Below are 72,089 nucleotides of genomic sequence, written 5' to 3' on the forward strand. Positions count from 1 at the left end.
GTCCGGTAGCTAAAGTCATCATTAGCTATTTTCTTGGCTAACGCAATAATGACCCTTAAATTGTCTCCAGTATTTCCAATTACCTTTGAAAACATGTGGAATGTCAGAAGCCCTAATAGGAAACATGTATGATATGATGTTTATGGGAAATGTTTTTCATAACTAGTAGCTCTCCCAAAGTCCTTTTAGGTATCAAGAGAAAATAGTGAAACAAATCACAGAACAAAACAGGGAAGAATCTGAACAGAGGATTTTGTCTTGAGAAATACTAGAATCAGAGGATACTGGAATGATTTAGAAATTCTCTAGTCCAATCATTTCATTTTATGGTTGAGAAAACCGAGGCTGGAGATGGTAATTACCTTATAAAGATAACATAGCTAACAGGTGGCAGCCAAAATTAGAACTCATTTTTTTCCATTGAAAAGTGTATTTCTTGAACTAGTCTATTAAAAACAAGCTTTACCTAAGAGGCACTTAAAGAAACTCCAAATCCCAAATGGTTTAAGGCCTTCCCCATTCTATCTCTCCCCCTTTTCCATGCCCCCCCTTCTCATAAACATAAATTCCAATTCATTCTCAGCGTTATTATAAAAACACCGAACTAGCTGTGGAGGATGGGAGAAGCAACAGTATAAAAGCATGAGTGAAACAGCCTGTGAGGATGCTGTATTGTAGTACAGACAATCTAAAGCAGTAAAGAAGGAGAGATCAGAGTTGGAGGAAAAGCGCCGAGTGTGGGTTGAGCATGAAAGCAGCCAGCCAGCCCCCAGATTCTAAGGTGGACCGTTAGTGGTATGTTATGGGCTGATATTTCACAGATGGGCAATTTCGTGCTGGGAGTCATCTGGTTTGGGGGTCCAGTCCTGGGGTTTCATCATTTTTTCCCCTCAGTGCAGTGAAATTCAGGGATAATGTTTGTTAAGCAAACTCACAAACGAATGACTGTCTGTACCTGAGCTTATCTTGTTAAATCACAATGTGGAAAATCATTGCCATGGGGCCTGGAATACCTGTCAGCTGGTCCTCACATTTTCTCCCCTGTAGCAAAATCTAAGAGCTGCTTGAAGCAATGGCTATGCATTATTTATTATTGTATGCCCAGCACCCGGGGTAATGTTTGTCACATCGAAGGTGTTTGAGAAATGTACAGTGAGTGAATGAGTAAAGGAATGGTTTACCAGAAGGCTTCTGGTTGTGCATGAATCTGGATGAGAGTTAGATGATTCTAAGGGATGTCATCTCACAATTCCAAGTGCGTATAGAGGCTGTGAAAGACCTTCCCTACATTCCCTGCACCCAATCAACTCGAATAATGCCCGGGTCACATCTCTTGGCTTCAAAAGTGTGAGGATCCTAATTTATACCAAGGTGAACTCATTAAGACAATACAGTCCTGTGAGGACACTTGGAAACTTGGAAGCTGGTCCTCCTTGGCCACACTCTACCCTTACCACCTACCTCCACGTGAAACTGTCCCAGTCTATTACCTGAGGAAGCCCTCTCTTCTGCAGGACTCCATATCCCAAGCTAGCAGAATACCCGCGCTAGCCATCCAGGATAGCTTCCACCTTCATAAGCTCCTAGGGGAAATGTTTCCAGCAGGGTCATCTCGAATTCCAAGATGACTGAACTCTTTGGTGAATGTTACCCTCCAAACTACCCAAAGCAACCTGTCAACAAAATAAATTGCACTTAGAGCAGCCAATCCTGGGTGAGCGGTTCTTTTCAATTTTTCCCTTTCCATTTAAAAAGTAAATCTATTCTTAAGTAAATCATAGTTGATTTTTTTCTTTTAACTTTAAAATTACTTACAGTAAAATTGACTTTTTGTATACATTTCTACAAATAAGAATGCATGTCACCCTCAGCACAATCAGGAAACAGAGCGGTCTCATTAGTCTCCCCCAAACCCCTCATGCTAGCGTTTTATAATCTGGCAGCACGCATAGAGTTTCTGTCACTAATGTTTGTCTTTTCGGGAATGTTACATAAATGGAATAGTATAGTATGTAACCTTTGAGACTGGCTTCTTTCTCTCAGCATAATGTCTTTTTAATATTCACCAGAATTGTTGCCTGTATCATAGTTCCTTCCTTTGAATGCCGGATAGTATTCTTTTATGTTGGAGGTATCACAGCTTACGTATCCAGCCCACCTGTTGAAGGAAATTAGAGTTGTTTCCAGCATATGGCAATTATAAACAGAAATGCTGTAAAATTTGTGTATAGGCTTTGTGTGAACGTATTTTTCTCTCTCCTAGATAAAATACTTTAAAGTGGATTGCTGGATTATATGGTAAGTGTAGGTGTACTTTATAAGAAATTGTCAAAGTATGTTTTCCAGCGTGGCTGGGTCATCTTCCCACCACCAGGGTCTGGAGAGTTCCTGTAGCTCAGTTACCCTTGCTACCAGTTGCAGTTATATTAGACACTCTAATGTATATAGTGCTAGCTTACTGTGGTTTTAATTTGCATTTACTTAACGATGGTCACCTTTTTCATGTGCATATCTGCCTTGCCTATATCCTCCTTGGTGAAGTATCTGAGTATTTTGCCCATTTTTTTTTTAAAGGACTTTATTTATTTGAAAGAGAGAGAGCATGAGAGGGGAAAACGTCAGAGGAGAAGCAGACTCCCCGCTGAGCAGGGAGCCTGATGCAGGACTCAATCCCAGGACTCCAGGATCGTGACCTGAGCCAAAGATGGTTGCTTAACCAACTGAGCCACCCAATTGCCCATTCTTAAAATTAGGTTGTGTTCTTATAGGTGATGTTATGCATAGAACAGATACTTCTAATTTTGACCAAGTCCAATTATTGAATTTCTATTTGATGGATCAGCTTTTGCTGTCCTGTGTAAAACCTTTTTGCCTAACTCCAGACCTTGAAGATTTTCTGCTGTGTCTTCTTCTAAATGTTTTCTAGTTTTACAGTATACTTCTAGATCTGTGATACATTCGGGGGTTAAGTTTTTTATACAATCTAGGGTTAGATCAAATTTTGTTTTAATTTTTGGCAAATGAATTTTCGATTGTTCCAAACATTTGTTGAAAAGATTATTCTTTTCCCACCAAATTGCCTTTGCACATCTGTCAAAATCAATAGGCCATATTTTTGTGTGTCTATTTCTAGACACTCAATTCTGTTCCATTAGTCAATGTGTCTATCTTTTCATCAATACCACACTGTCTTGATTACTGTGGCTTTATAAAATCAGTCTTAAAATCAGGTAGTATGATTCATTCAGCTTTGCTTTTTTTTTTTTAATAGTGTTTTGACTACTTTATTCCTTTCTATTTCCATATAAATTATATTTTTGTTTTTAATATTTCAAGATTTATTTAAATTTTACTTAGTTAACATATAGTGTAATACTGGTTTGAGCAATAGAATATATTACATATAACACCTAGTGCTTATCACGAGTGCTCTCCATAATGCTCACTACCTATTTGCCCCATTCCCCTCCAGCAACCCTCAGTTTATTCTCTATTAAGATTCTAAATTTTAGTATCAGCTTGTCCATGTTTACAAAATATCCTCTGGGATTTTGATAGGAATTGCATTAAACCTGTATATTATTATATTAAGCTATCTAATATGTGACCATGATAATTTGCCTCCTTTATTTAGGTCTTTGATTTCTTTCCCTGGCATTTTTATGTTTTCTGCATACAGATTTTATAGATGCTTTATTAGACTTATACCTAGCATTTCTCTTTTTTAGAACTATTTAACCAATATATTTTATTTATGTTTTCAATTGTTTGTTGCTTTTATGTAGAATACAACTAATTTTTGCATATTGACCTTGTATCCAGAAATCTTGCCAAACTTATTTATTTGTTCTAGGAATTTTTTTTTGTAAATTCCTTGTATTATCTAGAAAGAAAATCATATCACCTATGAACAGAGACAGTTTTATTTCTTCCTTTCTACTCTGGGCTCCAAGGTTTCTGAGAAGGAATCTCCAGTCATTTGGATTATCGTTCTCCTGTAAGTACTTCATGGCTTTTCTCTGGTTGCTTTCCTGTTTTGTTTGTTTGTTTGTTTGTTTTTTTCTCTAGTTCTCTGTTTGAATATGATGTATCTGGGTGTGGAATTCTTTCTGTTTGAGGCTCACTCAGTTTTCTGAATCTCTCTGTTTATACCTCTCATAAAATTTTAGAAGTCCTTTGCCATTACTTATTCAAATATTTTCTTCTGAATCTCACTGTCCCATGTATTCTACCGAGTGACCAGGCCAGGCGGATGGAGAGTGCTTCTTCTATCTCAGAGGAGGGGGAAGCTTGCTGGTCGATTTTTTGTCTTATTTTGGAAGAAAAAACTGATAATTATAACCCTGTCTCTGAGAGCTTCAATACTGGGGACATCTTTTTAGAAATTTTTATTATAATGTATTTTTAAACTTCCAGAAAAGTTGAAAGAATAGTACAAGAAATTCCCTTACACTTTTTTTTTACCCAAACTTAATAACATTTTACATTTTGTCCCATCTGCTGTATCGTACTCTTTTTCATCTCTCTCTAGATAGATGTAGATAGATAATTTGTCTTCCTGAATCATTGAAAACTCAGTTGGAGACATCATGTCCATTCAGTAACTACTTCATTGTGTGTTTCCTCAGACCAGAGAACATTCTCCTGTGTAATCACAGTACAATGATCATAGCCAAATAATTTAATATTGATATAATGTCATTATCTCATCCACAGTCCATAGTCAGATTTCATCAATTCAGAATCACACATTTCATTTTGTTTCATGTCTCTTTAGTATCCTTAATCAGGAAGAGTTTTACGGCCCTTTCTTGGCCTTTCTTAACCTTGACGTTTTAAAGAATGCAAGTCTATTACTTTGTAAACTATCCTTCAAATGAGGTTTGATGATACTTCCTTATGCCTGGACTCTGGTTATAAATTTTTGGCAGGGGTACCACAAAACGAGGCTGTGTCCTTCTCAGCGAATCCTATCAGGATTCTCTTGATATCAATTGTCTAAACATTGGGTCATCCAATCTGGTTAAGGGGGTACCCACCAGGCTTACCCATCAAAAACTAATCGTTTCTGCCCAGGAACCAGTTTACAAGCATCAGGAGCTGCTTGATCTTATGAAACATTTTCCCTCCCTTCGTTAGGTTGTTTTGACCTAACATCTAGAGAATGCATTCTTTGCGTTCTGTCCGGAATCAAAACAAGCCCGGGTCGTTCTCTCGCTGCCGGCTTGCCATTCCCAGCCAAGAGCTGTGTCAGTGCCTGGGTGGCAGTGGGCTTCTCCCAGCCACTGCCTGGGCAACCACCCTGCTGTTCTGCATGCCTGTGGTGCCCCAGGGAATGGAGACTGACCAGCTTTGTGGGTGGGAAGGAAAAAGATCTGCAGGACGGCAAGGCCCTCATTTCCATGGGAAAAAGTCTATTCTAAACCCTACTTTTGGTTCTTGAAATAGTCTAGTGAGAAAACACTCTTTGGAAATGAAATTCGGCCCAAGAGACCTGAAGAGAGTCTAGTTCCTGAAAGTGCTCCCCTCCCCCACCCCCTCAGGGCCCGCTGCCCTGTGGTGTGTGATCTTGTACCAGTTGTGGATGAGTTGAGACAAGTAATCAATATTCCATTTCTATATTTATAACTCCCTTGTAATGCAAGTCTGGCAACACAAATGTCCATTAAGGAAAAAGAAAAAAAAAAAAGAAAGAAAGAAAGAAAGGAATTTGCTTTCCAGAGCGGTTCAGTGGCTTCCTGAATGTATTTGCACTAAGGGACTGAAGCCACATCCTCTAAGAGTTCATTATACTCAGGTTGGTCCTGGATGAATGTGGTTCCATCTCGGTGTGGACCCAGCCATTAGCAGCGGACTTCCAAAGTGACTGAGGGCAGGTGAGGAAACAGAGTCCTGAGCCCAGGCCAGGTGAGGAACTGTTGGCTCAGCTTTCATTTCCCTGGCAGTTTAAAACATTTAAAGGATAAATTATGGATTAGTCCTTTCCTTCGATTTACTGGTCTTTGTATTTTGATATACCCTTTTAGAAGCTTGAGTGCTCCAGCATAACGCGGGATGCCAAGAAGCTCAAGGAGCTGGCATTCTTGGATTTTTCTAGGTTTCCTTCTCAAGAGAATCTGGACATTCCAGAGAGAAGGAAATATTTGTATGTGGCAAGTGGAGTGGAGAATGACCCAAGACTATACAGTAATTTCTGCAATTCCTGTTGCTTCAGTGGTCAGAAGTCCCAAACCACACATTTGTAGAGTCCATGCAAACACACCAACTCTCTCATCCTCTCTCTCTCTCTCTCTCTTTTTTTTTTTCAGCTTAAGAAACATTACCATGTTCTGGAAAGGCCATGGGGAGCATTTCCTACCCAAAGTGGAGAATTTTGTCACTTTTTTTTAGGATTACCATGCTTTACCTCTGGCTCTCTCTTCTGATTTTACTCACTTTTACCGTGAACAAATCGGTAATTTTGACACATTTATACAAGTTTATAGACGTTTCTTTTTTGTTGTTTTACACTTTGTCTGGTATTTCTGAGATGCTTTCTTTTCTACACCCTTCTTCTTCTTATATGCTCAAGATTCACGCTTCCCTCTCCGTTTCACACCTTTCTTTCCTCAATATGTCTCTCATTAGAATTTCTTATTCTTCCCAGTCATCTGCTGAGGAGATGAAAATATACTTGAAACAGGGCCTCAGAGACTTCTGGCCATCTCTGTTTTGGAAAGGCCAGTCAGTTCCAGCCAGTTCTGGGAAGCTGTGAGGTAGAGGTTGGCAGCAGCCCCGGGCAGGAGAAGGTCTGCCTCCTGAAACAATCCTAAGAAACTGACTCAGCTCATTTCTGGATTGACCTGTATGGTTGATGGAGACACTCACATTCAGGGTCGTTGTCTCAAGATCACTGTGACTGGACTGCTCTTCTGAGACCCTACTTAGAGAAGAGGGCACAGAAGGTGGCAAAGAAGAGGATTGGAGTTGTTTTATTCGGTGTCAGATTTCCTCACCAATGTTATCGTCCAGATCTTCATGTAGCAATCCAGCTTCTCACTTTTTTCTGGTGTCTTTTCTGTTTGTTTTTTCTTCTCTGCTTATTTAAAATGATTGACTCACTGTACTTTTGAAACTAAAATGGACCTTAGAGCTTATCTAGTCTGGTCCCCTATGTTGATAGATAATGAAACTGCACTCAAGGAAGATACAGGAACATGGAAGAGAATCATAGAAATCTCATGGGGTTTGAAGTCAGAAGGATGGGAGTTTACTTCTGTCTCCACTTAATGCCTCTGGCTCTACTTAATGAGCCTTATGGTCTCATCTATACAATGATATTGGTCCTATGAACTTTCTGAGGATCAAACAATCGAATGAAATAACACATATAGAATGCCTAGAACAGTGACTGGTATTCAGTAGGTGCTTAATAACTATTCGTCTTCTTTCTCTTTTCTCAGTACCTTCTCCAATATTGTCTTTGCCTCCTTATTCTCTACCCAACACTACTCTCTTAAGTGACTCTCACAAGAAACTCTTTGCGTACTCTCTTGCTTTCTACCTAGTTCTAATACTAGTTCTGTCCCTCTCTCTGTTTCTCTTTCTGGCGAATCCACCACAATCCTACTTAAAGCTCCCTGCAGGCTTTCCTTTTCACCCATCTACCAGAATTTCTTTCTCAAAGGCAAGTTCTGGAAACAACTTCTTTAAAAAAGAAAAAAAAAAAAAGATTTTATGTAATTATTTTAGAGAGAAAGAGAATGAGTGTGGGGGATGGTGGTGCAGAGGGTGAGAATTTCCAGCACATTCCATGCTGAACATAGAACTTGACATTGGGCTCAATCCCATGATCCTGAGATTATGACCTGAGCTGAAATCAAGAGTCAAATGCTCAATGGTCTGAACCATTCAGGTGTCCCCATAAGCACTTCCTGATTCCCATAGCCCTCCGGCTCTTTACCCCTTCGAGTTCCGATCCACCTTTCTGTCTCTAGCACTCATCTTGTCTCGCCATACTTTGCCTGGTATCATTGGTTCTATCATGTGTATGCATCTTACTTCCTGAGCTAGATTGGATGATTCTCTTTTTTTTTGTTTGTTTTTTAATAGAGGTATAATTGACAAGCAGCATATTTGTTTCAGATGTATAGCATAGTGATTTGGTGTTTGTATATATTGCAAAATGATCACTACAATAACTAGTTAACATCTGTCACAATATGTACTTACAGAATTTTTTTCTTATGATGAGAACTTCCAAGATTTACTCTCTTAGCAACTTTCAAATATGGTTAATATGGTATTAATATGGTATTAACTATAGTCACCATGCTGTACATTACATCCCTGTGACTTATTTATTTTATTACTGGAAGACTGTACCTTTCATTTCTTCATCCATTTTGCTCATATCCACCCCTAGCCTCTGGCAACCATCAATCTGTTCTCTGTAATTGATGAACTTTATAATAGATGTATATATTCCGTATGTAAATGAATTCATACAGTAATTGTTTTTCTCTATCTGACTTATTTCACTTAACATAATACCATCTAGGTCCATCCATGTTTCATACATGGCAAGATTTCATTCTTCTTTATGGCCAAACAACATGCCATTGTGTGTGTATACACACACACACACATACATATAATTACCCCTATGCACACACTACATTTTAGTTTTCCTAAAATTTTTATTTTTTTTAAATTCTGCTATAGTTCACATACAGTGTTCTGTTAGCTTCAGATGTATAATATAGTGATTCAGTTCTTACATACATCACCCAGTGCTCATCACAAATGCCCTCCTCCATCTCCTATTTCACCCATCCCCCCAACCACCTCCCCTCTAGTGTGTTCTCTGTAGTGAAGAGTCTTGTTTGTTTGATGTTAATTTTTGCATATGGTGTAAGAACATGGTCCAGTTTCATTCTCCTGCATGTGACTGTCCAGTTTTCCTAACACCATTCATTGAAGGGACTTTCCCTTCCCCATTGTGTATTCTTGGTTCCTTTGTCTTAAAGTGATTAACCATATATGCATGGGTTTATTTCTGGGCTCTCTAATCTGTTTCACTGATTCATGTACGTGTTTTCGTGCCTGTATTGTACTGTTTTTATTACTATGGCTTTGCAATACAGTTTGAAATTGAGGAGTGTGATACCTCTGGTTTTGTTCTTTTTTTCTCAAGTTTGTTTTGACTATTAAGTGTCCCACAAGAGGGCCCATACACATTTTTAAGATTGTTTGTTCTGTTTCTGTGAAAAATTAGAAGATTCTTGAGAGCTGGAACCACACTAACTGTTACTTAGTTATATTCCCTACCACGTCTTATAGTAATATAACTCACATGGTAGACACACAATTAATATTTATTGGTAGATTAATGGATCTCTATTCCCTTTTTCCCAAGACACATTTTCCTGTATCATTTTTTTTTTTTTAAGAGAAAAAGTGCATGCAAGTGCCTGGGGAAGGGGTAGAGGGAGAGAGAGAAAGAGAGAATCCACAACCAGCGTGGAGCCCAATAGGGCTCAGTCTAATGACCCTGAAATCTCATGACCCGACCTGAGCCAAAATCAAGAGTTGGACCAATGGGGTGCCTGGGTGGCTCAATCATTAAGCCTCTGCCTTTGGCTCAGGTCATGATTCCAGGGTCCTGGCATCAGGCCCCATATTGGGCTCTCTGCTCAACAGGAAGCCTTCCTTTCCCTCTCCCACTGCCCCTGCTTATATTACCTCTCTGGCTTTCTCTCTCTCTTTGTCAAATAAATAAATAAAATCTTAAAAAAAAAAAAAAAAAAGTCAGACTCTTAACCGACTGAGCCACCCAGGCACCCTCCGGCAGCTTCTTTACAAGAGGGGACAAATGATCATGAGTTGAATATTTACCCATTATTTTATAACTAATATGTTTCTGAATGGCCCACTCAGTAAATGGTGCCCTTCTTGCCTTCTGTAGCCGACAACTCACGTCCTGCTACCACACACAGTTATGCAGACGCTGTTGCCTCTGCACACTAGCTTTACTGTGTTTGCATCAGGGAAGTGCACGAGCCCATGTCTGTGGTGATGAGCAACCTCTTCCCCTCTTAGAGCACAAAACTATTTCATGGGCACCTGTGGGCCATCTCAGATGTGCATCCATCCATGCTGCCAAGGCCCCACTGAGTCACGCGGGCTGTCCTGTGGAGGGGCGGTGTGCTCCCCAGGGTGCGTTTTCCCGCCCTTCATCCCTTTCACTCGAAGCCCTTCAGACGGAATTACAAATGGGCTTTAAACTGGATCACGGCAAGATGAATTTCAATGCTCAGTCAGATGTTAGCAGTGGATTATTTGGGTTGTGTGAAATGAGAGTTTAGTGAGGTTAATTTCTCCCTCCTTCCCACCTTAGGCTAATTATTGAAGAAAGTGTTTGCAGACCTGGAACTTCTCATAATTCATCCTGCCTTCTGTTTCTTTATAGTCGGGGCTCATAAATCTCTGTTTGTGATGACATAATCGGTTACGAGAGGAATGTGGTGGTATTGCCAGCCGAGAATTACAGCTCCAAACTCCAAGGAAACCACATAAGACTCATTCAAAGAGATGCGCCCATCCTTTCCTCCCTTGACTTGTCCAAACGCTCTCGTGAGTGAGAGCAGCTGCCACACACCCAAAGGAGAGAACCTGATCCTTATTTCAGAACAGAGACTCCCCCAGATCCATGAAGGAAACAGAAAATGAACATACCCCAAGAGGAACCAGTCAGTTGAGGATTTATTGTCTATTAGAAAGTACAACATTAAAAAATACCGAATCAACATTTTTCTCTTTAGGGATTACTTAGCTCTGAAATATAATGTAATCTTCCATTTTTAATTCCTGCTTCTTTCCTCTCTTTAGAGTGTCTGTGAATTTGCATTTCTATGACATATGTATCTATTATGCATTTGCAAAAATTATATAAAGAAAGTGAGAATCGTGGCACATTAGAACTCTAAGAACATTTAAGAGATTTAGTCCAAGACCTAATTTTAGAGATGAAGACACTGAGGTCCAAAAACAACACTGAGAACGAGGTTGGTGTCACGGAAGGGGTGGGACCCAGGCTCCTCGCCTCAGCCTGGTGTCCCTCCTGCCATACGGCCAGTCCAGAAATCAGCTAGACGTCAGATAGACAGACCCATTCATCTTGGCACACTCTCATTAATGGTGATGAGAATTCTATTATTAGAAAAAAGCTAGTGTAAGTATTCTCATTTTAAACTCAGGAAATGGAAATGAAATTGAAAAGTACTTAAATTCACTAAATAGAACACTGAAATGGTGTTACTGTCACTGTCCTCATTTTTAAAATAAGGGAGTTACCTAGATGATCCTTGAGTCTTCTCAGACTTAAGAATTCTAAATTTTGCAGAATATTCTCTGTGAGGTTTTCCCGTCCATTTCCCATCCTGAAATATTACCACTTAACAATCCTGAAGCTTCCATTTCTCCAAATACAAAATAGAGTGAATTCTATTTGCCAGAGCAGTGGTGACAGTAAATAAGATGATGTACATAACACACACGGAAGGGGCACCTGGGTGGCTCAGTCGGTTGGGCATCTGCCTTCAGCTTGGGTCGTGATCTCAGGGTCCTGGGATTGAGCCCCACCTCTGGCTCCCTGCTCAGTGGGAAGCCTGCTTCTCCCTCTCCCACTCCCCCTGCTTGTATTACCTCTCTCACTGTCTCTCTCTCTGTGCAATAAATATATAAAATCTTTAAAAATAAAAAATTTTAAAAAAACACATGGAATTTCTTGAATGAAAAGCAACATGAGAATAAGCAGTAAACCACTTACATGGCAGCTCAAAAAACAGCAGTTACTGTAGAATATAATCCTCTCCAGATTTAGCATTTGTGGATTATTATTTGCTGGATTAGTTCTTGCACGTGTTTAATTTCAGGTTGACTCCCCCGCCACTCAGAATGCATTGGGATTAGTCAGAATGAACTCAAGGAAACACTGGCCACTTTTAATATTTAATAAAACCTTCTATTATTAGCAAGGTAATTTGCTGTTACTTTCAAAATGTAAATTCCAATGTACTCCAGAACTAGGGTTTAATGGCATTTTGCTTGCTGTTTGGGATTATTTATATAACAGTTTTTTCCATTAGCAGAGATAAGTGATGGCAAACTATAATACATGTTATACAATTTGGAAAATGCTTTTCATGTATTTTTTTTTCTTTATCATCTTACTTGCAAGTTTGTCTCTAAGGATACTTAAAATTGGTTCACATTCTTAAACAAACTTGCTGTGGCCCGATCTTGGTATCTATGTAATCTATCAATCCATGCAACCTATAGGTACCAAGTCATCCTTGATGTGGCTTAAGTAGAGTGACCTAAATCCAATTCAGTGTACCTCCATTAGTCAGCTGCTTATTTGTTTCAAATTTATAAATCCTTCTACAAAGCACATAGAGCTAATGACAAAGAGGAAAAGCCTTGTTTTGGGAAGGAACTCTCACTGTCAGTCCACTGGGATGGTTTTGATGAGTGTAGGGTACTCCTTTTAAGAAACACAGGGGAAAGCGTGCACAAGAATTTTTATCTGTGTGGGCAAACCCAGCCTGGGGATAAGTTTCTCCACATTACATCTCTTGCCTATCAGTCCTTGTTCCCCTTAGGAGAGTTAACGTGATACTGTGTAAAGGCTGAAAGTTTTTTAAAAAATGCTCAATGAATAAATTAAGATGTTACTGAAGTATTCTGCTCAACTCTACATTTGAATCTTTAAAGGGGATATAAACAAATTAATACTTTTTGGAAGTGGGGCAACCAGACTTGAAAGAAACCACGTTGTCTGAGGACTAGTTAAAGAAAAGGAGATGTCGTGCCTGGAGAGGATGACTCAGTGGGGATACGGTAGGTATTTTCAAATATCTGAAGCACTGTCATGTGGGAGAATGACTTTAATTATTCTATTTGGCTCCTAGGAATGTGAAAGGACAGACTTTAGCTTATTATAAGAAAATATTTTCTAAGAACTACAAAGGTAGGAAGACTTGGGGGAAGGTGAGCCTTCCAGGCGAGCTGTGGAGGAGTTTGGGCCCAGGGTGGGTGAACACAGCTTAGGGAGGCTAATCCTGGTCAGAAGAGATGAACTTCATGGGTGCTCTTAGCCCAGAGGTGTTATGATTGTAACAGAGTGACTTTGGCTAAATTGCTGTTTAGGTCCCTGTTTTCTCATTTCTATAATGAAAGATTTAGACTAATTCAGCCATTGTCAAAGGCTTTTTTTTCACAATGGTAATCCCACCCCCTACCCACCCATTGAAATCTTTTATAGAATTTCCATGCAAAAAAAGTAGAGGGAGGGGCACCTGGATGGTTCAGTGGGTTAAAGCTTCTGTCTTTAGCTCAGGTCATGATCTCAGGGTCCTGGGATCGAGCCCCATCGGACTCTCTGCTCAGCAGGGAGCCTGCTTCCTCCTCTCTCTCTGCCTGCCTCTCTGCCTACTTGTGATCTCTGGGTCTTTCTGTCTCTCTATCTCTCTCTGTTAAATAAATAAATAAATAAAATATTTAAAAAAAAATAGTAGAGGGAACCTTCTGTCTCTGGAAAGGGAATTAAGAATCCAGAGTTCTGCACCCTTAGCCTTCCTACCTCCCGTCTACCTCCACTTCCCCTGGGACGGCCTCTGAGTACCTCTGAGGAAGCTGAGAGCTGCCAGCTGACAACCACAAGACGAGAGGCTTTCTGATATTCCTAGCAGAGCTACAATTTTACGATTATCATATAATTCTACAACCACACTTGAATCAGATTCATAAACATGCAAAAGAATTTTTTTTCCACCTGTTCGAGGCATGCCGACTTACAGAAGAGAAACTCTATGGACAGACTAGTAAGAACATGAACTTCAGAACCACAAGAACTTTGGCTCAAATCTCAGTTCTGGGTCTTACTAGTTTTGCGACACTGGGAGACGGGCTCAGTGCTTATAAGAAGCCTCACGTGATAAACGCAGACCCAATGTCCACCTCATGGAATTTGGGGGATTCAAAGGATCATTTATGGAAAAGCTCGTATTATATTTGCAATGTGAAAGAAAGACTCAACTAGGTAGCTGCTTTATCAATAAAGAGACCAAATCAAACTGGAGAAAGCAGTTTCTTCCACATAGCAATGACTTCTTATCGCTGGTAGTGAAGCTGAGCACCTCGTAATGACCCTTCAAAGCTGGGCAAGCTAAGCTCAGTTAGGTCCATCTAGAAGTGGAAACCAGAAGGCCTCTAGCATCCCTCCTGACCCTCTGTATGACCTTAAACAAAGTCCTCAGCTAATTGAGACTCTTGCTCATGAATAAAATGAAACAGCAATGTAAAGAGATGCCTTTAAGAAAGATTGAGACTTGATTTATGCAAGAGAGCCTAGCTTTGGGGACAACGTTGCCCAAACCCAAAAAGCTGTCTTGGTAAAATCCCAGAGCCACCTTTTCTAGTCCTGGCAAACATTCTTATTAGGCCTTCTGCTTTCTGTCTGAGTATCGCTTATTCTTTTCACCTAAAGTAGAAGTGTATTTGTTCAGCAAATGTGTCCGGCTCACAGACTCTTGAGAGAGCTTTAGAAGAAAACAAGGAAACAGAACAAATCATACCTTTCCAGAGTTTACCATTTATTCAGCGTTGCAACCACACATTACAGGTTCTTCTAAGATGATTTGCAGTGGCCTTTTCTATCTCTGCCACGCATCCTCCCTGCCTACTCATTCCCCTCTATTTCCTCCTTCGCAGGTTCCTGCGACTAGTCCCTTGTCGCTGTCTGTCTAACCAAAGCACCCTGCCACGTCAGCTTATGTGGGTCCTGCTTCAAATGCTTTGTGCTCCCCAACTACTTGTCTTGTTTTCCTTCATATCCTTGATAAGGTCTTCCCCTCCCTCAGATCTGACCCTTAACTGTTTAGATGAAATGCTCTACAAGGTAAATAAAGGGGCGCTTGTGTGGCTCAGTTGGTTAAGTGGCTGCCTTTGGCTCAGGTCATGATCCCGCCATCCTGGGATCGAGTCCTGCATCGGGCTTCCGTGTCCGTGGGAGCCTGCTTCTCCCTCCCCTCACTCTTGTGCTCTCACTTGTTGGCTCTCTCTCTCCCTCTCTGCCTCTCAAATAAATAAATAAAATGTTTAAAAGTAAAATTAAAAAAATAAAATAAAAGGTGGATAAATTTAATAAGCTTAATTCTCCTCTTTACTACTTCTCACTTAGGGAGAATTTATGCTTTTAATAATCTTAATAAATTGAAATGAACTCATCTGAAGGAATCTTCAGGGCATAGGATGTATAAGAGAGATACTTTTCCTGCCACATTCTAGTCTCGAGTTTTGCTGACCTTTGCTCTACATTATGGAACCCTATATTGATACGGACTGGTTAGGTAGAGAAACCTATCTGTCAGCAAAAAAATAACATATAGTAGAAACGGCTTCATCACATTTGAAAGCAAGCAAAACACAGAAAAACAAATCAAGGACAGGGCCTTGTTGGGAAAGATTCCTTGGTATAGGTATGACTTCATTTGAATTTTGAAGAAGGTAATAGACGTAGGTAAACTGATCCCCCCACCTTTTTTCCTCTCTTCTTGGAAGTTCGGAAAGAAGGATGAGAGAACAGATATAGATTAGGATAGTCGTCTAAGGATAATACCAAAGGTAAGTGTGCTTTGGGTTTTAAAATACTTGCTGGAAGCTATTTACTGACTGGTTACTAGGAGACAGCATGACTCATTGCTTACTTCCCCTCTGTGGCTAACTTTCAGTCATTTATCACCTAGCACATTGGATCAAGACTGATAGAATCTTTAGAAAAAATTATGGAGTGCTCTATTCTAGTAAGGAGGCACTAAACTGTGGAAATAAAATGATCCCTGAAGATGAGGTCTACTGAGAAAGCATCCCTACACGTGTCCTGTATGCACTAATAGTCTGGGGATTTACTGTGGAGGGGAGGGATACACCAGATAAAATATAAACAGTATATTTAAAACACACACACACACATACACATACACATGGCAGTAATGAAAACCAATGTGGATAGTAAATATCATATCTTCCCTAGAGGTTTCCCCCCCCAACTTTCTGGATAAATATATATTATAATCCAGAGCTTCTAATTTCCATGAAATGAGACACTTAAATATTCCTTTAATAATCTTTCTAAAGATTCTAATAACTGGAATAAATTAGCATGAATTCCAAAGCATCAGATCTTCTCTGATAATTCATAAGTTTAAAGGCACATGGTGAGTTATATTAAAAAGTGGTGTGAGTATGAAGTGACACATGGGTAAAAGTCAATCAAGTCACCTGCACACCACGCCACTACCTCGTGGGGCTCAGTGACGATGTACACTTTGTTGGGCATTTTAATACAGGAACATTCTATATATTTCCATAACGACATCAGTATTGTCAAAGACAGAGCCTACATGATATGTGCTTTACTGGCTGAAAGAAAGATAGTAAATATGAAAAGAATGAACAGCTACAGAGGTGTGGTATGGATGTATGCTTGTGTGAGTGTGAGCGCTCTGTCGAGCAATGAGTATGTCCATCGCTGACAAGACAAGAAGCAAAGGGAAACGTGCCAGGGGCATATTTTTCAATATTTACTGAAGTTTTCACTCTGTATTCTGCTTCTATCTTCACTTGTTCAGTAGCTATCGAGAGTTGTACCTGCTGGGGATTTGCTGCCGGGGAGGAAGAAAAACTGTCAAAATTCTAAGACCATGGAGAAGAACAGTGACCCAAGCAAGAGTGCTGAGTGCGTATCTCTCTTGGGGAGGAAACGAAAGAGGGAGGCATGGAGGAAAGGAGAAAGATAGGTCTCCCTCAAAGCAACGCAATGTCCCTAGTTTGGGAGAGCTGGGACCTGCTCCCTGCTCTTGGTGACATCTGAGGTTGAGGGGTACAGGGAAGTTGGGCGTGGGCTGCTCTGGAGAAACACCTCCACACCTCCACACTGTTGGCCTCAGGTTTGGCCCAGAAGCCACACAGCAGGGATTATCAGGTGACCTGGGGCCATGTGCCTCTTGGCAGCAACTGGACAGACAGAGAGACAGAGGCATACTCTATCTTGACATGGTCATCAGATCCCCAAGCCCTACCTGAATCTGCTGAAGGGGATAATGAGGAAGCCCAAAGAATGGTTGAGCTTTTGCTTCCTCTGGCCCAGGGGGAAAAGGACCCAAGGATGACATTAAGTTGATTTACCGACAGTAAACCACCCGAGTTTATAGACTAAGATTTATACCTGCTACAAAAGCATATCCCAGAGAGCACGTGTGCTGAGACAGATTGCTGGGTTTTGGCCCCAGCTCCGCCACTAACTAGCTGTGGGTGACCTTGCCAAGCCTCTTAACCTCACCGACCCTGGCTTCCTCACCTGGATTGACAATAGTACCAATTCCGCATGGCTGTTGCAAGGAAGAAGCAAGATCATCTGTCTCTTTGGCACGGAGGAGAGGCTTAATAATTATCAGCTATTACAATCATCATCATTATTATTATTTCCTTCTCTTTTGTTACTGCTCCTCTTGTTACCTAAATGTAAAGGAGAGAGCTTGACCTAAAAATATTTTCAGTTAATAGCCCCAGTTATTTATGGATTTCTTCCACCATACCTAGAAAATAAACAGATAAGCAAACGGTTTCTTTTTCTTTGCCTATCCCCACCCCTCTCCTGCCAGGAGACTACTTAATAGCATGTGAAACAAAGCAGCTTCAGGGGAAGTGTTCCCGGGGAAAGGAATTTTCCAAGACCCTAAATTAAGCTAATTGCACACTTGCCCACCTCCGTCCACATGCATTACATCTGCCCAGTAAAGTCATGGTCACCAGGTGCAGAGACCATTAGGTCCCCGTAAGCTGGACTGTGGTACACTGAGAGACGTTACAGTCCCCTCAGTTCCATTTAGACAAGTTGCCTGATTATTTTGTTCATGACTATTACCTACTGTCATAGCAATTCAAGGATATAGGCGTATGTTATACATAGTCCTTCTGGGACAAACTTTTATGGACTTCTGCCCCAACCTGAACACTGAATGCCCACAGAAATAGAGGTGCCTAACCTCAGAGAAGTCTTGTATAGGCCATCGATAAGCAAGAATTCTCCTTCTTCTCTCCCCTATCTGTCATGTGTTCTACGACCGTGAAGAGTCCATTGGATTTTTGGGTATCATTGATGTGATTCATTCCCACGTGATAGGAAAATACAGAGAGGACAGACTCCCTACCCATGTAGTTGGCATACTTAGCCTGGCTGTTGGAAGGCACTGCCCTCATTCAAGGTGTGGGGTCTGGTCAAAGCCCCTCGGGAGACACAAACATTCTTTCTCTACGGGGGTCACACGCTCACCAGGGAGATGGGTGCATGGCAATGTGTCTCTTTGGCAAAAGGTACAGAGGATTGAAAATATATGGAGGTTATCTGGGAGAAGAGAAGGCTCCCCATAGGAGCCTCAAGGAAACTTCTCTGAAAGAAGCAGTCTTGGAAAGGAAAGTAGAATTTTGTGGGGGTCGGGGTGCAACAACGGTGAGGAAAGACCTGGGCTTATGAAAAGATACTTTTGAGGTTTGAGCCTGTGCCTTAGATTCCCTCAAAAAAACTATAGCAGGGGAGATAGCTCCTAGATGGTCGTCCAGACGTTTTATTCTCTGGGATTCTTTGAAATTGTGTAGAAATAAACCCATAATGTAACCTTAAAGAATAGTCACAGAAGGGGTAAGACCTGAGAGACTGGGAGCCCCAAGCTAACTGGGACTTGGATTCGTTTCCTGTAGCTGGTGTAACAAATTACCACAGAAGGGAGGCTTCAAACAATACTTTTTTTCTCTCTCTCTTTATTAGTTCTGGAGGCCTAAAGTCCAAATCAGTATCATGGAGCCAAAGCCGGGGGGCAAAGGGGGCCAAAATCACTCTTAAGTTTCTGGAAGAGAATGGGTCCCTTGCCTCTTTTGGCTTCTAGAAGCTGTAGGCATTCTTTGGCTTGCAGCTACCTCACTCCAACCTCTGCCTCATGGTCACATGACCTTCATTTGTGTGTGTCTCTGTGTAGAATCTCCTTCTGCCTCCCTCTTCTAAGGAGACGTGTAATTGTATTTAGGGCCCACCTGGACAATCCAGGACCATCTCTCCATCTCAAGACCCCTAACTTAATCACATCGGTAAAAAAAAAAAAAAAAAAAAAGTTTTTTTAAAGACTTTATTTATTTGAGAGTGTGAGAGAGATAGAGAGAGAGCACACAAGCAGGGGCAGAGGGAGAGGGAGAAGTAGACTTCCCACTGAGCAGGGAGCCCACTTCCGGGGCTTGCTCCCAGGACTGTGGGATCATGACCTGGAGCAAAGGCAGACGCCTGACTGAGCCACACAGGTACCCCATTTTTATTCATTTTTAAGTTAATTAATAACTAATTAATTAATTTTGCCCTATAAGGGAACATTCACAGGTTCCAGAGATCTGGCCATGGAAATCTTTTGAAGGGTCATTTTTTTCAGCCTACCACAGCGTTTAACCTTTAATAGACACTCTGGAATTTCTCAGCAGTTACTCAGTCATTCTTTACTGACCCAAAGGGATTCTGTCCCTCCCCAAATGCCTCTGTCCCATTCAAACCTCTGGCCTAAGTCTAAAAACTGAGGGAGCCCCCACTGGATGCCAGGCTTGGCAGAGTCCTCTACTCAAATGAACATTTTGAGTCTTTCCAACTTCATTAAGATCTGTAGAAGAACTGGTCAGAAGCCTTTGGGGACAATAGGTCTCTGATTTTGCATGAGAAAGCAGCAAAGCTATGTAAAGGGATAACCATTTGGAAACGCCTTTAGAAATCCAAATACAAAGACTTGTGATTGTTTGACACTTATTTCATATCCCTCTCTACCCATTCCCACGATGTCTGTGTTCCTTGTTTTATTTTAATGTATTCCATTCTACGATTGCAATAAGGTGGCCAAACTGTGCTTTTCAGGGTCATTATTGCACTTCTTAGGAAGTTAAAGCCCCCGTCTTTGACCTTAAGCTTTTTAATACCACCTAAGGTGTCCTGTAAGTGCCCACAAATGCAGTCTGTCAGGTCTTATTGCTCAAATGAAACCCACTTCCACAGTAGGACAAGGAGAGAGGGGGTAGATCTCCTGCTATTTGTATCAGCACTTGTCCTCGGGAAACGCTGAATGTTGGCACTGAAAGAAAGTGTAAAAATGATAAATTTGTCACCTAATACGGCCCACTGCACTCACAAGACTGCAACTCCTTACATTAATGGAGATTAGGATATAACTTTTTTAATTTGGAGCCTCATTACACAGTATAAATAAAAATAGAGCCCCAACTCTATCATCTTTAATTGCCTCTAGACAGAATGCTGATTATCTACTGAGGTCTTGGCCATGTGTTTCTAGGAAGGCAGCACAGTTTGTTCCCCACTTTGAAAACAAAGTCAGAAAAGATATGTGGGTATCTTTAAGAGAAAGCCAAGCTGGATGCTGCACTCCTTCCAGCTAAGATCACAGCTGGACAGAATGTGAGCAGAAAGAGGATGGCCATTGTCCAAGGGAGGACTTCCTGCGCATAGAGTCGGAGGAACCATATGCATTCTCCAGTCTAAATGTAAGGAGCCATCCGTCCACCTCTACTCAGTGTTCTTCTTACCCAGAGTTTGAAAATAGCCACAGTTTTCACTCTTAGCCTGGCAGAGACCCAGAGAGAGATATGCTGATACTCAAAGCTGGGATTGCCAGAGTCTTTTAGCATCCCTTGGTACAACTGATTAAAGCAATTGATCGATACTAAACTTCGAAAAAAACTAGTGTGGGCATGTTACAGACGACATCGCATGAATAAATAACTCAGATAATGGCATTTGTCTTACTATCAAGCTCATCTATAATTTAGCAAGAATAATACCCATTAAAAGAACACCTAGCATGATTGCTGCCAAAATAAAGAGTTAATTGGTTTTTATCTTCTGGGAAGTCTCTCAAACAAGATAGGGAAGGAAGAGTGGCTACCTACCGTAATAATAAACGTAAAGCAGCTCCTAAGTCACACCACTGTCTATTGGGAGACGGTCCTTCAATAGCATTTCAAATAGCCTCTTCTGGATCCAACTTCTACAACTCGATAGAAGCTTTTAGGAAGGTCTTTTTACTTTTCCATGGAGGGATCAAATCTGTATCATGGAAAAATATCATTCACTGCTTTAAATAAATTAAGTCACTGAGCACTAAGTATAGAGAGTATAAATAAATTCCTCCTGGGACTGAAATGTTTTTGTAATATAAATAAAGCCTCCTATTCACAAGGCACTCCTCTTCGTTCTGGCTGGCACAAGCTTGAGTTATAAATGGCTAATGGTATCTTATTCATGGGGCTCTAAGACTTTGGGGTAGTCAAAAGGGCAAGAGAAATTTCTATCTTCCCCCAGGGTGGGAAGATAGAAATGGGTATGATCGAGGCTCAAACCAGCCATCAGAGCAGGTGTTCCTGCTTTACCACGAAGAAACCAGGCACTAGGAAATCGAAGAGGTTTGAACAAGATTTGTGTTGTAAGCCCAGCTGGCAATTTTGCACCCGTGACTTGGTAGTTTTAATGGGTTAATGCTAGGCGTAGCCATGCATTTGAGGCTGAGAAGCGAGGTTATTACAGGATTTAAAAAAAAAAAAAAAGAAAAGAAAAGAAAAAGAAGAAGACATCCTTGTCAGACTATCGATTGGCATCAGATCTTACCTCACTGGTTGATCTGTCATTGGATTTCTTTGAGCACTTTTGAGTCATATGGCTACAGTCAGAATGTGTGAAAATCACTGCTGAGCATTATCATTTCCAAAGAATTATTGGGGGGAAAATAATATTTTTCGAGTAATGTCCATGCTTATGCTGAATCGGTAATTGCTGTATAAAATAAACTTGAGTGTGTTCCTAATGTCCTCTAGAGATGCTGTAAGTACCGTTTGCTAGTATTTATGGTCGGCAATCAAACAGGAGTCAAGGCCATAAATCATTACCCTGAATATAATATTTTTGTTTCATGAAAGTCTGAGCTTTCAACCCCACAGCAACAAATCAGTCCGCTCCTTATTGAGGCTGTCACAGCCCCATCCTTGAGTATGACCACATTTATTACCACCGTCAACTGCCTCGTGTGAAAGAACAGGAAGGAGGTTAGGAGGATATAAATATAAATTGAAAAGCAGGGCTTTGGTGGGGGGGCGGCCTGGCTGAGGGGAGAGGTAACATAACATGGAGACTTTCACCTCAGGGTCACATATTTGATGGCCCATGTACTGATGTGGTGATCAAGTTTCCATGTCACCTAGAATCCGGCTGTTAACTGTCACCATAGCTAAGAGGCTCGACATAGGGCAAAGTGCTCAGAGGAGCTGAAGGCTGAACTTTCAGCCTTTTCACTGACCCCCAAAGCACTTTGGGCTTCTCTGAGGACAAGCCTGCTTCTCGAGGAACCGCATTATATTATCTGCTGAGGGAAGTTGGAAACACCAGAGACGGGTGGATACTCGTTGCTTTCACCTCTAGGGCTTCATCTTTGACAGATTTGACGAAACCCTAAAAATGCTTCTTGTAAAATAAAAAAATGCTGATTTCACTCTCATAGGGAAAGCACCAGGCGTGCCCGGCCCTGCAGGGAGCAATGCCACCGAAGGAGAGGAAATGTTACGTTTCCAAAGGCAAGAGGTAGGTTTGTAACTGGGACAACAGACTGGATGCTGGTGAGCCATATTTACAAGTTCTTCTTGCCAGAGACACCGAAGAAAGCCAGTGAAAATGGAGAGCTTCCCTTTGATGTTTAAATGAAATCAGCATCTCTTAGGGTGCCTTCCTCACGCTTAAGAAGCTAACAGGACCCGGAAGTAGCCAAGGCCTCTGCTGATATCTTAGATGTAGATGAAATATTGTTTATTTTCATCTTCTTCATTCAAAAACAAACTCTAATATGAACGTAGGCTTTTGGTAGGTAAATTACCATGTTAAGTGGACATTATATACCAACATAGAAAATACTGGAATCAAAAGATAGACATGCCATGCCATTAAAGAATCACATGGAGACAGAGACTTCTGGAATTCTATACTCATATTTTGTTCCTCTTTATAAGTAGTCCCTAATATAACGTGTCGAAGTGATTCAGTTTTTTTTAATTCTGTTTTAAGTTGTCTCGTTGGTGTTAGTTTAAAAGTCTCTAGTGAACCAGAAAACAGTCCTCACCAAAACCTTGAACTGAATAGTTTTGCTCGCAAACTGCATTTGTACTTGGTTTTTACTTCAATGTGGTTCTAATCATTGTCCTTCTAGCACACTGCCCAGGGCTGATCTACTCTTCGCTATGTAAAAATTCACAAACACTATTTATGCACTTGTAAAACAAAAAGCCAACATCTTACTCATTCTAACTTGACAAGAGCATGTTGCTCTTGTTGTTTCCTCAAGAGAACAAATACAGATGGAGCAGTGGTATTTAATGAAAATGAGACTGGGGAAGGGGAAGCGAAATCGTTGCAGGGTCTGTGTGACGTGGGCACAAGGCGCTTATCTTCTCTGTACCGAAGCCTGTCCGCGCGGCTTCCCGGGCTCTGCTGGGGATTAGAGCACAGGTGTACGGCATGCAAGTAACACATGCTAATCCCTCTCGTTACTTCAGCTTCACCCAGGACTTCATCGGGGAGTTAGCTGTGTTGTGCACAGGGCTGAAGAGCGACAGTGACTTCTGGAGAACCCGAGGATTCAGAAAGAACAGAGAAGGTGACTCAATTATTGGAGGTGAGCTCCAGGGGAAGACTAAAGGAAGCGGGAGTCTCTGGGCGATGGAAAGAGGACAGTGGGGGCTAAGGCGAACTCTGAGAGTAAGTCCCATTCATGCACGGTATAATGTCAGACCTAGAAATTCAAAAATTCCAAACACAGAGATGCTCACTTACAAAGTTCCCTTTAGAAACTGTCAGGTGATTAGTACCTGATTATGGTGGAACAAACAGAGGCTTTGAGAGCTTTAAGTAACTTTTCCATGTTCATGTTGCTAGGTAAAGGGTACAGCTGAGATATGGGTCTGACCCCCCAAATCCCTGCCCTAGGTGTGAAAACTCATTAGGTAGCACAGATGAACTGAGGTAAAATATAGAAGGCACTTGCTATGGGGTCTGGCACGTAGTTAGTGCTGAGTAAGTGACAGTTACTGTGACAATGTCTCCGAATGCCACCATTTCTTACTCTTTTAAGTCTAGCCATTGTTTTTGCTAGATTTCTGTCTATTTCCCGGCCCTTTGTAACTGGTAGTTACAAAGGCCAACAGATTAGAAAGAGGAACTGAATGGCCAAAGACAGGTACTGCAGAGTGTTGGGGAGAGAGCTTGTTGCAAGATTTTTCAAACTAGTGAGTTCTGTTCAACAAAGCCGTTGTCACCACCCCCCAACCCCCACCCCGGTTCAATTACTTCTTAGAGTCACTGTGCCAAATACAATAGTTTTCTGCATATTTTGACATCTCACTGTGAATGTCACTGTATTTTACGGCAGTTTGTACTTTTTCATTTATATAGGTAATTTTTAGAAAAGGTTGTTTTGTGTGTGTGTGTGTGTATGTGCTTACAATTTGCACTTTTTATTTATATAGGTAATTTTTAGAAAAGGTTGTTTGGTGTCTGTGTGTGTGTATGTTTATATATATATTTATATATATCCATGCACATATATCTGTATTTGATAGTTTCTGGAATATTCCTCAGGAAACATGTAGAGTCGAGTCCTCTAATTGCAAATTACAGAAAACAACAAGCATAAACCCTATGTGAACAAAACAGAAGATCTTCAAAGGGCCAGGATCCCTATACCTTCTCCCGGTTCTCTCACTGGAAGCGTGTTAACACTGGATGAGATTTCAATGATTCAGCAGAAGAAAATCAGACAGCAAGAGTTATTATTCTCAACTTTAAGGCTATTGAGTAAGTTACTTAGTAAGTGCAGAGAAGACAGTTTCTTCATTAACCAAGATCCAGACAACCAAGAGTCTTCCAACTTCAAATTGCAATCCCCCGTAAGCCTGAGCGCCAAAGAGAAGATGCTGAAAGATCAGAAGACAGTCTGTTATTCTAAGACTGCCAGCAGTAAAGAAATGGAGCCAAAGAAGTCTAGAGGAGCTTGTCAGTGGAGGAATGCATGTGTTCCCCCCCATGAATTCAACACTTCCACAACTCCATTTTAAGTCCACTTTCGTGAATTTCATTCCTTCAAGAACTGCCAATACCTAAAAATACACCAGCAACAAATAAGAAGAATGGCAAAGAGAAGAACAACACTCAACCACTTTAGATACTCTCCTTTTCCTGTCACATCCTCCCCAGGACTGATCCCCACTTCCGTTATCTCTGCAGAGGGTAGGGGACAACACAATAGGTCCACTTGTTCAATCGACTAAGTCAAGCAACTTGTAAGTTCTGTGGGAACTGACACATTGATTGAATTCACCTGTAAATTAAGTCAAACCGTTCAAACCTGTCTGTGCCTTCTGTTGAGACTCTGAGTCCTAACAGACTAATGTCAAGGCTGGATTCCAATTTTAGTTTGCGTCTAAATGAAGGTTGGTGCTCTTTGAAAATTAAGTGATAATAATTATTGCGATTGCTGTAATTATGATTTGCACAGCTTAAAAGTTATGAGAGTATCATTTTATTTGCTAAATAGTGTTGCTTTATTCTGCATGTTTATATGTACGAAGCAAATAGCGAGAGCTTTGAAGGTATCTGCTATCTCTTGGGACCCCCATGGAAAATGAGGTGCTGTGTCTCATAAGACATTCTTGGCAAATGCAATATGTAAACCCCCCAAAAAAAAAAAATCCATATGGTGCACAACATCTCTCAAATGAAAAATAAGGCTTCCCAAGGAAGGAGCCTTGGGGGATTCTGAACTCAAATTGCAAGGAACAAATGTGCTATTTTAATTTTGGCCTTAAAACTTCCTTTCCTGGAATGGTCTCAATATCACAATCTCTGCTCAACAGCACACACTAAACCAGAAACTCTCCTTGTTTTCTGATTTGCTTTTCCTCAGAAAAAATCATCAGAGCTCTGGATGAGATTTGCAACCCCTCCTACACCAACCTTAGAAGCTCAAGAAAATTCTGTAACTTAATTCCCAAGCAGGCCACAAAAGGATGGAATTCTCCATGAAAGAGTGTTTCTTTTTTTTTTTTTTTTCTTCCTCTGCCTTCATTTTAATTTCAGATCCTTTTAATTTCAGGGGTGTTTCCCTGGACTTCCCTTTGTTCAGTCAGGTTATGCCCCCTGCAGCCCTGCTTTCCCTCCAATGAAACATTTGCTTTCATGAGGGGGCCCTGGTCCAGAAACTTAAAGTGGACCTCAGGAGTCTTCCCACCATCTGGAAAGAAGTGCGTCTGCTTCCTGATGCTCGGTGTGGCTAAGGCCACGAGGGGAGTGTATTGTGAGTCTCCATGCAGCTAGGACAATTTGTCAGTCTTCATTATTGCAAACTGTGTGGCAGCACCACCAGAGGGAAGGGTCAGTGTGGCTTCCAATTAAAACTCCCTATTGAAGATGGATTTATGTTTGGTCTATTTCAAAACACATTGGGCAGCAACTTATCATTTCAGTTGTCGTGCTGGAAGCACTTTCCTTTTTTAGTGCAAAGGGTTTTAAAGCCATTAATTCATTTTGTTTAATATGTAAAGACATAAATGAATGAGTGTTTTTGTTTTTATTTATTTATTTAATTTTTTTTTCTTTTTAAATTGAAGAACGGAAAAGACTTTGGTCCAGATGTTCGCTGGATATACCAAAACATTTAGAATGTGAACCAAATTTGCATGGTTTTTGTCCCATATATTGAGCATTTCCGCTCTAATGTGTTTACTATGGGAACATTATGGTGAAAGAAAAGATTCTCTTCAAAGAATCCTCAAAATCGTATGCCGAGAATTTCTAGTAGAGCACAAGTCTTTTAGGGGTGAGTTCCTTTTCTGAAAGAGACACGTGATTTCCTATTTTTAAGGATAAGAAATATGTATTTTTAATAATCTTGGACATGAAGTCAAATTCTTGTTGTGACATTTAATGATGTCAGCACAAATAAATCAGTTGCCTTCAGGAATAAAATGTCTATTGCATACCTGTGGTTTAAAGAACGAGAAGAAATGGGGAGGGGCGAAATGTTTTAGGGGCGTATCCTGGCAAAACAGACCATCTCCGGATATAATAAATGAGAGCTGTAAAGGGGAAGGAGACAGCAGCAAGATGAGAGTGTGTCTCTTGCCAAGAAAGACCCACACATTTCAAATACACTATATCTTAGAGCTCATTTATCTTTGATAAGATCTATCCTTTGGCCTTCCTCTAATCTTGTTTTGTTGCTTTTTGAGAACAGGTCCTAGCTGAGGTCTTGTTTAGCGAGCAATGAAAATCTTTTAGTTTCTTATCTCTTTTTGATAGCCTTAAGCTTACCCTTCTCTGGGAACTCATTCTTACCTCCCTCCCACCCCACCCCCACCCATAACTTGGGCAAAATCAATTAAGCTCACTTACTCCGTCTATTTAGCTGTATCCATTAACTGTGAAACATAGCATCCTGACATTCACAATCCCCATTGGACAACCTTGGGACAGACGCAGGAGGACACGGCTAATGTAGCTGTCCACGTCATCATCCAGTACCACTCTGCAGCTTGGGGAACCCTCAGCAGGTCAAGGAGCCCTGAAACAAGAACTAGCTAGCGGGAGTGGAGAGCCTGCTTCCTCGTCTCACCTCAACGCTCTTGACACCGTCCAGGCAGATTCTGACATAATAAAGAGCCCCAGTTTTTACCCCCTAACTACGCTGGTGTCGGGAGAGTGTACAGAGGATTTCCTTCATGTTAGGAAAAGTAGGTGATCTTCCCAAACAACCTGAAGTCATAATGTGAGCTAAGAAGTTTCCTTTTTAAAATCTGATCTGATCCCGGAAATGCCACTGGATTTTGTGGCATCCTTTCAAGATTAAATAAATAATAGTGAAATGATAATAGGCACTAATTTTTATTGAACCGTACTTACCCCTCACCACACACAGGATGCTAAGCTCTCGGATTTGATCTCATCCAATCCTCACAGCAGGGACTATTTTATAATTTTTTTTTAAAGATTTTATTTATTTATTTGACAGAGATCACAAACAGGCAGAAAGGCAGGCAGAGGGAGAGAGGGGGAAGCAAGCTTTCTGGTGAGCAGGGAGCCTGATGCGGGGCTCAATCCCAGGACTCTGAGATCATGACCTGAGCCGAAGGCAGAGGCTTAATCCACTGAGCCACTCAGGCGCCCCTTTATAATTATTTTTTAAATGAAGCAACTGAGATTTTGAGAGGTCAAGGAATTTGCACTGATATAAAAAGAGTGAAGCTGGGATTTGAACACTGGAGTCTGATCTGGGAATCTTTGGGTTCAACTGCTGTAGCCTAAGCGTAGCTCACAGAATGCCTGATCATTCCAAAATGCGGCCATGTAGGTACAATTTGGCCATTCCAGAGGCAGTCTGTGGTTGGACGTTCCCTGTCCTCAAGGAATGTCCTCCACTCTCATTCCAATAAAACAAATTTTTTCTTATCTTTTTTCTTTTAGAGAGAGAGAGTGAGCAAGTGTGAGGGGCAGAGAGAAAGGGGAGAGAGAATCTTAAGCAGGCTCCATGCCAAGTGTGGAGCCCACTAGGGCTCTATCTCACAAACCTGACATTATGACCTGAGCCGAAATCAGAAGTCAGGCGCTTAACCGACTGAGCCACCCAAGCATCCTTCAAATAAAACCAATTTATTTTCAATTCTTAAAGGAAGGGAGAACAGTATGTGTGGGCAACCAGCATGTAGGCTTATAAGGTTTGGTGTCCATTTAGAAAGGAGAAAAATCCATTGAAAATGGTACCTTGGATAGATTTTGTGTCACTGTTAAGCCAAATGTATGAATTGGTGGCCAGAGAAGTATTATGGGTCAAGGGCTCCACATGTACAAAGGGTAAATGCTGAGGCCTTCTGGTAACTGGGCAATTGGATGACTCAGAGACAGAATTGTCTCTGAGATGGGGTGCAGGATGGGGTAGATCCAGTAGTTTTGTTTTTCCTGTAGAATTCTGCTTGGCCAAGTGTGTAAATACTAATAAACAAATGCTGTAATTAACTTTGGCAACAACTAGATCTGAATATGCTGTGTCACTGATCTAATGCTGTGGATTTCACCTGGGCTCTCCGCGCCTGAAGAGTCCTAGGGCAGGGAAAGACAAGGGAGATTTCGGCCGAGCATTGTTTTTATTTGTTTTCATTCTCAAGTAATTTTGATTCTCTTTTTCACATGGAAGGCATTGGATGAGCCACATCAGTGAAATGAAGCTCAGACAGTTCATGGAGTCAATGGTGAAAGAACTCCATCTGAGAACAGGTTTGGGGGCTTATTGCTAAAGCTTCTCAGAATCTGGAGAAGTGCCCGATTCATTGACTATGAATGGTAAATGCTTTGTCCAGGCAGTCCTTGCTTCTCCTCAGGGTAGAGGAAATGAGTCAGACCATCAGAGGTGCTGATATGGAATGTGTGTCCAAGTCACCCTGCAAGATACATGCGTGTAGGATAATGATTGTGTTTCTGCCTTATCAGCAGCAGAAGTGCTCATCGGTCTCGTGAAACTGATGGAGAGAGTGCAGGATCAGCACTTAACAAGGCAGGAACTCCTGACTAACCAAGGTTCGTTCCTCCCCTTGCTCTGACCGTAGAAGTCAGGGACACCCGTCCCTTTGATTATGAAGCAGCAGGAGAGAGCTGGAAATAGGCTTTCCCAGGGGCACAAGCTTAGTTCACATTAGCATTGTCTCATGACTCAAAAACCTGCCTGTGATGGCTGACTGTCACCTGAGAGTGCTCCTCAGAGGGGAAACAGTCCCTTCGCCAATGGCAGTATGATTTTTAATGTCTTTAAGCGGTCCATGGGAACCACTGAGGTTTCCCATCTAAGATACTAAAAGACAATTCCCATCTGCGTCTGTGTTTACATCACCAAAAATGTTGTTTAGACTGATGGGGAGCAGTCTCTGACTGCTGGAGGCTCAGTGTGAATGGGAGAGGTTCTTCTTCATGATCCAGGTCTTTTGGCCAAGCTTCTCCCATCCAGCGATCAGGCTGGATACTTCGCAGGGTTCTGTGGGAAGAGCTGTTTAAAATAGTTTTAAATCATCCCTTATTTTAATCAAGCTAAAAATACTCAAATACAATCTTTCGGTATTCTTCCATTGGTCTCTGTCTCCTCTGTCATCACAAACACATCAGCAATAAGGAAGAATTAATATCCCTCCAAGTATCTGGCCTCTGACACATATATCATGGCCTGGAGTTGGGTTGGCTCCAGTTTTGCAGAAAGATCCAGATTAATGATTCAGTTTCTTTGATCCAAACCAGATTTCTCAAGTTGGAATTTGATTTTCTAAGGTTTATATTTTACCAGGGAGAATCTAGAGACTTTTTTTTTCCCTTAGCTAGAAGAACACAGTTCAGGAGATCACAAAGCAGTAAAAGAGCAATGAAAGAGAGTGCTATCAAATGTAAGGACATGATCTCAACATAGCACTGGGTTTAATCAGCTTGCATAATGACTACTGTTTAGGTTTCTAAACAGCATGGAAACCCTTTTCCATCAACATTGAATCAAACAAGTCTTTACATTAATAAAATAAAATATAACTCCAACTTATATTTCAAATCAGTGGGTAAAAAAAGGTTTTTGCTTTGCTTTTTTGTTTTGTTTGTTTTTCTAAATAGGGCAGTTATGCCCAAGCCTACATCCATATTTCAACTAGCTGGGAAATTTTGTTTTATTTTATTTTTAAAAATATTTTATTTATTTATTTGACAGACAGAGATCACAAGTAGGCAGAAAGGCAGGCAGAGAGAGAGGAGGAAGCAGGCTCCCTGCTGAGCAGAGAGCCCAATGTGGGGCTCGATCCCAGGACCCTTGGATCATGACCCGAGCTGAAGGCAGAGCCTCAACCCACTGAGCCACCCAGGTGCCCCCCAATTTTTTTTTAATATTTTATTTATTTATTTGAAAGAGAGAGAGAGACAGACAGACAGCAAGCATGTACACAAGCTGGGAGCGTGGGAGAGGGAGAAGCAAGCTCCCCACTGAGCATGGAGGCCAATGAGGGGCTTGATCCCAAGACTCTGGGATCATAACCTGAGCTAAAGGCAGAACCTTAACTCACTGAGCCACCCAGGTGCCCCCCGCTGGGGAATTTTCAAAACTGTTGATGCATAGGCTCCTTCCCAATAAAACCTGATATAACTGGTCTGGTATGAGGTGCTTCTGTAGTGTAGAAGGGACTCAAGAATTAGAGCTGCAACATCACTTGTCATCAGGGAAATACAAATCAAAACTATAATGAACTATTACCTCACACTGTCAGAATAACTAAAATCAACAGCACAAGTAACAGCAGGTATTGGTAAGGATATGGAGAAAGAGGAACCTGCTTGCACTGTTGGTGGGGATGCAAACTGGTGCAGTCACTGTGGAAAACAGGTTAGAGTTTCCTCAAAAGGTTAAAAATAGAACAACCTTATGATCCAGCAACTGCTCTAGTAGATATTTACCCAAAGAATACAAAAATAGTGATTCAAAGGGATACAAGCACCCCAATATTTATAGCAGCCTTATCTACAATAGTCAAATTTTGGATACAGCCCAAGTTCCATTGACTGATGAATGGATAAAGAAGATGTGGTACAAGTATACAATGGACTATTACTTAACCATCAAAAAGAATAAAATTTGCCATTTGCAACAACGTGAACAGAGCTAGAATATATTATGCTAGGCAGAGTAAGTCAGTCAGAGAAAGACAAATACCATATGATTTCCGTCATAGGTGGAACTTAAGAAACAAAACAGATGAAGATAGGGGAAGGGGAAAAAAGAGAGAGAGAGAGAGAAACAAACCATAAGAGACTACAGAGAATAAACGGAGGCCTGATGGAAGGAGGTGTGAGGGGGATGGGCTAAATGGGTGATGAGCATTAAAGAGGGCATTTGTAGTGATGAGCACTGGGTGTCATCATAAGTGATGAATCACTGAATTCTACACCTGAAATCAATTTTACTGTATATGTCAACTGACTAGAGTTTAAATAAAAACTAGAAGAAAAGAAAGAGTGAGAGCTGAGTTCAAGTCCCAGATCTGCCCCTTACTAGCGTATGACTTTGTCCAAAATACTCAACTCTTAAAGCACCAGTTCCCTTGTCTATAAAACGACCACATAACAGTCCTTCCTTAATAAAATTGCCATGGAAAATACATTTCAAAGGTCTTAGAAGAGAATCAGGAACATCAAGAACTCAATAAATACTTCTGAATAAACAGAAGAGCTCAAAATACCTGACTACTCTTTGTATTCAGTTACTATATCAGGAAACTTGTAAGTACCATTTCAGCACTTGTTCTTCTCTTGTTCCAGCCATCCATGGAGCATCAGCCTTTCCTGCACAGTTTTGGGCTACTTTGCACAATCTGATCTCCCCTTCCATCATTCCCATCCCTGGTGTCTCCCCTTTCACTCAAGGGCTTCCTTGTTGTTACTGTCCAGAGACCACATACATAACATCTGAAGAGTGGGAGAGTTAATGTGTCCTGGGCCAAAACTTTAATTAGTGGGAGATGGAAATGGTGGATCGATATTCTCCCTTCCACCACCAGATGAACCATTCTGAAATATAGTCTGTGGAACTTCTTGAAGGATGGATGCAGCAATCAGTTATACTTAGTAAAGACCAACTTTAGGAAACATCACATATTCACTCCCTTTCTCTGCTTCTGTGCCTTTTTCTTGCCCCTCTGCAACATGGTATTGCATCTCCTTTTTTTTTTTTTCTTTGTTTTTAACTGCATCTCCTAATGAAGAAATCAGACTCTGATGACTGACACATTCAGGCTAAATAGTTAGCCTCGGGACAAAACTGCAGACCTCAGTTGCACTGGGCTGTCTTGCTTCTTCAATATCCATTTCTTGACCTGCTCTAAGTTAGAGTGACTTACAGAATATTAGAGCTGATAGTTACCATTAGGAAAGAATGTGTCCTCCTCTTCAAAATCATATGTTGACAACTCTACCCTCAAGGTGATGGTTTTAGGAAGTGGGTTTTTTGGCAGGTAATTAGGATTTGATAGGATCATGCAGGTGGAGGCTTCATGAGTGGGGTTAATGCCCTGATAGAGGTCATGAGAGAGTCTGCCTCCTCTCTCTGCTCTCTGTTCTGTGCCATGTTGAGGATACAACAATAAGGTGGCACTCTGCCACCCACAAAAGAGTTTTCATCAGAACCTGGCTGTGCTGACACCCTGATCTCAGACTTCCAGCCTCCAGAACTGTGAAAAATAGATTTCTGTTGTTTGTAAGCTTCCCAGTCTATGGTACTTGGTGATGGCAGCCCAAGATGACTAAAACAGTTAGCTTAGAGACGTTCTTATCCAAGTGTGCCTCCATCGCAGTCTTCTCATCTTCCAGAAGCCTTTGAGATGTTCCCAAGAACATCGCCTTGGTGCTCCTGTTTTCTAGTTCTGTTTTGCTCCAGGCAATCTTGTCTACTCAGGAGGCTACAGCTTTTATCCAGATGTTGATGATTTCCATATCATCATCTGCCCAGGTCTTTGTCTTCAGCTTGGCTTCTGTTTTAGAGGGACCACTGGTGAATGCATCCTAAAAGGTCCAAAACTTCTTTCTATTCCCACTGTTTCTGCCTTACTGTAAGTAGATTTCTCTGTACTCTGCTTTATATTAATAATGATAAGTTTCTTGACTAGTCTTCTTTTTCCAATCTTGCTAGCCTATGAGCCATCCACACTGTTTTCAGGGTGAGTATTCAGAAACTGAAAACAGACCCTATTAGGCCTTCATTGCCTAAAGAACAAAGTCTATCTTTATGTGTCATGTCTATTTCTTGCATGAAACTTTATGTGTCATGCAAGAAATAGAATGTCTTCTATTTCTAATTTTTAATAAGTTATTTTATTTTATTTCATTTTTAGAGAAAGAGAGAGCATGTGCAGGGGGGAGGGGGAAGGCAGAGAGAGAGGAAGAGAAAGAATCCCCAAATGGAGCCCAAGGTACGGCTCAATCTCACAACCCTGAGATCACAAGAGTCAGATACTTAACCGACTGAGCCACCCGGGCGTCCCATGTACCGCTCTTCTTGAAGTGGTCTTTGCCGGCCTCTTCAGCCTGAACTGTGCTCTCTCCACATGTGCTGCTCTTCAACCACTGGGCACCTGTAACAGTTCAAGACATGTGTCTGCTTTTCTTTAAGCCGTACTTATATCTCTGATTAAGTGTTGCATAAGCATCTCAAACTTAAGATGTCAAGACAGAACTTTCTTTCTCTCCCTTTATGTTTTACTTCCAGCCTCCCTTATCTTAATGAAAGGCACCACCATTTCTTTGGGCAAAAAATCTGCGTCTTTCTTTCTTTCTTTCTTTTTCTTTTTTCTTACTTTCTTTCTTCCTTTCTTCCTTTCTTTCTTTCTTTTTTCTTCTTTCTTTCTCTCATTCCCTAAACCCAAGTCAATCCAGTTGACTCCATGGAAAACAATATGTTAAACAGTTCAACCATTTCCCACTATCTGCCCTATTGATCTCCTAGTTAAAGTCATGGTCATTTCTTACTTGAAATATTGAGGAGGTATTGTCAGAATTGATTTCATTCTTAGCCCATATTCTGACACTCAGTCTACCCTCTATGAGTGATCTTTTAAGCATATTAATCATGTCCTGCCATTTATCCTTTTAAATCTCCATTGGCTGCCTCGACAATTGCCTCTACACTTAGAATAAAGTTGAAGCTCCTTAGTATATTTACAGGACCACATAAGATGTGTCTCCATCTAACATTCTGACTTCATCTCTACCTAATCATCCCTTCATTCAGCTCCTGCTAGAGCCATCTTAGCATCTTCACATGTGTTGATACTCCTCTTCCTGGAACTTCCCCAGATCTTTCCATGGTAGGTTCTTTTTTGTTCCGGATCAAATGTTACTTTGTCACAGAAGTCTTCATTATCCACCTTTGCCCTCACTATCTATTATCATACCCTGGTTTATTTTTCTCATAGCACTGATTATTTGAAATTTTACTATTATATCATATATTTCATAATTATAACTTTTACTTATTTTATTATCTTTCTCTTCCACTTGATTTTATACTTTGAGGGCAGAGACATTGCCTGTCTTATTTATTGTCGTATTGAACTGTCTAGAACAGTAATAGATAATAATACTAAAATTAATATAACTAATAAACTAATGAGTAATTAATAACAAATTCTCCCTAATTAGTTGAAAGAATGGGTAAAGGAATGAATTCTTCGGGACCCTGGTAAATGCTATTTCCTCTGCCCTCTGCCAGAAATATTCTGCTCACCATCTCTATTTGCCTTATGAATTTGTACTCCTTGGTCAAGGCCCAACTCAAATATTTGTGAAGCTGCTCTGATAGTCTCTCCCAGAAAGAGCTGGCCTCTCTGTCTTCTGTGACATCCCTCTACTAGTTCATAATCTATTACAACACCCAACAGCTCACAATGATATCCTTCCTACTAAACTCTGATGATAAAGCATCTTGTCTTTTAGGGTTAGAAACTAGAGTCAGCAAAATTTACAGACTTGCTCAAAATTATAAAACTAAAACTGAAACCCAGACCATAGTCTGGTGCTGTTTACATTTCAGTAGGTATTCCCTGAGGTACTTTGGTACAGAAGGACCATCTATCTATGTGTGCCTAGATTTATCTCTCAATGCTCAGGTTCTCTGGAAACTTTCTTGCTTTCTCCATGTGGAGACGGCTAGAGGTCACCAACATTTTTCTCATTGAATCCTTTGGTGTCTGGTTATATATGCAGTGCCTGGTACATTGAAAACATCCCATATATGTTTGAATAAGTATATGCATGTTTTATTGTCTCTTTAAATTTCTTCTGCTTTCATGTTATTAAAACTCTAACTCTTTCCCCATCACCACCTCCTTCTTGTTTTTGAGTCCCAGCTTATTTCCCTGCTCCCTTAGCTCCTTCCTTTAAACAGAAGTAGTTGCTATGATCCTGGTCATTGCTAGGGAAAGCTCTTGAGTGGAAACAGTCACTTTTTCCACCCCCATATTAAAGGTATTGGAAATAGCCTGCTCCTTGAAGCTCAGAAGAAGCTGAACTTTATGTGTTGATATGGATGATATGCCTTAAGATTATCTATTTTATATCTAAAGCTTTCAGATGACCTTGAAGATCAGTGGAAGTTGGAAACCCTGTAGAAGTGTTTCCTGAACATTCATAATGTGTACATATATTAAATCATCATGCTGCATACTCTAAATATATACAACTTTATTTGCCAATTATACAGCAATAAAACTGGAGAAAATAAGTAACAGGAAGGGGGTCTATATCAGGTAATAGAGATCATGACTAATACACTTGTCCAATAAAGTCATTTTAATATTCTATTATAACCCCATCATCATCAAACCTTATTTTCAGGCCCTGAACAGCATGCAAATAGAGAATGACTCCTGCCCCAACAGAAACTAGATAAGAGTTTTGTTTGTTTGTTTGTTTGTTTGCAGAAACAGAGTTGTAAACCTTGTCCCACGTGCCTCAGAGTTCTACATGTCCACAGATTTCTGACCCTCTGTTTTGCTTTGACCTCAGAACCTGGGTGTTGGACTCCTGAATCCTTTCCTGCCTCCTGAGCCTCTGTCTTATTGCACCTGATACCCTTGCATTCCAACTCCGGACTTCTCAAGTAGGATTCCACAGCTTTCTGAAGGCCTGGATTCTGCGGATTTGGGGATCTAACTTCCTACCTGGTCTGTGACACACACCATTATCCAAAGCTCATAACAACAATGAGAAAGAACTGTAGCCAACTTTCCAGGAGCCAGAGCATTGCATTTTCCCCTACTATAAACTTCCCTGAGAAAGAATAAATGGGTACTTTCTTTCTGCTGGAGATGAAACTGCCCTTTCTATTACTTTTGGTACATTTTTTTACCTTTTTTTTTTTTTTTTAACCTTCTTAAGGAGGATCACCTTCATGTTGTTAGAACAAGACTTAGTAAATTGGGGGGTTTGTTTTGTTCTGTTTTTTTGTTTGTTTATTTTTTCCACTTCCTAAGTTAGCCAAACTCTGAGAAAATGAGGGTCATAAAACAAGATACGGTATTTCCAGGAAACACAAGCAATTTCTCAATCTATTCCCCAAACTTCCACCAATAGATTGCAATTTGGGAGATTCTTGAAGCCTTTACAGAACTACTGTATAGTTGGTATAAGAATCCCAAGGAGATTCATCAAAAGGAATAGAGATTGATGAAAAGTCTCAGAAAAAGGATAAGCATAGTTAAGGCTATTTAAACTGGAGAACAGGAGACCTCCAACAGGTAGAGAATTGTTTCCTGAAGGAAATGGTATAATGTGCTCCCAGAAATTGCATTATTTCGGGCAGAAAGTCATAGAAGACACTAACCCTGTTCACATACATATTTATACCAGATCTTAAAATGCCCAGCATCATTGGTAAAAATCACTGAATGAGCAAATATATGTCATGAGAAACAAGTATAGATATTTACTAGGCAGAATTGACTGAACCACGAGAAAAAAATCTTTGAAGTAACAATAATTTAATAAGTAAATAAGGATTGCCAAACTCACCCTGAATTACAGCATTTATTTTTTTTCTTCTAGTAACAATACCAGTTGCATTCATACCTTGATTGTTTGTACTTCAATAATAATTTTTTGTGACCACCCTGAGCTCCATGACCCTCACCTGGTTTTAGAAAGATGATCTATCTTCTTTAAAGAAAATATGACATTGAATGTTTCCTGAGCAGAGATGGGAGAACAGTAACACAAATAAATCTATAAAAATAAGCTGGTCCTTGGGAGAGGAAGAGTTGCTTAGAAACAGAAGTGTTGATTCTTGGTTTGCCCTTCATGCTTACACCAGGACCCCAGTGAGTCCTTTCTAAAGCACTCTGACACTCATGTCTTTAAACTCAGATTCTCTAGATCACATCACACAATGCATGCTTTAGGGCACAAGGCTAGAACTGTCCATGCTGCAGGTGGCGGGACTTGCCAATTGTCCAGGATTAAGTTACTGCTCATCCTAAAATCTTCTGCAACTGGATCCTGGACAATACTTTATGGGAAGTGTCTTGCAATTTCCAGGTTTTTGTTCCGTGTGTGTGTGTGTGTGTGTGTGTGTGTGTGTGTTTGACCTTCCCAGCTGAAACTTCAGCAGTCATGGCACAGACAGGCCCTATCTCCATGCTGATGTAATGCTCTTTGAGAAGGGCTCTGTGTCAATTACCCTGATGGCTCCTAGAGTGGTTGCACACTCTTTCTTTAATGAAAATATATGGGCCACTGTTTTCCCTGAATCCTGTCCTTCCTTGGGAGTCTAAGTGACACAGCTGCCTGTGACACAAGCCGAAGGATGTGACCATCTCTTCCTCTCCTGCTGCCATGACTAACTTGAGTCCAACATAGAGCAGTGGACTTAGAAATGAAGAGTGTCTTCCAGTATCTATCATTCCCACTACCGTCCAAATTCTGTAGCCACTAACCTTCAATAAACACGTCTAGCAAACCATTTTATAATAGAGGGTCTTGGGCTTGCATTGCAGCAGCAGCTAATTCTCATTCAAATTAAACAACGAGAATGAGTCTGTTGGCAGCTTTGTTAGAAGTAGAATCACTCAGGCATGGCATTAAGCTTGGGTCCAAAATGAGCTGTCTCAAATGGAGTGGCTCACTTTAGCACAGTAAACAATGACCACCTGCTATTCTCTCAAATGCATCCAGAGGATAAGGAGTACTTTATTATTTTAACTAGCATGCAGCCTCTGGAGGCTATCCTAGTAGGCATCAATCACCAACTTACAGCTTGTAATGATATCTGGAAGGATATGAGTATGCAATGTCTTTAAGTGTCCCTTTCACAAAATATGAAGTCAAATTGAACTTTAATCTTTAGAGCAAAGAAAATAGATCCTTTTCCCTGGGGAATTAAAAAAATGTGAGCAAATTGTATGTGACTTTTAAAGTATACAATAAGACTGCCAGCCCTATTCATGGGGAAAAAATAATTGGCACTTTATGTCAGTATTTTCCATGAATTATTTGAAAAACAGATAAAACATGTCATTTATGTGGAACTCTGTCCCACTGTTCTTCAAAGCTCTACTTTACTGAATAAGCAATCACCTTTCACTGGTGATTGACACATGTGTATAATTCCAACTTGGGCAAAATATGTCAGAAGAGCCATGGGTTGGTTTTCTATGTAATACATCCAGAGTCCTTAGGGGAAAGCAAGGAATTAGGGAAGAAGAAGAAGAAGAAGAAAAAGAAGGAGGAGGAGAAGGACGAGGAGGAGGACGAGGAGCTGCTCTACTCTGTCACCCCAGGGTTATGAATGGAGGTGTCTACTCTTCCTCTGGGCACTGAATCCTAGGGACGGGAGATCTCTGTGCTGATAAAAGCTCCCCCCACCAGAGTCATATGTATATGTCATATATGTATATGCATAGGATTGGAATTTTAGTTCCTTAATTCCTATAGAGAGAAATATTGTTCTGACATTTGCCTTTAAATTGGATTTAAAAAACTGTCTCAAGACAAGCTCGCTTGTTGAAGAACTTTGTGTGTTCTTGGTGTTTCGCATCTTTGTGAGAAAAACTGAAAACCAAAGCAAGAAGATCTCCATCCTCCCTGGAAGAGAAGGGGCATTGCATAATGCTTGCCAATGCAGTGTGCTGTAGATTGTGTATAGAACAGAGGTTAACTACCTTCAAGACAAATATTTTGTTACTACTTGGCAGAAGTATTAAGAGTAGGCGTTTGAAGGTAAAACCCCGAGTCCTGCTTCTAAACGTTTCTGTGTCCTTCTTGGAGCAGCCATGTGATATTAAAATCTTCAGCAAATTAGGCAAATGAGTAAAACATTCACCACATTGAGAGAAGAATATCCCAAGGTGATATATGGGGCAACTCTTGAAATTATTTCATGAGATCTTTTCTTAAAAACTTTCATACACCCCAAGACTACGTATGTCGAAATGTTAGCTTAGGAGGTGTAGACCAGTTGTGTTTGTTCATATTCAGAGAACACATATTTTCAACTTATCTCCCTTAATGTTGGCTCAGGGATTACATGTTACTGGAGCTGGATAGTTCTGTCCTGTCACAGATCACTCACCTTGTTAGGAAGGGTTAAGAGACAGCAAGAGGCCCTAGGATGTCCTCTCCCCACAAATATTGTTCGGGGCAAAAAGCCATAATGGGAAGTTTGTTTTTGTTTTTGTTTTGTTTTCTTTTTTAAAGACTTTATTTATTTATCTGACATACAGAGATCACAAGTAGGCAGAGAGAGAAGAGGGAAGCAGGCTCCCTGCTGCGCAGAGAGCCCGACACGGGGCTCCATCATAGGACCCTGGGATCATGACCCGAGCCGAAGGCAGAGGCACTACCCGCTGAGCCACCCAGGTGCCCCCATAATGGGAAGTTTTAGTGGCCTATTTTGTTCTCTCCCAACAGAGGCCACATGCATAGAGCTCCACTAACTCCAGCAGGTTCTACTGGGTCCTCCTTCCACACTCCTCCCCTCCAACCGGGATTCAGAAAGCCATCGTGAACTGGTCAAGAGTGTCTCAAAGGTTTAGCTAGGTAGCTTATGGGACTTGCCAACTCAATAATCCTGCTGCTCCCTTCCCCCACCTTAAGCTATAGGCAAAGAGCTGGGCTTCACTGTTGTTCAAGACCAACTTCCTGGCCCTCAGTCATTTTTGCCCAGATGATCAGGAGCTCAGACGCTGAACCTCAGTGAGAAGTTAGGTCACAGCTGCCAGTGACACAACCCAAAGGGTGTAACCCTATCCTCCTTCTTCTCCCTGTAAAACAATACCAGCATCCCATTAGAGTTGTTGGTTCCCACCCAAATTAGACCAATCGTAACCTTTTTCCATGAAATTTGGAAATGTACATATGTATTTAAAGGGAACAACAGAGACAGAGATATCTGATGACCAACCATCCCATTTCTAGTCCCTCCCTCAAACTCAGCTGCACTGTTCCTCTGGGTTTATGAGATAATTCTCATCACCCTTATTGTTTTACTTGATCTCATTCTTATTCATGTTGAGTTGTTTCTTTTGAGACCAGAACAGTCCTAACTCATGCAGTTCCCCAGAGATCTAAAGGTCTGATAAACTTCCATAGGAAAACTTCAGTGGATACAGGGAACAGGGCCTGATGGAGGGGTGGGGGCTCTTCTCCATCCCTTCTGCCTTCATCCCAAGTGGGTCTATTCTGTATGTCTTATACTTTGGGATTCCACACATCATTTTACTTAAAATGCATTCAGTTGACTTTCTATAGCTAAAAAAATGAAAACTAGTCCCTATGGACTTGGCGACTCCCTGATATCCCATGCATTTCTACAGTTGAGGCAACTGGATTCCTCAGTTTCCAGCCTCCCCTTACCTCTGACTAAGGGAATTGTCTGGTCTATGTAATTCCTTAGAGCATTCCAAATGTTTAGATGCTGTGACTGACTGAGCCCCAATCCAAATGTTGCTATTTTTTGTCTCTCTCTTCTGCCCCAGATTTGCAGTACACCTGTGTCGTTTCAAGAGTCTGGAAACAAGGATCAGCTCTCGGCAGTCCATTGTCTTTTTCTAATTGCTTAGACTTCTTAAAGCAACTATTACGTGCTGGCCATAACCATTTATCTCGTAATTCTGCAGTTTGACAAACACAGTGATAAAAGGTAACACACATGATAAATTCTCTTATAATAACCTATAAAGTCTGTTGGTATTATTTTTGTAATCATCTTTTTTTTTTACCACTTGAGATTTCAAAAAGGTAGAGTCAACTGACAGTTCTAGAAAGGTTTTATATATATATTTCCTTATAATGGAAGTTCTTGCTAAAAAAATATTAGACATGTAAGAAATAGCCTCCAATGTTCTGGAAGATGAGAAAGTTTCCTGATTTTGTTTACCTATTATCCTTACAAATGTCTAGGACTAAATTTACATTCACAGAGTGCTGCCCAAATCCAGCAATCTCATTTACAGCACTTGGAGCTTACCCATTAGCCTTGGAATTTGGAAAAGTTCATTATAATTGGGGTTGGAGGGTTAGTTCATGCACTTCATTAACTCCTGTGCCAAAAATCTCTTCACATTAATGATATCTCCACCCAAGTTATTACATTTTTCTCTGAAAATTATTGGGCAATAAATGTTTGAACATAACTCACGTGATACAATAATGGAATTAATGTAAGTAGAGATGTAATGGCTTCTTTGATTAATGGGTTCTTGGACAACACAGCCGACTGAGAATATAATACCTTTTAATTAGAAGTGAAGACAATTTTCTCTTTCAAATATTGGTACTGCTTACATGGTTTATACCTAAGCACAGGTCAGAATTATTTACAGTCTAACTGAAAATGCTCATCTGGCAAACTGAAAACTGGGTTTTGATCCATTCCTCTGATCCATGACATAATTACTTTTCTTTTTCTTGTCTCATTTAAAGAAAAGCTTCCCCCATCACCGCTCTTGTCCCAGACAAGTACCTTGGCTGTCTGTACTAAACAGGGCAAAGTCCGTTTCTGACTTTTTAGTTGCCCCACCCCCACTCTTTTAATTTTGTGTTTACATTTTGTTATCACTAGAACCTCCACTCCTAATGCGATCGATTAAATTTTTTACAGAAACTCCTCATGGAATTTGGCTAATTTTAAACTCCCTAATGTTCTTTTCTCAACTTAAAAATAGGTATTTGTAAAGGCTTTCAGATTTTTATCTTTCTGATTTTCCAGACCATTTCATTGAAGAAAATTGGCATTTTGATCTCAGTTTTATAGATGTGGAATCAGAGGAACATTGAAGTAATAATCTTATTCAAGGAACATAGGGCTCAATTGCGAAGAATTAATTAAAACTATCATGTCTTTTCTTTAGTCATTCAGCTGTGAATGTGTTTAATGACCTGGTGTCTGCCGTTGGCCACAGTCCTGGAAACACGTTAAGAAAACAGGAATATTCTCACTGTCAGGCTCTAAGACGGTGTTTGGGGAAACCAGGAGGCAGTGCTGTGTGGCAGTAGATTGGGAATAGGCAGCACTGAGAGCTGTTCAAATCACCCTCCATGACATTTGTTTCTGGGCAAAAAGTGTTGGTGAAGCTCAAAGTCTAACCACTCCGCACAATTAATTGAACCCTATAGTAGGAGCAACACCCCTGGTTGTGAACTCAGGTATTAAAGCCGACGTGCACACACAGATGGCAGAAGACCATTTTGGCCCATTCATCCAGGTCCAGTGCTGATTTGGCACGGTTACTCCCACATGCTCCCCATACCTCCTCTGCGGAGATGGAGGGATTGGTTTACTGCACCCAAGACCATCTGGTGAGTCCCCACAAAGATATCCTTAGACTCTGGTTTAGTGGTCTTGTTCCCTGGTTATAATTCCTGAAATTAAAATCCACAGCTCTCAGTATTAGTAGTTGCAATAGTTGTAGCAGATTCTCTATTGCTTTTATAACTCCACTGGTGGTGGCGGTGCAGCATTTGGGAGGATGCCTACACACGTCAAGGCACGTGGCTCCTCTGCATTGAGGGCTTTTCAAGGACAATGGCCTTGGACTTTGCTGGATTTTAGGGAAGTTAGGGAAATTCAGTACTCAAATCAAAGCCGGCTGAAATTTTAAAAAGCCATTTTCCATGCCAGCTGAGGTCCCTTCATGGACACACAAAAAAAATAAGGAAAGCAGGGTCTGGGAGATGATCAATATTCCACTTAGACAAACTGGAATACTAGAGCTCAGTTTCATTCTGCTCTTCATTTTCCTCTGAACCAGGTCACCCCTTCCTAATTATGACTGAAAACTACTCAGGCATAGAATTATCACAGCATTTAAAGACTGCTGTGTTTAGGGACTGCCACTGTCCTATAAAAATCTGCATGTAGACTTGAGCACTAAGCCAGGGATATTTGACCTCTGCTGTACCAAGGGCTCCATTTGTAACCTCCCAGAAGCCCAGTGGCTGTGCCTGATTTGCATGAATATTTACATAAATCTACATATGCATAGTTTGCAGGTTTGGTCCATGAGTTGATTATGTCTTGTTTGCTCTAAAAGTTTAGAACTGAAAGTAAGGGTGAAGGTTATGCCTATCTAAGAGAAAACATTCAGTTGTCCAGGAAATTTCTTTTAAGAGTCTCTTTTTTAATATACCTTACACAAATGAAGATGTGACTAATACTCAAGTTCTTTGGGAACTGAAAGTCTTTTATTTATTTATTTTTAAATTATTATTATTTTTTTAATTTAATTTTTTTTCTGTGTTCCAAGATTCATTGTTTATGCACCACACCCAGTGCTCTATGCAATATGTGCCCTCCACAATACCCACCACCAGGCTCACCCATCCCCCTACCTCCCTCCCCTCCAAAACCCTCAGTTTGTTTCTCAGAGTCCACAGTCTCTCAGGTTCATCTCCTCCTCCTATTTCCCCCAATTCTCTTTTCCTTTCCTCCTCCTAATGTCCTCCATGTTATTCCTTGTGCTTTATAAATTACATAATTCTGACCTCGCCACTTATAGCCAGTGTGATTGTTGGTTAAGTTGCTTCAATTTTCTATGCCTCAGTTTCCTGCTCTGTAAAATGATTTAGTAATGCCTACCTCAAACAGCAGTTATATAAGGATTAGATGAGACAATGTGCGTAGTGTTGACAATAGAAAGAACTAAATCAATGAAGCATATTATCATTTTTTTGTCTTTTAGCCAACTCAGTACTTTTGCAGAGGGAGTCAGTTTTCTCTCAGTTCTAAGGATCCCATCTCCCACTAAAGCAATAGAGAATCTGCTACAACTATTGCAACTACTAATACTGAGAGCTGTGGATTTTAATTTCAGTTTTCTCTCAGTTCTAAGGATCCCATCTCATATGACCAGTCTTGGAACGTCCACCTTAACAACAACTGCAACACTTATGTGGACTCTGAAGAGTACTCTTAGTTTGATATTGTTAGAGATCATTTTTAAAGGACTTAGGCTAAATTTTCATAGAGCTGGACAATAGAAATTTCTATGGCATGATTCCTACTTTTCCTACATCAGCTTCTCTGCCATTTCCCTGGACTGAGAGTGGAACCTATTCCCATGGATTCTCTCTGGGATAAGAGCTGAAATCCTTCTTAATAGTACAGTATCAGGACACTTTCAATGCCTTCTTCATATATAGTTTTGGTAGAATTATTGGACACACTATTGCACACTGAACTCCAAACTCTGAAAAACATTTTTCCTCAGAATTTTTTATTTGAACTAACCAGGAACTGTGAAAATGAAGCTTAAATCCACTTCTCACGGGCTGAAATGCTTTTACATGTAAACTAAAGAATAAGATGCATGCCATCATATTCCAGAATTTCTAAGGAGGAGTGCTTAAATTTGACCTTTTGTGGACCCTGGTTTACATTGTGTGATACAGATTTTAGGTACAATAGATCTTTGAGATTTGCTAGAGATATAATCTGAGAAACTCAAAGATTCCAAATTTTATATTCAGAGGTTACTATGTGCACAAAGATAGGTAGAGAACAACAAAAGATCATTAAGTTGTAATGTTCAACAGTGGACTAGTTTTCCTCACTAATCAGTGATTTCCTCCTGCACCTCATGATTCTAATCCATGCCTAATGAAAGCAATAAGAACCCAAATTTCTTGCAACAGTCAAAACTATGAATAGTATATCTATAAACTCTCAAGTTCTATTTTATTGCTGAGGTTCATAAGAAGTGAAAATCATTGCGTTTCAATCTGGTCTGATTTGAACTATGACTTGAAGTATATCAGGGCTTGGAAACCTAAAAAAAGAGAAAGAGTACATGGGATAATATATCCAATGACAGAAAGAAAGAAATGATGGGGACAGAGAATAGTGTTTAAATGGGCAACAGAGGAATAGTTTACTTGGTAAAGCTCTCATCTTGTGTAAACCATTCTAGAGTTCAACCGTTGTTTTACTTCCCAGAAGTTTTAGTTATAATAAACCAGAAATTCTCATCATGATGCTTAACCCATTCCTATTGTGTTCATGATGGAACTAGATCAGAATGCACCAGAGATGAGAAGATATCTGATTATATGACAATGGTAGAAATTGGTCACCAATCTCTGTATAAATTATTATGTTTGTAGGTTGCTATGGAATTATCTTTCATCCTCTGTCCTTCAGAATTAATCTTCTCAGTACATTTAAATCTTTTTCCCTGGGTTTCATTCTCTACCTCTTAACTTATTTGGCTCCTTATTGAATTACATGAGCAGTGGATCTTCACATGGCTTGAAGTAGAAAAAGTATGATAAAAATATACTGCTTCTAAGAGATGAATGATGTGTGTGTGTGCACGCACGTGTGTGCACGCACGTGTGTGTGTGTGTGTGTGTGTATCTATGTGTGAGACATATATGCTGCTTCAAACCTTCTTTTTCTTTTGGCAAATAAACATTTTTTTTCCTTTTGTTCCACTTTCTCTGCCAAGGAAACTCATTCTTCTGCTAAGTGGAATAATGTGAAAAAAAGTATACAGTATACAATGACTTGCAGCCACTTGTTGGATGACCAGACTCTGTAGTAGCTCTCATAGGGGATGAAGAATCACATCTGGGAGTTCAAGGCTTGATCTAGTCACTATGGAATTGAGAATAATTCTGCTCACTTCCCTGTGTTTCCCTTTCCTATAAAAGAGAGAATGAAAATCTTTTCTCTCATTTTGCTAAGAATATATCTGGTAGACTGAAATGGTATGAACATGCCTATTTTTAAGGAGGAGAACTATATGGTTCAGATGTCTACATATACCCAATTTCCTTCATTGGTCCCAAATAAAACAACATTGTTCCTTTATCTATATAAAGCCATGAACATTTCTTGGCAATTCCAATATTTCAAGTTACATTTCTTGCACTGCCAAACACACAGAAATGCTACAGAAATCCTTTCTTTGGCCATACTCTAGATTTTTGGTGTTGAAAATTTAACAAATCACTATACAGTTCAATGGGATATTTCATTTTTTGTGTGTTGTTTTGTTTTGCTCAAGCGTCTATATCTTTACTAGGAGTGTGAGAATTGGTTGGTGTGTCCAAATCCCCACATCACTGTCCTTCCTTCTAGCCTACAATTATCTTCTTCTGTTGGAACAACAATTCCCCTTGTTATAAAGTGTCTTCATTTGTGTGATATAATTTGCTTCATTTTTTATTCATACCAGGAGGTTACATAAACATCCTTATAGTCAAAATAATCTTAATGATAAAGGAAAATGACTTTCACACCCAACTGTATGAAAAATGATTACACAATCCTTTTGTCAGGATTCTTATTTCTGAGATTGAGATAATACAGCTCTGGGACAGAATTTATGAGGGAATATCCATGCCAATCAGCTCAAATGAAGATATTGCTAATGCAATCCCTTGGTGACACTTTGCTATTTCACCACCATTTTTTGCCTGCCTGGGCTATGGAAAAAGCCTCCTTGCCAGCTCCCTACCATCTCTCTTTCCCCATAAAATAGCCAAAGTGATCTTGTAAAATAGAAATCAGACTTTCGTCACTCCCTGTCAACATCTTCAATGCCTTTTCATTATACTTAGAATAAAATTCAATTTGACTTAAAAGACCCACCTCATTGGGGCCCAGGCCTTGTCATTCCCCTCTATACCACCTAGTTTTTGAGCAACTTCAGATCTCACAGCATCATAGGACCTTCCTTTCTAATGTTTCTCTTTATGTCCATCAAGTTCCTCCACTGGAATGTTGGCCTCTCAGACAAATGCATATACTCTCCCTCTCTTTACCCAACCCTTCTTTTTCTTCATAACATCATTTGAAATTACATTAAATTATTAGTTTATTTATTTTTAAAGTGTATCTTTTTTTTTTTTTTAAACACACACTATATCTGTTTCTTACAGCCTGGTGTTATTATTCTTCAGAGGAGAAAATAAATGCTATTCTCATTTTTATGAGTAAACTCTTTTTAGAAGATGAAATAATTTAGTCATTTATTTATATGAAAGCTGTTAATTCACTTTGTAGGAAGAGTCTCTTCATTGCCTTTTTGGTCTCCTCCAATGACACCGAGGATACTCGAGCCTGAAAATGAAAGTGTTTTTCATCTATCTACCCAACCACTCTTCACTAACTTTTGACCCAATAAAGAGGAACTAAGATGTAGATAATGACTGCTGAGTCCTTGGGTACACAGGGACAAGAAGGGAAAAGACAAAGGCAGTGGTAGCATATAAATAGATCACCCTTGTCCCTCCTCGTCTGGCCTTAGAAGAAATGTCAAGGTGCTGGCAGAATTACTAGTAACTGAATCCAGAATTGCCAAAGCTATGACTGGACAAACTGAGGAGGAAAAGAAGTATCTTTCCTTTGATTCCATGTTTATTTCTTGCAAAGTACCTTTGGTCACAATATCTTTCACTCCACAAGAGGTTATTGAAAGTCTCTGAGAGAAGAATCCGAACTTAAACTTCCTTAGAAATGACCCTGGGGAAGGGGGTGCTGCTCTACAGTTATAATAAATTATTTTAGGAAGAACCAAAGGGTGTTGTTCTAATTTTCAGTGAACCTAACAGAACATTTTTCTCCAGACATCGTTTTGCTGGCATTTGATGAAAATTTGTCATACCGAGAATTCACAAAGCTTCAAGTCTGCCAGGACCAATCTGAATTGGTAGAGAGGATGTTCTCAGATTTTCTATGGAGTTTATAATTATCCAGTAGGGTAATGCTAGAGAGCCAGTCTCTGAATGGCACCCACTAACACAAACTTAGAGCATTTTACAAAGGATTGAAATGAATCACAGACACATTTGCAAATTCCGTATATTCACATGTTGTTAAGATCTACAAATTCTTGATTCTTCCATGTTTCATTAATTTAATAACTTTATTCAATGAACATTTAGTAAACATCTACCAGTGCCAGGTTCATATCAGGTCAGAGGATAGAGAGATATTTTCATTTTCTCATGTCATTTAGAATCTAGTTTATTTTGAGCTTTCCTATCATGTGGCAGAAAGTCTGTCTGGGAAAAAAAAAATAGGAATTTTCTGCAAGGAGAGAAAGCAATACATGTAGAACTCCTGGTGGAAATTAGTAGAAAATGGCAGCTAAAATATAGAGAATGAGATTTCCTAGAGTTAATTTTGATCTCACAGCATTATGGATTTAACAAGACTAAACTAGGGACCTAAACTTTAAATCAACCTGTTAGCTTTTCTTTTCTCTAGCTTGAAGACTAGTATGAAGACTATATACTTCATTGCTGAATTTAGGCCACCATTTTTCCAAATGTATACATATGCAGGACATAAGAGATGTGCAAGTAAGAATAGTTCTACCACATACTGAATTACTATTAGAAAGCATGAAGTAAAGACACAGGAAGCTTTTATTTTTAATTTGGTGAATTGTTAACTTCATAACATTGTGAAGTGCTGAGTATATTTATTAGATTTCTTGAGTCCACACCTTCTTTCAGTGGGAAACTCGATTTTTTTCTTCCTATTGTGAAGTAAGAATGCATAGATTCCTATAGTTAGCTGTAAGAAGGTCTGGGATTACCACAGCAACTACCCAGGCAACCAGAGTTACAGAATTTCTGGCTTGCAAACTCTTAAGGGTAATGCTGATTCTCTTAGAGGTGACCAATTATATGGATTTGTGCTGCTTTTTAGAACAGAGTTGAGAAATTGTTACCATGCACACTGCTTGAACTTTTTATACAATTAGATAATTTATTAATGTAATTTTCATAAATGAGTCTATTTTTGTTTATGTGATTTTTAATCACCAAGTGTCCAGAAGAAAAACTGTCTTTGTCCTTGAGAGATCTGCACACACACACCCAAATCTGAGTTTTTCCTTAGTGTAGGTGTTCCATTTTGCTAACTTTTGCAACCTAGAATCTTTGAACTGGAAGGATTTTTAAAAGAAATTATTCAACCCAATCTTTCTAAATGCCCAGTAATCTTTCTAAATGCCCAGTGAATTAGCAGCAGGGCTGAGACTAGAACACAAAGCACTTGGTTCCCAAACTATTTCTTACTTTTAGATGAGATAAGATGGATAAAATGCTTCAAGAGCCTTCCTAAATACCCATTGAATAGCCCAATGTCATAGAACCAAGGAATTCACATACATGCAGCTCAACTGAGGCCTTGGAGATTTTCATTACCCTGAGTCATGGTGGAATCTAATACTTCAATTTGCTTAAACCCCATGAGATTCAAAGGTTATAAGTGGAAGAGAGGATGAGGAGTTAAAAAGGCTCCCCTCTCAATGCTTTAAGTAGGTAAAGTTTCCATAGGGAAGATACACAGTGATCTTCAATGGCACCAAGTTTGTACTCATCAACTCTGACACTTTCTAAGGAATCCATGTGCCCAGGATAAACCAAGAATGAAGACTTCTTTTCCAAGTAAGGTGAAACATTACATTTGCAATGGATTGAGGTGGAAGGTTCTCTTTCTCTAGGCTTCCAACGAACAATTATGTTTTCCAAGAACAAACAAGTATTTTGCATTTGAAAGTTTCTTTAGTAATAAGACAGAGAACACGTGTCCCTCATAGGTCTCCATGAAACCGGGAGAATGGCTTTCAGTTATTTTGCTTCTGATAATCTATTTGATGGCTGCTTTTTCAGTTTTTGTTGTTGTTGTTGAGAGCTATGGCTGGGGTTTCTAAGGAGAAGTCATGGCTCCTGGTACTTGATTGCATAATTATAGTAGACTTCATAGTTATGGAGAGGCCTTGAGTCCATTTGGATTAGGGCTCATGCTAAGTAATAAAGCAGGTTGAGTTTAAATATGTGCTTCTAGGAGAGAATGAAATTAAGAATTGTTCTCAGAATTCCTTGTTCACATGAGAAAAGACTAAGTCTGGAAGCCTTTTTTTCCCCTACACTTCCAATATATCTCCTTCACCCATTTCCCTTTCATTCCTGACTCAGACAAAGAGATACCCATCTCTGTGTCCATGGTTAACTCACTCTCCTGGCAATCTTGATTTGATCCTCCTATGAAACCCAGTCATATTAATTAATCCTCTTTTCACATCAATATTCCCTCATCTCATGAATCCCTTCTTTTCTCCTTTCATTCATGTTTAAGTCTGATTTAAAAGGTAGTGTGATGCTATGGTCATAAAGACTCGGGTCTGAATTCTTTCTGTCATTTGACCACTGTATGTCCTTGAATAAATTATTAACCTCTTTAAATCTTAGTTTCCCCATTATAAAATGAGACTAATAATAGAATCTATATTTTAGGAATTTTTTAAAAGATAAATGATAATGTATATATAGTACCTGCCACATAGTAAGGACTTAACAATAATAATTGTTACTTCTTTGCTATAATTATTTTATATGTGTAATGTAATAGAGAAGTACTGTTGCTGCTGTATTATTAGACCTCATCTCCTGCTAGACACAAATTTCCTTCACTACTTGAGAATGTCTGTCATAGTGTTGTGATATATTTTTGCTAAATGTTTATTGAGTAAATTTGGCCAATGATTTGCTATGGTGATTTAAGAAGTATAAAAGTTTTGTTTAGATCTCCAAGGCTTTAACTATTTGTTCTTTTTGAAAGGGCTTTTTGAAATTTGTTGCATAATTAAGTAAGGTTTGACCTAATAGTGATAATTTACTAGTGTCTCAAAAGTCTTAGTAACTTAGGAAGTTGTGGTCCATGGGGTATGCATGAAATTTATGACTTTTGGTTTGATGAAAACTGAAAGTGTGGGAATATTAAGATATTATTAGGAAGAATAACAGGAGTTTAATGTATATATAGAATTCTGGATTTTGTCCTAAAAGAATGAGACTTGGCTTTTCGTTGTCTTGCCTTGAATTTCATAAGACAACAGAATGTGGGGTCTGGAGTATACCCTGTAGATCATTTGACCAGCACTTTTCAAAGTGTGTCCCAAGTATGTTAAAAACAGAGGAAGAGGTCCATGGCCAAATCACTTTGGGAAATTTTTGACTTAAACAAATATAAGCAAATTCCTTTAAAGGGGATTTTAAATATTTGCCCCCAAATATTTTTTTGTACCATGTGACTCAAGATTGTTTTCAGGAATGATATACTTCTAGACTCTTTATTTTATGGATGTTGGAATCAAGTTCTGGAAAATTAAAATTAGTCACCAAGGATTGCTTAGTGGAAGAGCAAAAAGAACCTAGATGTCTTTATTCTTATCTGAAGTAAGTCTTTCTGTTTATTTTTCCTTTCTTGGAGAGATCATAACATTCACATAATTATATCATTTTGCCTGTATTTTCCAAACAAGCTTACACTAAAAATATCACAACTAACTTTTGAGAATTAAACACATTAGTAATAATGAAATGATTTCTCTATAAAATTGGGATTACGATTACCTCCAAAGCTCCATTAGGAAAATTAGTAGCTTTTTCTAACTGGAATTCCCCAAACAAATTTCTTTGATGTTTTACTCATCATTTTTATAATTAGACATACAATGATTCATACTTTATTCATAATTTAACAGATTCTTCTGGTTATTTTCAAATAAAATTAGTATTTCTCCATATTATAGATAAGCAGTCAGTCATAAATGACAAATTTCTTCTTAAAAATAATTAGGTTTGCAATGTGATGTTCACAATTCCTCTGTCTACAGAAAGGAATAATCAAAAATTCCTAAGAAATATAAAAATATGCTGTCACTGTGATGAACTGAAGGAGTATAAAGGTGAAATTATAGTATCTCAGTAACTGTAAGACTATTTCTCTAACTGCAAAGTTTCAAGCTTTAACCAAGAGTGCCAATGTCTACTACCTTCTCGTTAGGTTTTAAAAAAAAGAAGACAGTTTAAGGTCTGTGTCTAAAATTGTATTTCCTCCTTGCTTTTTTAAACATTTTAATGGACTTCATTTTTAGAGCATTTTTAGGTTCACAGAAAGATTGTGAAGTCTAGAAAACCTACATAATATTCCCTCCTCCCTGCACAGTTTCACTTATTAATATCTTAGTGTGCTACATTTTGCTGTAATTGGTGAACAAATACTAATATATTATAACTAAATCCCATCATTGACCTTAGCATTTCATTTTTATGTTGTACAGTTCTATGGGTTTTTGAAAAATGCTTAATGTCATCACTGGAGTATCATACAGAACAATTTCATTGCCCTAAACATGCCTCATGCTCTACCTATCCATCCTTCCACGCCCTAAACCCTGGCAACCACTGATATTTTCACTGACTTTACAGTTTTGCTTTTTCCTGAAATGTTGTACAGTTGGAATTATATAGTGTTTTTTTTTTTTTCAGACTGGTTTCTTTCATTTAGAAAAAAAAAATGCATTTAAATTCCCTTCATGTCTTTTTGTGGTTCAGTGGCGCATTTCTTCTTATTACTAAATAATCCACAATAGAGATTTTTACTAAATAATCCATAATAGAGATTTACCGCAATTTACTTTTAATACAATTTGTTTATTTTCCTAGTCAAGGGCATTTGTGTTGCTTCCAATTTGGGGCAATATAAACAAAGCTGGTATAAATACTTGTAAATACTCATATGCAGGTTATCACATGAAAATAGTTTCCAACTCATTTGGGTTAATACCTAGGTTAATTGCTAGATTGTGTGATAAGACTACCAGCAATAAATGAGAGTTTTTGTTACTCCACATCTTTGCCAGCATTTGGTATTCTCAGTCTTCTGGATTTTAGTCATCTTAATAGGTCTGTAATAATATCCCATTTTTTGAGTTATAATTGATATTCAACATTACATTAGTTTCAAAGGTACAACATAATGATTCTATATCTGTACATATTGTAAAATGATCGTGTAATAAGTCTAGTTTACATTCATCACCATACATACTTACAGAATTTTTTTTCTTGTCATGAGAATTTTTAAGATCTACTATGTTAGCAACTTTCTCATATGTGATACAGTATGATTAACTATACTCACCATGCTGTAAATTAGATCCCATGACCTATTTATTTTATAACTGGAAGTTTGTTCCTTTTAACTCCCTTCACCCATTTCGCCAACTCCCAGCCCCACCTCAAGCAAGCACCAATCTCTTCTCCGTATCTATCAGCTTATTTCTGGTTTTGTTTCCACATGTAACTGAGATCATACAAGTATTTGTCCTTCTCTGATGACTCATTTCACTTAATGTAAGGCCTTCAAGGTCCACATGTGTTGCACAAATAGCAATATTTCATTCTTTTTTATGTTTGAATAGTATTCCATTATATATATGATTTATTTATATAAAATATATATATAAAGTATATATACAATATATAATATAGGGGTGCCTGGGTTGCTCAGTGGGTTAAAGCCTCTGTCTTTGGCTCAAGTCATGATCCCAGGGTCCTAGGATCAAGCCCCACATCGGGCTCTCTGCTCAGCAGGGAGCCTGCTTCCTCCTTTCTCTCTGCTTCCTCCTTTTTCTCTGCTTGCCACTCTGCCTACTTGTGATCTCTGTCTGTCAAATAAATAAGTAAAACCTTTATATATATATACATACATACATATATATGTATATATATACATATAAAATTCAGCTTCTCACTACTGAGTAGGATGTTAGTTGTGGGCTTGTCATATAGTCTTTTTAATTTTGAATTATGCTTACCTGTTCCTACTTTGTTGAGAGTCTTTATTATAAGTGGATGTTGTATTTCATCAATGCTTCTTCTGCATCTATTGAAATGATCATATGATTTTTATCTTTCATTTTGTTAATTTGATGTATCATATTGGTTGATTTGTGGATGTTAAGCCATCCTTGCCTCCCTCAGCTAAATTCCACTTGATCATGGTGTATGATCTTTTTAGATCATATTGTCGATATTGGTTTGCCAATATTTTGCTGAGGATTTTTCTATTTATGTTTATCAAAAGTATTTTTCTGTAATTTTCTTTTCTTATGTATCATTGTTTCATGTTGGTAGTAGGATAGTAATGGTCTCATAAAATGAGTTTGGAAGTGATGCCTCCTCTTTTATTTTTTGGAAGAGTTTGAGAAGGATTGGTATTTTTCTTTGGCGGTTTGCTGGAATTCAACAGTGAAGCTCTCTGGTCCTTTCTTTCTTGAGAGGTTTTTGATTACTTATTCAATCTCCTTACTAATAATTGGTCTGTTCAAACTTTCTATTTCTTCATGACTCAGTCTTAGAAGGTTGCATATTTCTATGAATTTATCCATTTCTTGTAGGTTTTTCAACTTGTAATTATATAATTATTCTAGTAGTTTCTTATGAATCTTTGTAATTCTATGGTATCAGTTGTAGTGGTTCTACTTTTTATTTCTGATTTCATTTATTTGAGTTCTCTCTTTTTCTCTTGGTGAGTCTAATCAAAGATTTGTCAATATTCAAGATTATCTTTTAAAAAAATCATTGTCTGTTATTATCGTTGATTATCTAAATGCATTGATCACAGGCCACTGAAGCAGATGATAAGTATTTTCACACAGGCAGGCTTCTGAACACATAACAACCAGCTAGAAAATCATAAACAGAATAGTCAAGTGATAAAAGGTACTTATGCATTCATTATTGCAACAGGAGGTGAACTTTTATTACCTTTTTCTTTTTTGTTATGAGAGACGATCTTCATCCATATAGCTAGAAGAGTGTAGGTCACCTTTCCAAGGAATTTAATGCTAAGGCCACAACGTAGAGGGGCATGGGGCTATTCTTTGACACTGTGTAGTTGATAGGGACACTCATTTATTCCAGGAAGTCTTTTGTCTTCCCTAAGAAGTTGTACCATTACTAGTATGTGAAGAATAACCAGTTAACCAAGCTAAAGAATACTTCTTAAGTTTTAAATCAAACATTTGATATAAGAAGAAAGTATTTATCTGTGTGCTACTGGCTAGAAAAAATTACTCAGACAGCGATGGGTTTCCAAGGATGCTTTGAGTTGATATTTGTTTAGAGACTTTTTGAAGTGAATGTGCCAGAAAATGAGTCTCTATAAACAGAACTTGAGATTTGAGATGTGAGAAGATTATGACCTTGTAATTCAACACAAAGGCTACAGACTTCAACAATTTACTCCCTCTATCTGTAAGTCATCTTCCAAATGTGCAACCAAATGGGCTATGTGGATTATTTTGATGTAGCAGCCCTGTATGGGGGCTGTTGCTAAATTTCCAAATGAACTAAATACAGATACCCAACCAAAGTGTGGTGTCTCTCACCATCTGTACTTACTATGGTATCAGGTGTCTTTTGCATTCTCAGTGAAGATTTATTCATTAGTTCCTTGATAAGCTTCTAACTTGGCCCTTTAGCCTCAATAGCTAAATTTCTCTCTTTATTCTCAGGGATCTCTCTAAATTCTATATATTCTTCATATTTAGCATTCATCTGGTGTCCCTTCAAGCCATTCTGTTATTTCAGATACTGCCTTAGCAGAATTTCTAAGTGCCAAAATAAAAAAAAAAAAATTTTTTTTTTTTCTTAACAACTTAGAAAGGAGCTTGAGAATCATACGTATACTGCCAGCCCTGGAACATTTGCCTAGTGACCTAATTTCATGGGAATTTGCCAGGCCTACTCTGTGGAAGAAATCCAGTCTTATTTCTTCAGTCCCAATAGATTATTTAGCTGACACTCTACACAGCCAGCCTCTTCACATTGTTGTGACCTTCAAGAGACTTTCCCTTAAATACTGCCCTATTCCAATTTTGCTATATAAAAGAATTTATAAGAAATAAAGGTGCAATCAATTATGTGGCTTAGACAAATTTATACAAAGCAAAGATCTTAAGTCAAATATAACTTCTTATACTGAATTATGGCATGCAGTTGTTTCTCATTACTGTAGGCTTCTATCACATACATTTTGAATAATTTCAGAAGTTTATTTGTATAATATATTCAAAATGTTATGTCTAATGTATCCATTAGAGACAAATTATTTGTTGTCCAACATGGACCTTCATGTCACTTCTTTTCCCTTTTTCCCACTAGCTCCTCCTAAAGCCAGATCTGAAGTTATTTTAGACATCACAGTCAATTTGACATGGTAGTGTATTGATTTGACATTCTCTTCAGAAAACCAATACCAAAGTATTGTGTTTTGGTTTACTCAGAATTGTACTCTAATTCTATCCTGTCTATAAACTTACAACCTTTTCTGAAGTACACTTTGTACCTGTTTTATCCCTCCATCTAAAAGTAGTGCAATGGCCTTTGGCCTAAAGCAATGAAATGGTGACTTTCTAACTTCTATGTAGCTCACCCAGGGACATTAACAAGAGAAAAGTAAACCTACTCTATTATCCAGAATGGCTTTTTAAATAATTAGGAGATTTTAATAACAGCGTCTGGCTGATGCTTTCAGGTTCCCCACAGGCATTCCGACATTTCCAGGGTGAGTAAGACGGTACAGATGCTTCAGGAGAGAAGACCTCATTCTCACAGAAATGACCTTCAATTCATAAAATGCTGAAAACAGCACTGGGCATCTCATTATTGAAATGGATTGTTTGGCATCAATGCTTGCAGTTTGGGAGTTTGACATAATTTTGTGGAGCTGTCTTGAAGAGAAGTGATTCAAATTTTTAAAGAGGTAGAAATTGTTTTTAAATGTTGGATTTTTGACATTTTTATTTTTTTCAAGTTCACTCCAAAATTTGTTAAGTCACCTCTGACTTTTTTTTCCTGTATAGAAAGTGATAAGGATATATGCCAAGACCCTAGGGATCTTCAGAGGAGTAAAGGGATGATGTTAAAGTGGACTCAAAATGAATATGTATCATAAGCCTTAAAAGTTACAAACTTTCATAACTTGAAACTCCACTCCTAAAAGGTTATCCCCAGTAAGTATAATCAATAATGCATACATATTTATACAAGGATAATCACCACAGTGTTCTCTATAATACTGAAATTTTGGAAATAAATATTCAGCAATAGGAAAATGGTTAAACAATAGAATACACTGTAGCTACAAACATTATGTTATAAAAGTATGTTTATTGACCTTCACAATATTTTAGTTGAAATAAAAAAGGTTATAAAACAGTATCTATAATGAGATTCTGTGCTTTTTTTAAAGAGATAGCAACATAATTGGTGTACCAATGATGGTATTTTAAAATTTTTGCCTATGTTTTATAATTATTTTACAGGAAATATGTAGCATTTTATAATAAAAAGGAGATATTGGGATTCATATTAAAATATTTTCTTTTTATTTTAAAGAAGACTTTAGAGGGGAGTGGAATACAGTTGTTGCAAAGGTGTATAAGAACACCCTGATTGGTCCCTTGTGCCCTATCATATGGGAGTAGAGAAAGAGGTGTTCCTCTGAGAAGAAAAATGAGATGAGAAGGTAATCTTTTGAGTCCACAAGGGAAGAGTAGCACTTCTGAGTACCTTTCATGCCCCCACACAGATGTGGAACAGGGCCTAGATGGATGTACGGTGGGAAAGAGCCAAAAAATTCCAAACACCATCAGCAGAGAAAACTTTTGAGATGTTGTCTTCTAGGAGATTTTCCAGAAGAAATATCTATGTCCTGTCTTCTCAAGAAGGTATGATGTATATGCACGTATACATTCATGTGCATGCACACACACACACACGTGCAAAGAACTTCAACTCCTCCTTCATAAATGGAGAACACGAGATGGGCATGTTCTCAGCTTGCTTCCTCACCTGTCCTTTTGTCCTTTTCTCTTGTACAAAGGAAGAAGAAATTCCTTTTCAGGGCTAGTCTTTCATTTCCATTCTTCACTGTGCCCCTCCAACTTCCTCAGGGACCTTGTTCTTCAGACCATTTCAGCTATTAAGCAATATAAGTAAACTGCCTGGGACTTGTGAACTATTCAAGTATTTACAGAAACGTTTATATCCAAAACCTCCAAAATTATGGAATTCAAATTATGAATAATGAAAATCAAATGTAATAAATAACAGAATGTATATAAAATATAATGTCATGTCAGCTTTGTAAAACTTGTATTTGTAAACAAGTTGTACATTTGGAAACAATTTGTGAGTTGGAGGCTCTTCACTTTCCAAAATTCCCGAGTAAGCACATAGATTGTTGACAAATCATACTGAATTATAAACTGAGTAATCTATAGACCACTAACTTTGAAAGAAAAATTATAAAAATCCCTGTAATTGTTCTATTGTAAAAGTGTACTTCAGTCAGGAAAGATGGCAGAATAGAAAGATCCTAAGTTCACCTTCTCCCACAGGCACACCTAGATAACAGCAATATCAGTGCAGCTAACTCGGAAAAATACCTGAAGACTGGCAGAAAAGACCTACAGGGTAGGAGAGTCAGACACTGGATCAGGAACTAAATTCCCAGCAAGACTAACCACAAATGGTAGGTGCACCACAAACATGGAGAGTAGTAGAAACCATACCAGGCACCCCTGACATAGGAAATCTGCAGTAGAAATATGAGTCCCCATAATATTTGACTTTGAAAACCAATGAGGCTTAATTTTTGAGTTTTTACAATCATCAGGACTTAACTTCAAGTATTTTAAATATCAGTGGATTTCAATATGGGCTAGAGGGAAACTGAGTCACTTTATTTAAGGAGCCAGAATAACAAACCACAGCACAGAGATATAGCATAGAAGTAGCTGTAGAAAAGTACCTGATGTATATGTGAAGAAGACTTACCTATTTATTAATCTCAGAATATGTGCTGGAGGGGCAGGGGTTTTTAGAAGATTTCTCCAAGAACAAAAAAGCTGGCTCATGGGTGCCAATTTTCTCCCTTCCACACACTAGCCTAGATAGCCAGACATTTGTGGGAACCAGAGTATACAAGCTCCATATGTCTTGTAATACCCTGAACCCTGCCCCTTTGTTCTCTGATGGATCTGCTCATCCAATCTGCCCCACCAGGCATGGATACCTCCAAAGTAGCTCCCATCTGCAAGCAATCCAGGAAGGGGCCACTGCCACACCAAAGTGGAATTTCCCACTGAAGAAAGGAGAATATAACCATACGAAGCATTGTTACTGACTACAGCCCCACCAGACAGGTTAGAGGCAGGCATCCAGTCTGACTCTGGCCCCACTCACCACCAAAACCACTCAGGGAAAATTGCAGGGAAAGCACCCTGCAGTTCGGTGTTACCCAGTCCATACAAATGGGCTGAAGGGAGGCATCTGGTCTGACTACTGATACTATCCAAGTACAAGACCCAGTAGCCCCAAACTTCCCCTTAAAAGCACAGGGACCAAATCCTGACCAATGTGCCCACAACAGGCAAAGTGGGCCATTGTGGCCAACTGGACTGAGGGCAAACATAGTTCAGATACAACACTGGGGTGCATGCAACCTGCACAGGAGACACATTGAAGTGCTTGGTTCTGATGAACAGGAGACATTGGGCTACAGGATACTGCAAGATGACCTCTTCATAAAGGAACTATGTTCAAGATCAGATGTAGATGATTTTCTTAAAACAGAAACAAACACAGACGTTTAAATAAAATGAGGAGACAGAGTAATATGTCCCAAATGAAAGAGCATGGCAAATCCATAGCAAAAGAGTTAAATGAAACAGAGATAGGCAATATGCCTGATAAAGAAGTCAAAGTAATAATCATAAAGATATTTACTGAACTTAGAGGATCTCAGTGAGACCTTCAGCAAAGAGATTAAAAAGTATAAGAAAGAACCAACAAGAGATGTAGAACTCAATAACTGAAATTAAAAATTGACTAGAAGGAATCACGACATTAGAGGAAGCAAAGGAATGAATCAGTGAGTTAAAAGACAGGGTAATGGAAAGCAATCAAGCAAAACAACAAAAAGAAAAAAGAACACTAATAAATAAGAATAGATTAAGGGAAGTCAGCAGTCATCAAACATAATAATGTCCACATTATGAGGATCCAAGGAAGTGAAGAGAGAAAGAGGAGGGCAGACAATTTATTTGAAGAAGTGACCTTGAAAACTTTCTTAAATGGGAAAGGAAGCAGAAATCCAGATGCAAGAGGCACAGAGAGTCCACAACAAAATCAACCCCAGGAGGACCACAATGAGATACATAATAATTAAAATGGCAAAAAGTGGGTCGCCTGGGTGGCTCAGGGGGTTAAAGCCTCTGCCTTCAGCTCAAGTCATGATCCCAGGGTCCTGGGATCCAGCCCTGCATTCAGGCTCTCTGCTCAGCAGGGACCCTGCTTCCTCCTCTCTCTCTGCATGCCTCTCTGCCTACTTGTGATCTCTGTCTGTCAAATAAATAAATAAAATCTTTTAAAAAATGGCAAAAAGTAGTGATAAAGAGAGAATTTTTAAAACTATCAAGAGTAAAGAAATAGTTACATACAAGGGAAATACCATAAGGCTATCAGTGGATTTTTCAGCGGAAACTTTCCTAGCAAGAAGAAGTAGCATGATTTATCCAAAGTACTGAAAGGAAAAAGTCTGGAAGCAAGAATACTCTATCCAGCAAGGTTACCATTCAGAATAGAAGGAGAAATAGTTTCCCAGACTAAAAAAGAATGGAGTTGATCACCACTAAGCGAGCCTTACAAGAAACATTAGTGGGAATTCATTGAGTGGAAAGAAAAGACCACAATTGGGATTAAGAAAATTAGGAAAAGAAAAAACTTCATAAGTAAATGCTAATAAAATAAAAGTAGTAGATTAATCACCTATAGAACCAGGGTAGAGGTTAAAGCACAAAATTCGTAAAATGAATTATATCTATAAAAATCAGTCAAGGCATTTACAAAATGAAAGGAGGTAAAGTATAACAGCATATACATAAAACATGGCAGGGAGAGAGTAAAAATTTAGTGCTTTTAGATAGTGTTCAAACTTAAGTGACCACCAACTTCGTATAGACTACTCAATGCATGTGGTGTTATATATGAACTGAATGGTAACCACAAATCAAAAACTTGGGATAAATACACCAAAAATAAAGAAAGAGGAATAAAAACAATCACTAAAGAAAGTCATTAAATCACAAGTTTAACAGAGCAAGAGAAGAAAGGAATAAGAAGAACTGAAAAAAAAAAACCATAAAACAAGTAACAAAATGGCAATTAGTACATATCTATCAATAATTACTTTGAACATAAAAGGACTAAATGCTCCAATCAAAAGATATAAGGTGACTGAATGGATAATAAAGCAAGACTCATCTATATGTTGCCTACAAGAGACTCATATCAAATCTAAAGACACATGCAGATTAAAAATGAAGGAATGGAAAAATATTTGCCATGCAAATGGTAGTGAAAAGAAAGCTGGGGTAGCAATGCTTATATTGGACAAAATAGACTTTAAAACATAGTTTGTAACAAGAGACAAAGAAGAACACTACATAATGATAAAGGGAACAATCCAACAAGAAGATGTAACAATTGTAAATATATATACACCCAACTTGGGAGCACCTAAATACATAAGTTAACTATTAACAAAAATAAAGAAAGAAATTGACAGTAACACAGTAATACTAGGGGACTTTAACACCCCACTTACATCAATGTATAGATCATCCTGGCAGAAAAATCAACAAGGAGATTGTGGCTTTGAATGACGTTCCGAACCAGATGGATCAGAATATATTCTGAATACATAGATATATTCAGAACGTTCCATCCCCAAACAGTAGAATACATATTCTTTCAAGTGCACATGGAATGTTCTCTATAAGAGATCATATGTTAAGCCACAAAATAAATCGTAATAAATTTAAAAAGATTAAAATCATATCATGCATCTTTCCCAACCACAACTGCATGAACTAGAAATTAATCCCAATAAAAAATTTGGAAAGAAGACAAATACATGAAGGCTAAATAACATGCTATTAAACAACTAATGGGTCAACCAAGAAATCAGTGAGGAAATAAGAAAAATATGTGGAGACATATGAAAATGAATAGACAATGGTCCAAAATCTTTGGAATGTAGCAAAAGCTATTTTAAGATGAATGAATGACCTTAAGTAGATAGGCAATACAGGCTTACCAAACAAACAAACAAACAACAACAACAATGAAGAAAAATCTCAAATAAAATAAATAAAATAAAGGAGCTAGAAAAAGAAGAACAAACAAAGCCCAAAGCCAGTATGAGGAAATAATAAAGATTAAAGCAAAAATAAATGAAATAGAGAAAAAAAATAGAACAGATCAATAACACCAGAAACTATTTCTTTCAAAAGCCAAAAAATATTAGTAGACCTTTAGCGAGACTCATGAGAGAGAGAGAGAGAGAGAGAGAGAGAAGACTCAAATAAATAAAATCAGAACTGAAGAAGAAGAAATAACAACTGACACGATAAAAATATGGGGAATTATAAGAGAATACTATGCAAAACATGTGCCAACAAATTGGACAAAATAGAAGAAATACATATATTCCTAGAAATATATAATTTCCCAAAGCTGAATCATGAAGGAATGGAAATTTTAAATAGATAAATTATCAGTAATAAAATTAAACCACTAACCAAAAAACTTCCAACAAACGAAATTCCAGGATCAGATGGTTTCACAGGTGAATTCTATCAAACATTTAAAGATTAATACCTACTCTTTTCAAACCATTCCAAGAAAAATAGAAGGGAAGGAAATCTTCCAAATATATTCTAAAAGGTCAGCATTACCCTGACACCAAAACCACAGAAAGACACTATAAGAGGGAGAGAAAGACAGCGAGAGAAAGAGAAAGAGAGAGACATAACTACAACCAATATTTCTCATGAACATAGATACAAAATTCCTCACCAAAATATTAGCAAGCTAAATACAACAATGTGTTAAAAAAAACTGTTCACCACAATCAAGTAGGACTTACTCCAGGGATGCAAGTGTGGCTCAATATTCATAAATCAATCGACATAAAGCATCACATCAATAAGGGAAAAGATAACAAGTACATGATCATCTCAATAAATGCAGAAAAAGCATTTGGCAAAGAATAACATCCATTCATGACAAAAACTCTCAACAAGGTAGGTAACTTCTCAGTAACTCAACATAATAAAGGTCATATATGAAAAATATACAGCTGACATCATACTTAATTGTGAAAATTGAGAGCTTTTTCTCTAAGATTAGGTAGAAGACAAGGATGTCCACTATCACCACTTCTTATTATCAGCATAGTACTGGAAGTCCTACAACAACAACAACAAGATAAGAAAAACAAAAAGGAAGAACACTGATAAGGAATAAGTAAAACTGTCATTATTTGCAGATGACATGATACTATAAATAGAAAACCCTAAGGACTTCAGCAAAAAAAAAATGATGAGAATTGATAAACGAATTCAGTAAAGTTTCAGGATGCAAAATTAACATACAGAAATCTGTTGCATTTCTATATACTAGTAAAGTAGCAGAAAGAGAAATTAAGAAAACAATTCCACTTATAATTACCCCAAACATAATTTTTATATTTAGGCACAATTACGATTATACCCAGGGATAAAATACCTAGGAATAACTTAACAACAGGGGTAAGAGCCCTGTAGTCTGAAAAGTAAAAAACACTGATGAAAGAAATTGAAGATGACATAAATGAAAGATATTCCATGCTCATGGATTCAAACAACAATCTTGTTAAAATGTCCATACTACCAAAGCAATCTATAGATTTTTTAAAAATATTTATTTATTTGTTTGAGAGACAAAGAGAGAGCACATAGAGGGAGAAAAAAAGGGAAAAGCAGACTCCCTGCTGAGCAGAGAGCCTGATGTGTGCTCCATCCCAGGACCCTGGGATAATGACCTGAGGTGAAGGCAGACACTTAACCAATTGATCCACCCAGTCACCCTTTAATTTAATACAATTTTGATCAAAATATCAACAAGCTTTTTTCACAAATAAGACAAATAATACTAAAATGTGTATGGAGCCACAAAATACCCCAAATAGCCAATGCAATCTTGAAAAAGAACAAAGCTAGGGGTGCCTGAGTGGCTCAGTGAGTTAAGGCCTCTGCTTTCAGCTCAGGTCATGATCTCACAGTCCTGGGATTGAGCCCCACAACAGGCTCTCTGCTCAGTGGGGAGCCTGCTTCCCCCCCCCCCTACTTCCTGCTGCTCTGCTTGTGATATCTCTCTCTCTCTCTCTCTCTCTGTCAAATAAATAAATAAATAAATCTTAAAAAAAGAAAAAGAACAAAGCTAGAGATGTCACAATTCCACATTTCAAAGTGTACTACAAAGCTGTGGTAATCTAAACACTATGGTACTAACACAAAAATTACACCCATAAACCAATAGAACAGAATAGAGAGTCCAGTTATAAACCCACATTTACATGGTTAACTTATCTACAATGAAGGAGGCAAAAATAAATAATGGAGAAGAGACAGACTTCAACAAATGGTGCTAAGAAAACTGGACAGCCACATGCAAAAGAATGAAAGTGGACCACTTCTTACACCATATACAAAACTAAGCTCAAAATGGATTAAAGACTTAAATTTGAGCCCTGAAGTCATAAAACTCCTAGAAGAAAACATAACTTTTCCAGTAATTTCTTTGACATTGACCACAAAAACATTTTTTTAGATACATTTCTTGAGGCAAAGAAAAAACCAAAATTATACTATTGGGACCACACCAAAATAAAAAGTATTTGCTTAGTAAGGGAAACCATCAACAAATTGACAAGGCAACAAAAGAAACAGAAAGATGGTAACAGAGCAGAATGACCCTAGGCTTGACTCATTCTATAGAACACAACTACATAACTATCAAATCAACCTAAATACCTCAGAAATTGACCTGAAAATTGACAGAACAAAGTCCATAACAAAAGGGAGAGAAGAGGCTACATGAAGGAGGTAGGAAGTGTGGAGATATGTTTTAGGGAAGAAATGGATCGTTGGTGCTGCAGAGGGAAGGGGGCCATGGTTGTGGAGAAGGATAAGAGAGAAACAGAGGAGCACACGGGAGAATACACAAAGAGAAATTTTCCCCAAAGCCAATCACTTCAAAAATAAGAGAGGCTGCCTCTTTGTTTTGTTGTCTGTTTCCTTTGCTGTGCAGAAGCTTAATGGGAGAAGATATTTGCAAATGACAGTACAGACAAAAGGTTGATATCCAGGATCTATAAAGAACTCCTCAAACTCAACACACACAAAACAGATAATCATATCAAAAAATGGGCAGAAGATATGAACAGATACTTATCCAATGAAGACATACAAATGGCTATCAGACACATGAAAAAATGTTCATCATCACTAGCCATCAGGGAGATTCAAATTAAAACCACATTGAGATATCACCTTACACCAGTTAGAATGGCCAAAATTAGCAAGACAGGAAACAATGTGTGTTGGAGAGGATGTGGAGAAAGGGGAACCCTCTTTCACTGTTGGTGGGAATGAAAGTTGGTGCAGCTACTTTAGACAACAGTGTGGAGATTCCTCAAGAAATTAAAAGTAGAGCTTCCCTATGATCCTGCAATTGCACTCCTGGGTATTTACCCCAAAGATACAGATGTAGTGAAAAGAAGGGCCATCTGTACCCAATGTTTATAGCAGCAATGGCCACGGTCGCCAAACTGTGGAAAGAACCAAGATGCCCTTCAACGGACGAATGGATAAGGAAGATGTGGTCCATATACATTATGGAGTATTATGCCTCCATCAGAAAGAATGAATACCCAACTTTTGTGGCAACATGGACGGGACTGGAAGAGATTATGCTGAGTGAAATAAGTCAAGCAGAGAGAGTCAACTATCATATGGTTTCACTTATTTGTGGAGCATAACAAATAACATGGAGGACATGGGGAGATGGAGAGAAGGGAGTTGAGGGAAATTGGAAGAGGAGGTGACCCATGAGAGAATATGGACTCTGAAAAACAACCTGATGGTCTTGAAGGGGCAGGGGGTGGGAGGTTGGGGGAACAAGGTGGTGGGTTTTAGGGAGGGCACGTATTGCATGTAGTACTGGGTACGGTGCAAAAACAATGAATATTGTTACGCTGAAAAGAAATAAAAAAAAATAAAAGCAGCTGAATATCATGAATTCTTGTAACCAGTGGTGCTTAACAGCTGGAGTTTTAATGGTCAGTGGGTTTGGCTGGGATAGAGCCTAGAAAGAACTGCCCTAATCCTGGAGACAAGTCAGGTGAACAACACTGGGGACAGATAGCCTGGAAACAGTGATCTGAAGAGCGCCTGGGACATAGAGTGTGGAGACTAGTTGCTCTTCTTAGAGGATGTCCCTGAGAGGCAACATTCACAAAGTCACCTCTCTGGGCACAAAGGAATCAGCCAGTGCCAATTCCTCCTCTGTCCCTTAGTATAAATGGAGTCATCTTCAGGAAGCAGCACAATGCCAACACTGGCTGCCTAATTAGCTTACACCAAGCACCACAGCCTTGTGCCCCAGTGGAACTGCCCTTCTCAGTGATGCTTACCTTAACTGAGCACAGTGGACTCTTCCTTCCAAAAAGCAAACAAACCCCTGCCAACAGGACATCTCCCAGAGTTTTGCAGGGTGTCAGTTCCAGTGGAGGTGGTAACAGGTCTCATTTCACAAGCAGACCAGAGCACCTCCAGTTAAAACTCACCACATTCAGGCCAGGGACCAAATATGGTCTACAATAGGCAAGGAAAGCCTCTACAGACAACTGGTCTGTAGGATAGAGCAGCCAAAACATAAGAGCAGAGCTCACACAGTTCACACCAGACCCTCCCTGAACCATCAGTTCCTGGGCCTGTTCTTCATAAGAGCATTACTTTCAGGACCAAAAAACATAACTGGATTTCCTAGCACAGAGAAAGCAGAGACTTAGACAAAATGAGAAGATGGGGGAATTTATATAAAATGAAAAGATAATATATGGCCAAGGATCTAAGTACAATGGATATAAGTAACATGTGCGATGAGGAATTTAAAACAATAATCATAAGTCACTGGACTTGAGAAAAGAACTGAAGACATCTGACATCAGTGATACCCTTATCACAGAGACAAGAAGGTCAAAAATTACTTATTTGGAGATGACAGTGCAATAAATGATATCAGAAATGTGTTTGATGCATTGAATAGCAGACTGGAAGAAATGGAGGAACAAATTAGTGACTTACCTAGAATGCAAAGTAATGAAAAGTAATGGAGCTGAACAAAAGAGAGAAAGAGGAATCATGCAAAATAAGAAAAGACTTAAGGAACTCAGTGGTGACTCCATTAAACTTTTTTTTTTTTTTTTGGTAATTTTATTTAATTTTTTTTTCTTTTTGGTGTTCCAAGATTCATTTTTTATGCACCACATCCAGTGCTCCATGCAATATGTGCCCTCCTTAATACCCTCCACCAGGCTTACCCAACCCTCCAAAACCCTCAGTTTGTTTCTCAGAGTCCACAGTCTTTCATAGTTTGTCTCCCCCTCCAATTTCCTCCATTAAACTTAATAACATTAGTAATATAGCAGTCCCAGAAGAAGAAAGAAAAAGGTACAGAAAATTTATTTGAAGAAATCATAGCTGAAAACTTCCTTAATTTGGAGTGGAAGAGATATCCAGATCTAAGAGGCACAGAAAATTCCCATTAAAATCAACAAAAGCGGGCCCCAAACAAGACATATTATAATTAGATTTTCAAAAAATATAGCAATAAAGAAAAAAAATCTTAAAAGCAGCAAGACAAAGAAGTCATTAATTTACAAGGGAAATTCATAAGGTTAGCTGGAGATTTTTCCCCAGGAACTTGGGAAACCAGAAGGGAGTGTCATGGTATAGTCAAAGTGCTGAATAGGGAAAATCTGAGCCAAGAATACTGAACCCAGCAAGGCTATCATTCAAATTAGAAGGAAAGATAAAAGAGTTTCACAGACAGACAAAAACTAAAGGACTTCCTGAGCACTAAACCAGTCCTGCAAGAAATATTAAAGGGTACTCTTTGAGGGGAAAGGAGAGACCAAAAGTGACAGTATAAAAGCAGAAAGCACAAAAGCAGTAAAAATGAATAATTCTGTAAAAATCAGTCAAGAAACTCACACAAAGGGGCGTCTGGGTGGCTCAGTGGGTTAAAGCCTCTGCCTTTGGTCATGATCTCAGGGTCCTGGGATCAAGACCCAAGGTCACTCAGAGGAAGACAAATAGCATTTGAGTCCACTCATAAGCAGAATGTAAAAAAGGAACCATTAGTGGGACTGCAAATTGGTTTAGTCACTGTGGAAAACAGTATAGAGTTCCCACAAAATATTAAGAATAGAAATACACATATAATCCAGTAATTGCGCCACTAGGTATTTATCCAAATAAAACAAAAGCACTGATTTGAAAAGATATACTCACTCCTATATTTATTGCAGCATTATTTACAATAGCCAAGATATCAAAGAACCCACATATCCATCCATAGATTAAAGAAGTGGTGGGGTGCCCAAGGAGCTCAATTGATCAAGTGTCCTCATGATTGTGGGATTTAGCCCTGCGTCTGATTCTGCATTGAGCACGGAGTCTGCTTGAGATTCCTTCTCTCTCTCTGTCCATGCCCCATGCCCACTCACATGCTTTCTCTCTAAAAAACCAATAATTAAATAATTTAATAATTTAAAAAAGAAATCAGGTATATATGAAATGGAATATTACTCAACCATAAACAAGAACAAAATCTTGCCATTTGCAACATGGAAGGATCTAGAAAGTATAATGCTAAGTGAAGTAGGTCACTCAGAGGAAGACAAATAGCGTTTGAGTCCACTCATAAGCAGAATGTAAAAAACAAAACAAATGAACAAAGAAAAAGAGAGAGAATAGAACACACCATAAATACAGAGAACAAACTGATGGTTGTCAGAGGGAAGGCAAGTGGGGAATGGGTTAAATAGGAAAAATGGACTGAAAGTATATTTATCTTGATGAATACTAAGAAATGTATAGAATTTTTGAATCACTATGTTGTACACCTGAAACTAATAAAACACTGTATGTTAATTATACTTCAATGGGAAAAAATAATGTACTTAATGTGAGCCGTGAGTGCATTTTTATGTTTGAGCTTAGGTGGGTAGAGGCCTTTAAAATTAAATCCAGCTTGCTCCATAAAGTACATGCTCTCATCCTGAACCTTTCTTCTCACTTTCTTCTGGCTCCTTTCTTGAAGCAATTAAATACACATAAGCCTTTCACATTGTAAAATTACTATCTACCCATTCCTTCTCAACTTTCAGACACTATCCTATTCTTCTTCTCTTTCTAATTCCTCATATGTGCTGTACACATATTGTCCATATTGTCTCACCTTCATCTCACAGAAAAATGGTTTCTGTTATAACCATTCCACTGAAACGGAAAGTCCTCACCAAAGACACAAACAACTCTGTTCTCAAATCTTTTCAGTTCCTTATTTACCCACGTTCTCTTCCTTCTTCTGGAAACACAGTTGTCTTAGCTTCGGTGATATTTTTCTGTCTCGGTTTCCTTTGTACTTCTCTGGCCACTTCTTGGTCTTCCTTCACAACCTCTTTGTCCTTTGGATGACAGGGTTCTTTTTTTCTATCTTTTCTTTTTTTAAGATTGATTGATTGATTTGACACAGAGATAGAGACAGAACACAAGTAGGCAGAGAGGCAGGCAGAGGGAGAGGGAAAAGCAGGCTCTCCGCTGAGCAGGGTCCCAGACATGGGGCTCAATCCCAGGACCCTGGGACCATGACTGGAGTTGAAGGCAGCTGCTTAACACACTGAGCCAACCAGGTGCCCCTGGATGGAAGTGTTCTTTGGGGTTTTGATCCAAGGCTCTCTTTTCTCCCTCTACATAATTTCCCCCGGCAACTCCTTTGGTTTATCTACCATCTTTCTAATAATGATTTTCAAATTTATATCAGCAGTTTAGATCTCTCTCCTAGAGTTCAAACCAGTATCACCAGCTGCTACTGGTCCTCTCAAATAGGGATCCTCATCCCACACTCTCATCAACTCTTCCTTACACTCCTCCTATCAACAAGTGGTGCCCACGTCAAGGCAGCTAGAATCTGGGAACCAGCTTGACTCCTTTGTTTCCTTTGCTCGCCCTTTTCAATAATCCTGAAGTCCTAACTTTGTATTTTCTATAAATCCATCTTTTTTTTTCCCCCATCCCCAAGGCTCCTTTCCTAATCTAGGCCATGATCATTTCATATCCAGATTACTACAGCAGCCTCCTAAATGGCCTCTGCTTCTGGTCTCATCAATCATTTCTCCACTCTGCTCTCCAACTGATGTTTTTAAAAATATTAAACCAATTATGATAGGCTATTGTTTAAATTCTTCAATGTTTCTGCCAGTACTCTCAGTAAAAAAAGTCCAAAGTTTTTAGAAGGGTTTACAAAATCAGAAAAATCTGGTTCCAACATATCTACAGACTTGTCCCTTTCTTCCCACTCTTTTTTTTTTTTAAAGATTTTATTTATTTGACAGAGAGAAATCACAAGTAGGCAGAGAGGCAGGCAGAGAGAGAGAGGGAGGAGGAAGCAGACTCCCTGCCTAGCAGAGAGCCTGATGCGGAACTCGATCCCAGGACCCTGAGATCGTGACCTGAGCTGAAGGCAGAGGCTTAACCCACTGAGCCACCCAGGCAGCCCCCACTCTATTTTTTTAAAGTGAAAAATCTTATACCTCCCCAATCATTCTACATTCTTGTTTGCTCCCAGGCTTTCGTGTACACTGCCCCCCCATCTCTACATCTCGTTGATCCCCAACTTCCTTCTCTCAGTGTCCTATTCTTTATTCTAGTATATGTGCTGCCGAAGCGAGCACCCTATTCTTTATTCTAATGGGGCTTTTGCATTGTTTATAATTACTTGGCTATTCTCATATTCTCACTAACCTGCAAACTCTAGAGGCAGGGATTATGTCTGTACTACATAATATAATAATATAATAAGTACTTGATAAATA

This window comes from Mustela putorius, unplaced genomic scaffold, assembly GCF_011764305.1.
Source record: "Mustela putorius furo isolate JIRA1106 unplaced genomic scaffold, ASM1176430v1.1 tig00003913_pilon_pilon_pilon, whole genome shotgun sequence".
Taxonomy (NCBI): Eukaryota; Metazoa; Chordata; class Mammalia; order Carnivora; family Mustelidae; genus Mustela; species Mustela putorius.